General features: G+C 36.6%; 5 protein-coding genes across 8 annotated transcripts; 2 read left to right on the top strand and 3 right to left on the bottom strand.

Annotated features, from left to right (window-relative positions):
• Window positions 1–26,853: 26,853 nt before the first annotated feature.
• On the bottom strand, window positions 26,854–32,803 carry LOC131013001 (probable alpha-amylase 2). 4 transcript variants are annotated; one of them, XM_057941002.1, is made up of 13 exons: window positions 32,359–32,803; window positions 31,850–31,915; window positions 31,636–31,669; window positions 30,993–31,030; window positions 30,217–30,343; window positions 29,894–30,120; window positions 29,383–29,528; window positions 29,177–29,289; window positions 28,793–28,881; window positions 28,509–28,631; window positions 28,127–28,162; window positions 27,285–27,383; window positions 26,854–27,223 (listed from the first exon to the last, which is right to left on the bottom strand). In XM_057941002.1, exons 2-13 carry the CDS (start codon window positions 31,856–31,858, stop codon window positions 27,032–27,034), a joined length of 1,233 nt encoding a protein of 410 aa, XP_057796985.1. In that variant the 5' UTR covers window positions 31,859–31,915; window positions 32,359–32,803; the 3' UTR covers window positions 26,854–27,031. The 4 variants fall into 4 exon arrangements, with proteins under 4 accessions (XP_057796985.1, XP_057796986.1, XP_057796984.1 ...); XM_057941003.1 differs by having other exon boundaries at window positions 32,445–32,803; XM_057941001.1 differs by having other exon boundaries at window positions 32,466–32,803.
• Window positions 32,804–36,802: 3,999 nt separating this feature from the next.
• On the top strand, window positions 36,803–39,178 carry LOC131012987 (uncharacterized). Its single transcript, XM_057940980.1, has 2 exons — window positions 36,803–38,383; window positions 38,460–39,178. The coding sequence occupies exons 1-2, from the start codon at window positions 37,086–37,088 to the stop codon at window positions 38,968–38,970; spliced, it is 1,809 nt and encodes a 602-aa protein (XP_057796963.1). The 5' UTR covers window positions 36,803–37,085; the 3' UTR covers window positions 38,971–39,178.
• Window positions 39,179–40,571: 1,393 nt separating this feature from the next.
• LOC131013003 (F-box protein SKIP23-like) lies at window positions 40,572–43,503 on the top strand. Its single transcript, XM_057941005.1, has 2 exons — window positions 40,572–42,066; window positions 43,159–43,503. Exon 1 carries the CDS (start codon window positions 40,890–40,892, stop codon window positions 42,060–42,062), a length of 1,173 nt encoding a protein of 390 aa, XP_057796988.1. The 5' UTR covers window positions 40,572–40,889; the 3' UTR covers window positions 42,063–42,066; window positions 43,159–43,503.
• A 384-nt stretch (window positions 43,504–43,887) lies between these two features.
• On the bottom strand, window positions 43,888–45,057 carry LOC131013016 (uncharacterized). Its single transcript, XM_057941016.1, has 2 exons — window positions 44,614–45,057; window positions 43,888–44,531 (listed from the first exon to the last, which is right to left on the bottom strand). Exons 1-2 carry the CDS (start codon window positions 44,762–44,764, stop codon window positions 44,050–44,052), a joined length of 633 nt encoding a protein of 210 aa, XP_057796999.1. The 5' UTR covers window positions 44,765–45,057; the 3' UTR covers window positions 43,888–44,049.
• Window positions 45,058–69,584: 24,527 nt separating this feature from the next.
• On the bottom strand, window positions 69,585–70,788 carry LOC131009889 (uncharacterized). The gene is made up of 3 exons (XM_057937292.1): window positions 70,778–70,788; window positions 70,239–70,617; window positions 69,585–70,160 (listed from the first exon to the last, which is right to left on the bottom strand). Exons 1-3 carry the CDS (start codon window positions 70,786–70,788, stop codon window positions 69,585–69,587), a joined length of 966 nt encoding a protein of 321 aa, XP_057793275.1.
• Window positions 70,789–72,089: the final 1,301 nt, after the last annotated feature.

The raw sequence follows: 72,089 nt of genomic DNA, 5'->3' as shown, positions 1-72,089 counted from the left end.
TTTAAAAATTTTTTAGTGCATTAATTTTAACAGCGGATGTATTAATTTTTACAGTGAATGCATTAGATTTGATGGTTCTTCCATTCTCACAAATAATGTAGTTCTCTCTAGAACCACACCCTATATATATATATATATATATATATATATATATATATATATATATAGGGTGTGGTTCTAGAGAGAACTACATTATTTGTGAGAATGGAAGAACCATCAAATCTAATGCATTCACTGTAAAAATTAATACATCCGCTGTTAAAATTAATGCACTCAAAAAAATAAAAAAAAAATGCTCCCTTCAGGATTCGAACCCAGGATCTGCATTCATCCAACAAGATGATGCATCCACCGTAGATCTTGATGATCGAATGGCTGAAAATGGTTCTCCGGTCTTCTTTTATTTATGGTTCTTTCCTGAACCTCTCCATATATATATATATATATATATATATATATATATATATATAATTTGAATATTACAAGTTCTTGGGAAGCAATTGTTCTTCTCAATTCAATTATTTATAAACTCTTATTGAGAACAACGAGAGTGATAATACGTACAATTTCAAATTCATATTCTCAACTGATTATAAAATTATTTAAAGCTCGAGTATTTTGATCGTCTTAATTATAATTAGTGTGCGTTTAAAATATCTCTTGAAAATGATTTCTCATATGTTAAGTCTTTTATCACCACTTGAATGTGTACCTATGTGGTTCTATAATTTTTTTTACATGCATGTATTCGTCTATATGACAATATCTTGTGGATTAAATTATTAGTTGGTACATTGATTTAATAATCCAACTCAAATCTATTTCCGGCAATAAGGGGATATATATAGAAATGATGAATTGTATATTGTCGTAAATTTCTCGTTGGATTAATTATGTTAGATTCACATTAATTATGAACTAGAAGTTCAACAAGTCAAATACTGCAAAGTGCAAAGTGAGTGGAGTGAATAAATTTTATATACCTAGTAATTATATATAAATTGAAGTCCCTTGTGGACTAAATAAATCAGTTGATGCTCCTTGATGCCACAAGCATAGGAGATTTATTGATGCTATAGATAAAATATACGGAATATAAATTAGATAAAGAGACACTCCAAAAATCTCTCAAAGAGGTTCGTCTTGAATACGAGAATCCCAAATACATTTGCATCATTGCATGCATGTGCACCAAATAATCATAAAATTGGGACTACATAACGGTCATATGAGAATATGATTTTATTATGATTGCCATGAACTTTGTGAATACATGAGAAACATATTCAGTTGTCAACAACACTTTTGCATCAATAACTGCTCGATCAATTCAAAATAAATATTTGGACGTAAAGTGTTGAAGGCACTGATAAAATAAGGATCAAAAGCACAAGTAAAGTAGAAAGAAGTAATTGAGGAAGAGCTTGATTCACAAAATAAGAATTTGTGGTGAGAAATAATGCAGGTTATTAGCTCATCGGTATAAGAAGAGACCCATAATTAATTCTCCTATGAATGGCATTACGTACGTTTAGTTATTTGACATATGTAGTAGTAATCATGAATTTTTATATATATTTGAAAGTTCCCGAAGGACTCAAAATTCCTAATAAAATGAAATTAAATATATTATATCGAGTTAGAAATAGTTGAGTGATACAACCAACGACTAAGTTAAAATCCTTAAGGGCATCTCCAATAAAAGATTTTAAAAGAGATGCATCTCCATAAGATACATTTAAGGGGTGGTATATTGGGTATGTAAAATTAGGAATTAGGAGATAGGAGAGAGGGGATGCAACCTAAATTTTGCAAGGGCCCAGCTGAGTTTTCGTTATATTTTTATTATTATTTTTTTCTTTTTCTTTCACTTTTATTCATTCTTTCGATTTTACCAAATTAATCTTATTATTATTATTATTATTATTATTATTATTATTATTATTATTATTATTATTATTATTATTATTATCTCAACAGGCATAGCTTTTTTCATGATTCATTTATATTAATTATTTTTAATCATTTAACATCAACAATTGTAGTTCTTTTTATAACATTTTCATTATTTATTTCGAAACATTCTGCCAAATAGCACTTTGGTTTTAAATGAAAAAAATATTATTTGTTAGTACTTATAAAATAATAGTACAATGTATTTTATATAGCGGACTAATACTTCGTACACATATAATGATTTTTATTTTTATTTTGAGGTTAGAGCAATATCACTTTTTTTTAAATGAAATTAAAATTTGCATCCAAATACTTTTTTGAAATGAAATTAAAATTTTTATTTTATATTAATTAAAAATAACTAATAAATTAATTCATATTAAATTATAAAATAAATGTGAATAAAAATATTAATTGAATTGAAAGTGGGTCCATGATTATGTCAGCAAAAATCTTAATTTGAGTAGATATTATCGGAGCTCAAAATAAGAGGAGGAATATGGCTATATGGGTATGATGATGCCAGCAGAAAAGGGTAAAAGGGTCCATGATTACATAGGGAAGCATCACTAGAAATGGTCTAATGGTATCGGAGATGCATCTCCTTTAAAACCCTTGGAGATGCTCTAAGTAATTAAATCTCCACAACCCATTTAAATTGACTTCCTAGAAACAAGGCACAAATTAAAAGAGAAAAGTTAAAGAACAAGAATCATACAACAATTACTGTGGATGCATAATTATTTTAATAATGATATTTGAATAAAATATGTCAGAACAAAAATAATTAAATACTTTAAAAAAATCAATTTATTTCAAAATAAATAAGATTTAGTTAGTTTTAATAATATTTTCTCCACATTATAGTTTTTTTTATGATTTTTTAAATTTTTATTATTTTTAAGTATAAAATTTACAAAAAATAATAAAAATTTAGAAAATTATTTTAAAAGTACAAAAAAATTACGATGTGGAAAAAACAATAAAACTAACTAAATCCTTTCTAAATTTGAACCAATTTTTTTTAATAAACCATTTTTTTTGTAAGTACTTAATATTTTTTATCCGGACATATTTTATCCAAATATCATTGTTCTAATTCTTTATAGATGATTAGTATTTATTTCATTTTATTCCCTTTTCCAAGAATTTAATTATTCTTTTTAACAAAAAATAAAATAAAATTTCCTACAACCCTTTTTGTCGAGTGATATGTCGCACTCATGACGCCCACAGCCACTGTTTTTATCTCTCTCTCTCTCGATGTCGCTATTCTTTCTGTTTTCAGTATGAAGTATTTATAACAGTCAACTTTGCCGCTTCAAACTTCAACTGCAAAACTTCCCACCAATATTAATAAGCTTTGCTTATATCACAGTATATATTCTTGTTTTACTTGAAAACTTCATTAATTCAAATTCCATGCAGTAGTTCTCTCTACATTTATTGCTTGAGATGTCACGACTGGTCTTACTTAAGGATAATTAAGCCGGGAAACTATGACCAAGGGTTGGAGATAAGAAGCGGGATAGAAAGGGGATGAACGAATAAGAAATAAACGACGAAGAAATATACTTAAACATTAACAACGAAGGGAACATTTACAACAAAGTTGGAGTCGTAATGACTTAGTCAAACTAGTAAGTCCGGATAGCTCCGACTTAGCTAAAATAACATGAAATTCTTTTGAGTACGCAGCGGAAGAAGGTTCTGACTACATGTATGAAGACATGTACTCAAGAGTTCTTTAATACATATGGCTTCAGACAAAAGGGGTTTCCTGCTCGTCACTTCATCACCACCGGCTACTGCTCAACCTGCACATTTAGAAATACATGCAGGGCTGAGTACAAAAGTACTCAGTGGGTACATATGCCTATAGAAATTTTCATTGAAATAATCAAATTGTCATGCCATCTTAACAGTGCAACAAGGGAGTTTCCGTGAAATAGGCCCAAGCTCACTAAATTCGTTTGTGATTCTTAAAGTTCGACTGATCAGTCTAAGTTCTCTTGTAATCTATCATATCTGGAACTGTGTGCCGGAGAGGTGGCCACCTCTCACAAACACTTGACCGGCCAACCCGCTAGATGACTCACGGTCACTGGTGTACACTAGCCCTGGCAGGATAGCTATCAACTGCTCAGGACCCGAATTCGATTGCATAATAACTGGCAAAGCCACATCAGATAGATATCATACCAAACATTGAAACATTTATGGCAAGACAATAGTTGAAATAATTTTCAGTTCAATGATTTTGCAATGAAATAATTGTTCAAACATAACATTAAACTCATTTGATATATATGAAAGTAAACCCACCTGATATGAAATCTTTATGATTCAGTGGTTCCTTGATTGACTGTTATTCCCGACCTTGACCTTGATTTCGAGAAAATACATAAGATACTTACTCGGGAAAAATTCTCAGAATGAGAATGCATAATTCAACATGCATGAATCTGGTATGCATGAACTAATCTTCTGAGCGATAGTCGGGAAATTTTACTATAAAATCCTCGTTAATAAATTTAGCTAATTCTCGTTTATCGCGGTCGAATAAAGTTGTGATTCTTCCTTTTTCATCGGAATATTCTAAATATAAAATAAACAATCTCGTCCTTGTATTCGATCGAAGAAAAAGAACTAACTCGGCTTTAATCGAGATGTGACCTTGTAGAATTTATCGGGCTTAACAGTAGAACATAATCACTAATGTAACTTCAATTAATTAATGACTCAAAATAAGGTAGCCGATTAATTAAATAAAACAAGTGGCTTTAATGAAATAAACGATAACAGTCCACTTTAAATTATTTGGGCTTGAAGGAGAATTTATAGTCCAATAAACAATAAATCGGCTCAAGTGAAACAATAAATCGGCCCGACAATACATACGGAATTTGGAAATGAAAGTCTATCAATATATAAATATATATATCTCAGCCCAATTCTTTTTAAAACAATTAAAGCCCAAACTTAATTATAATGGGAGTGGCCCAAAACAATCAAAAGTTGAGGCCCAAAATGAATAAATACTGGCCCAGTTCGAAATAGAAGTGAAAGCCCAAGCAAATGAAATAAACATAAAGCCCAAACTTACAATTAAAAGAAAAGCCCAAAATCAATTAAAATAGGGGCCCAATAGTTCGGCCCAAAATAAAATTAAAAGAGAAATCCAAATGAAACAAAGCCCACTTCTTCCACTACAATCTCACGGTCTCTCTCTTCTCAAAGCTGAAACTTGTCTTTCTCTCTCTAGTCTTTCTCAAGGAGCCGCTCGCTCCTCCTCAAAATCGACGCTCAATCGGCCCTTCCCAAAATCGGCCGGCTTCCTCTTCCTCGGCCGTTCAGCGGCCGTCGGCTCCGGTCGACTTCGACGCCGTCCTCTTTCTTCTCCGTGGTGTTCAGGAACGAGCCCTGAATCTGAAATGTCGCCGCTGCTGTCACGCCCGTCTGGAATCCGGCGAGCGGTCGCCTCCTGGAAACAGCGCCGTTCATCTTCCTCTCTCTCTTCGTCCCTATCGTGAAAGGGAATCGAAAACCCCAGCCCACCCCTGAAGTTTCAAACCGGGTGTTCTCCCCAAAATACGATCGGCTCCTGCTGCTCAAAACCGGTCGGCGTCATCTTTCTACGGCCGGCGTCGTGGCTATTCTGATGTGGGCGAGACAACGAGAGTCCGCCGTCTTCTCCCTCCGTTCCGGCAGTTGGGGTTCGCCGTTTCCTTGGGCAGTCGGCCCTTCTCCCTAAAGCTAAGTCTAACTTTCTCAAATCGATTCAAAGTCTTAGTCTTTGAGGTCGTGAGTTCCCGTAAATGCTTATTCTAGAGTGCAGTGAAAGTGAAACATATAATTCCTTCTGTTGTAAAGTAACTCTCTATTGTGCAACATATCTTGGCTATTTCGTATAGATGAACTGTGATTATGCTAAGCATGGATGTGAACTGAATTGATTATTCAAGATAGTAGAATACCTTGAATGTTTTCGAGCTGATGGGTGGCTGTTGGAGTTGAATAGATTGTGAGATAACTTGAGAGCTTTGGCAGGAAGGGGGCTGTTCTTCAAGTTTCCGCTGAAAAGAACCGAGAGTGAACAAAAACATTTGCTGGCTGGGTTGGTATTAATAGAAGGGTTTGTTGCTGCATACTTGAGTATGCTAGGAGGATGAGCAGGCATAGGGTGGCTGATAGGGCGTGGTTGTAGCTGCAGAGGTAGGGTGGCTGATTACTGTAGCAGAGATGGGGATGGGATGTAGTTGTAGCTGTAGAGTAGGGTGGCTGATTACTGCAGCTGCTCCTTATCCCACGTCCCTTTCCCCCTTTTTCTTTTCTTTTTATTGCTGCAGTTTCTTTTCTTTGGTGTTGACTAGGTGGAAGGTAGAAGTAGGGATTTGATAACTATAGGTTGTGGAAGTAGAGCTTGTAAGATAGAAGAAATTAAATCTCGGTCTATGTAATTCTATATTCGTAATGAAAGATTCGAGTTTTGCTAATATACTGAATACACTAATAAATCTCGTATCTCGATATTAGTCTCCTTGCCTTGCTAAAATCAACAATTTGTAACATACTAACTTAAATTAAATCCGTGGATTTAATCTGCTTTGCAGTCGTAAATAATTTCACGACTCTGGTTTCAACAAAGTATAACTATAGCTGCATCTTGATTAATAAATAACATGACTTCTCTAAGTCAGTTATAAACTTGAAATACTACTTATTGAATACTTCAATAATTCTCGTCGCGATTTATATCACGCGTTACAAAAGCATAAAGCAAAAGTAATAGCTCCGTCTCTGTTAATAATAATTCAGGTTTATAAGTTGAATTCATATAAAAATGGCAACTGGGCTCCATTTACTAAAAGATGCGACATTAACTATCGCGCTACTAGATTTAGATAAATAAAAAAAAAGAGCGGGTCATTACATACTACCCCTCTTAACAAAAATTTCGTCCCGAAATTTGCAAAAATTCTGCTAAGACAATTCGGGATATTTCTCCTTCACCTTGTCTTCAAGTTCCCACGTAGCTTCTTCTTATTCGTGGTGTCTCCATAAGACTTTCACTGATGTGATTGCCTTATTTCTGAGTTAGTTGCACTTTTCGATCCAGAAAGGCTTCGGGTCTTTCTTCATAGCTCAAATCTGGGCTAGGAATCATCTATTCTTGGTGGATCATATACTTCGGATCGAAAACGTATTTCCTAAGTTGTGACACATGGAAGACATTGTGAACGTTTCCAAGGCTTGGCGGTAACGCCAACCTGTAGGCTACTGGACCTATCCTCTCGAGGATTTCATATGGTCCTATAAATCGGGGCCTAAGCTTTCCCTTGACACCAAACCTAGTTATCCCTTTGGAGGGGGATACTTTTAGGAAGACCTTGTCTCCTATTTCAAACTGTAACTCGGTTCGGCGTGCATCGGCGTAAGATTTCTGTCTATCTTGCGCTTCATTTAATCAGCCTCTAATCTGGCGGACTATCTCAATAATCTCACTGACCGCGTCTGGTCCTAAAATTTTCCTTTCACCCACTTCATCCCAATAAAGCGGTGTTCTACATTTTTTTTCATACAATGCCTCATAGGGTGCCATATCGATGGTTGTCTGGTAACTGTTGTTATATGCAACTTCGATCAATGGCAACACTGCTTCCCTCTAACACCACTGTTCTTAATAAGTCTTCGAAGGTCTGAAATGTCCTTTCAGACTGCCCGTCTGTCTGTGGGTGGAAGGCGGTGCTAAAATTCAGTCTCGTGCCTAACTCTTTCTGTAAGCTCATCCAAAATCTAAATGTGAACTTTGAGTCTCGATCAGATGTGATCGACACGGGTATACCGTGTAAGCGTACAATCTCATTGACATACAACTGGGCTAGCTTATCTGATCCATATGTGATCGGTATCGGTATAAAATGGGCACACTTCGTGAGTCGATCCACTATTACCCAAATTGCAGTGTTTCCTTTAATTGTTCTGGGCAAACTAGTCACAAAATCCATTGCAATGTGTTCCCACTTCCATTCCGGAATTTCTAAAGGTTGCAACTTTCCATATGGCCTTTGGTGTAAAGCCTTCACTTGCTGGCAAGCTAGGCACCTCTCTACAAATGATGCTATGTTTCGTTTCATACCTTCCCACCAAAAATACTTCTTCAAATCTTGGTACATCTTAGTGCTGCCTGGGTGGGCAGTATAAGGGGTATCGTGAGCTTTACTCATGATTTTATCTTTAAGCTCCTCGTCGTGGGGAATACATATTCTTTCCTCAAAGAAGATAACATTATCCGATGCTTTCCTATAGTTCTTGAGGTCTCCTTTCCTTATTGCTTCTCGAAGCTTTTCCATTTTCTTGTCCTTTCTTTGTGCTTCTATTATCATTTTCCTCAAGTTGGGTATCGTTGCAACAACGCTTGCTATCATCCCTGGTGGTTTAACCACTTCTATGCTCATTTTTCCAAACTCCTCGATGAGCTCATTCCTTTGGGTGACGAGATATCCCAACCTAGATTGAGTCTTACGGCTCAATGCATCAGCTACTACATTGGCCTTACCCGGGTGGTAGTTAATACCGCAGTCATAATCCCTCACTAATTCGAGTCATCTCCTCTGTCTCATGTTGAGATCCTTCTGCTTGAAAAAGTATTTCAAGTTTTTTTTTGTGGTCTGTGAATATCTCACACCTAACTCCATATAGGTGGTGTCTCCAAATCTTCAGTGCGTGTACCACTGCGGCTAATTCCCGATCATGAGTTGGGTAGTTAAGTTTATGTGGCCTAAGCTGCCGTGATACGTATGCTATCACCTTTTCTTCTTGCATTAGCACGCAACCAAGTCTATTATTGAACGCGCGTCGGTGTAGATCACAAAGTCCTTGTCAGCTGTTGGAACGGCTAACACTGGTGCGGTAGTCAACTTTTCTTTGAGTTCTTGGAAGCTTTTCTCGCACTCTTTTGTACAAGAATACTTTATCTCTTTTCTGAGTAGTTGCGTTATTGGTCTTGCGATTTTGGAAAATCCTTCTATGAACCTCTGATAGTATCCTGCTAATCCCAACAAACTCCTTATCTCATTGGGGTTAGTCGGCGATCTCCAATCTCGCACTGCTTGTACTTTCTCAGGGTCCACTTTGATCCCTTCTGATGACATAAAATGCCCTAAGAACGTGACTTCGTTGAGCCAAAACTCACACTTGTTGAACTTGGCGTAAAGATGCTCCATCCTCAACGCTAGGATAATTCTCAAATATTCCTCATGGTCTTTCTCGTTCTTTGAGTATACCAAGATGTCGTCGATGAATACTAAGACAAATTGTCTAAGTATGGATGAAAAACTCGATTCATGAGGTCCATGAATACGGCTGGTGCGTTGATTAGCCCAAATGGCACAACCACAAACTCATAGTGGCCATATCTAGTTCGAAAGGCCATCTTGGGTACGTCTTCTGGACGAATCTTCAGCTAATGATAACCCGATCGCAAATCAATCTTTGAAAACACACTTGCCCCTTTGATCTGGTCAAAGAGGTCGTCTATCCTTGGCAAGGGATACTTGTTCTTGAGTGTTACTTTATTCAACTCTCTGTAGTCTATGCACATTCGTAACGTGCCATTCTTTTTCTTCACGAAAAGTATGGGTACGCCCCAAGGCGATACATTTGACCTAATAAATCCAAGATCCAAAAGTTCTTGCAGTTGTATCTTGATCTCATCCAATTCTTTGGGAGCCATCCGGTATGGTGCCCTGGAAATGGGAGCTGACCCGGGCTCCAAATCAATGGTAAACTCGATTTGTCTATCTGGTGGTGGTCCTGTTAAGATCTCTGAAAATACGTCTGAGAAGTCTCGCACGATTGCTACATCTTCTATGTTCTTCTTAGTTCCTTGCGCTCCGTGAAAATACACGAGGTAGGCCGGGTGTCATTTCTTCATGATTTTTGTCGCTTGTAGAGCGGAGATGATCACTTTTCTCCTTTCCATGCCAATCTCGTGGAAATGTGTCGGCTCCCTCCCTGGGGTCAAAAAGATATCCGTCTTTCATTGCACAAGATGGTGGTGTGGTTTTCAGCTAGCCAATCCATTCCTAGGATTATATCCACGTCTCTCATCGGTATAACCTACGAGTTGTTCACTACAATCTTGAGTGACCCTATGTTCAGTTCCAGGTTCAAGCACACATGATCTACTGTCGTCATCCCTCCTATTGGTGACAATAAACTCAACTTCTGATTGGCTCTTCCCGTCTTAAGTCTTAATGCATCAACACATGCACTTGCAATGAAAGTATGCGATGCGCCCGTATCAAAAAAAAGTACAACAGGAGTATTGTGCAGCATGCCCATACCTGCCAGGTTACCCTGGTTGTTCTCGGGCTGCTTTTGTCTCATCGCATAAGCTCTAGCATGACGAGGTCATCCATGCTGCTTCTGCTGTTACTGTGGTGGTTGTCGAGGCTATTGCTGAAACGGTTGTTGCTGTTGAGGCTGATACTGTTGTGGGCGTTGATATTGCAACTGCTGATGCTGTGGCTGTTGATTCTATTGTGGTTGTCCAAGGTGTGGTTGGGGTAGAGCTTGGATTGCTCGCAGGTGTGGAGCTTGAATAGGTATGTTCGGCTTTGAACTTGTTCTATACTGCTTGTTCGGGCACTACTTCGCGTAGTGTCCCTTCTAGTGGCAGATATTGCAGCCATCACTACCAGCCTTACAGATTCCCCCATGATTCTTGTTACACCTGGGACAAGGTGGAGTTCTTTGCTGATTACCTCCCGTCTGTCTTTGCACATTTTGGTTCCCATATCTTGGTGACTGGAAGGTCTGTCCCTGCCATGGCCTCCTCTCGGCTTGGCCAGGGTTATTGTTGTCTCATTTCCTATTTCCTTTGAAATTCTGGTCATGATTCCGGTTAGGCGGCGGTGCGGGTGCAGTTGCTGTTGCTAGTCTTTCTCCCGGCATTGCCGCTTCAATATCTAACGCTCAACTGAGCGACTCAGTATAGGACAATCCTTCGTAGCTTGCCAAAGTCATCCTAATCTTGTGCCTCAGACCGGCACAGAATTTCTCAGCCATCTTTTCATCCGTGTCAACCTGCTCCGGTGCATACCTAGGCATATCGCAGAACATTCTGTCGTATTGTGTTACCGACATCCTTTCTTGTTTCAGGTTGTAAAATTCGGCTTCCTTTTTCTTGCGATAGCTCTTGGGTATGTACTTGTCATATATACTCGCCTTGAATTGCTCCCAAATCAAATTTTCCAATTGTTCATTTGTCATCGTTTTTCTTCTTGCTTCCCACTAGAAATCAGCTGATCCAGTTAGCTAAAAAAAAAAAAAAAAAAAAAAAAAAAAGGCATGCAAGCCAGGCGCTCTTGGTCAGTGCAACGTAAAAAGTTGAAGATGCGCTCAATAACGTGTATCCAAGCCTCAGCTTCTGCCGGGTCCCCTATTCCGTTAAAGGTAGGTGAGTTCTATCGCAGGAATAATTCCTCAATTCGTCGTTCTGGCTGAACAGGTGGTGGAACTATTTCTGGTTCTGGACCTGCTTCCAGGCCTCTATCCTCATTTCGGGGAATCCTTCCCCCTCCTATTGGACGTTCTCGTTTTGGTGGCATTCTATTGGGTTAGAATCACAATGTCAGTGCAAGCATATCATGGTACACTATTATTCTTATTGTTCTGTGCAACTTCTCATATTCCGTTCATCCTTAAACATAGGCAAAACATATAAAGTAACATTGGTGGGCGACTCGTCGCGAAAGACCGGTAAGGTCGCTTTATAACATAGGAAAATTGCCTCAGTGAGGACTTTACATCATCATAAAGATCTAGATTTATGAATCCATCCAAGTACAACACATGATGTACTGGCTATCTGGTTAAGCTATCACAAAAGTACTCAGTTCACGGAACGCCTCAACATCTTACGTCTCCGTACTATTACTACACAAAAGACTATGCCATCATAAGGCGTATAAAAACATCAGAACTATATATGCTTCTGGAATAATTACACAACAACCTACTAGGTACATAAGGCCCTATCTACGAGGGTTAAGTATAAGATCCCTGAGTCAGAGCCTAGCCGCTAGTTGGAGTAGCAGGTATGTCCTCCTCGGGGTCCTCTTTCTCCGAGTCCTCTTCCGGATCATTCCCTATGTCTCCACTACATGGGTGTAACTCATCTTCCCCTCTGTCCGCGGCCTGGGCAACGATGGTCGGGTGGACTAACTTCTCTGTGACCCCGCTGTTAGGATCGTCACCTGTGCGAATCTAGACCGTAGTGGCTCTAGGCTGGTGTGGAGCAGTAGGGGTTTAACATTAGACTTGGGTATTCATCACGTAGTCTCTATCATGATAACTAGTACTAGCTAAGGTTTCGAAAATGCGACTCCGATGTAGAACGATTCAGCTAACTATGTGTAGCACTCTCACTATCATGAGAAGTGTCCAAGACATACTAATTAAGGCAATAGTTAATTCAGTATTCCGTCTTTACGCGAATAATCCGAACGAAGATCTATGCCCATGTCACTACCTCGTACGTGACACCTTTCTTTATTCCACATTGTATTTGTTTGTCGATTTCACATTTGATTCACAACCCTTGTAACTTATTAATCACCTCAATCTACAAAGAAAAGCAAAAGTGTTCCTGCTAATTTGCTTATACTATTCTGCTCACATTCGTGATCATGCACCCTTAGCGCATCTAAGTTCATTGAGTAACTTCTCCATAAAAGGCATAAGTAAAATAAACACTTGCATAAAGGTGAAATATAAACTTCAACGTTCAAAACTTTCTGTTGCCTTCCTTTTGTTGAGCATGGTGACGTGATGAAGTGTTGAGCTTTTGTCGACTGACTTTTCAAATTAGGGATCATACTGGGAGAAATTGGGTAACTCTTGAGTTCAGAGCAAATGAACTGCTCTGATACCATTCTGTCACGACTGGTCTTACTTAAGGATAATTAAGCCGGGAAACTATGACCAAGGGTTGGAGATAAGAAGCGGGATAGAAAGGGGATGAACGAATAAGAAATAAACGACGAAGAAATATACTTAAACATTAACAACGAAGGGAACATTTACAACAAAGTTGGAGTCGTAATGACTTAGTCAAACTAGTAAGTCCGGATAGCTCCGACTTAGCTAAAATAACATGAAATTCTTTTGAGTACGCAGCGGAAGAAGGTTCTGACTACATGTATGAAGACATGTACTCAAGAGTTCTTTAATACATATGGCTTCAGACAAAAGGGGTTTCCTGCTCGTCACTTCATCACCACCGGCTACTGCTCAACCTGCACATTTAGAAATACATGCAGGGCTGAGTACAAAAGTACTCAGTGGGTACATATGCCTATAGAAATTTTCATTGAAATAATCAAATTGTCATGCCATCTTAACAGTGCAACAAGGGAGTTTCCGTGAAATAGGCCCAAGCTCACTAAATTCGTTTGTGATTCTTAAAGTTCGACTGATCAGTCTAAGTTCTCTTGTAATCTATCATATCTGGAACTGTGTGCCGGAGAGGTGGCCACCTCTCACAAACACTTGACCGGCCAACCCGCTAGATGACTCACGGTCACTGGTGTACACTAGCCCTGGCAGGATAGCTATCAACTGCTCAGGACCCGAATTCGATTGCATAATAACTGGCAAAGCCACATCAGATAGATATCATACCAAACATTGAAACATTTATGGCAAGACAATAGTTGAAATAATTTTCAGTTCAATGATTTTGCAATGAAATAATTGTTCAAACATAACATTAAACTCATTTGATATATATGAAAGTAAACCCACCTGATATGAAATCTTTATGATTCAGTGGTTCCTTGATTGACTGTTATTCCCGACCTTGACCTTGATTTCGAGAAAATACATAAGATACTTACTCGGGAAAAATTCTCAGAATGAGAATGCATAATTCAACATGCATGAATCTGGTATGCATGAACTAATCTTCTGAGCGATAGTCGGGAAATTTTACTATAAAATCCTCGTTAATAAATTTAGCTAATTCTCGTTTATCGCGGTCGAATAAAGTTGTGATTCTTCCTTTTTCATCGGAATATTCTAAATATAAAATAAACAATCTCGTCCTTGTATTCGATCGAAGAAAAAGAACTAACTCGGCTTTAATCGAGATGTGACCTTGTAGAATTTATCGGGCTTAACAGTAGAACATAATCACTAATGTAACTTCAATTAATTAATGACTCAAAATAAGGTAGCCGATTAATTAAATAAAACAAGTGGCTTTAATGAAATAAACGATAACAGTCCACTTTAAATTATTTGGGCTTGAAGGAGAATTTATAGTCCAATAAACAATAAATCGGCTCAAGTGAAACAATAAATCGGCCCGACAATACATACGGAATTTGGAAATGAAAGTCTATCAATATATAAATATATATATCTCAGCCCAATTCTTTTTAAAACAATTAAAGCCCAAACTTAATTATAATGGGAGTGGCCCAAAACAATCAAAAGTTGAGGCCCAAAATGAATAAATACTGGCCCAGTTCGAAATAGAAGTGAAAGCCCAAGCAAATGAAATAAACATAAAGCCCAAACTTACAATTAAAAGAAAAGCCCAAAATCAATTAAAATAGGGGCCCAATAGTTCGGCCCAAAATAAAATTAAAAGAGAAATCCAAATGAAACAAAGCCCACTTCTTCCACTACAATCTCACGGTCTCTCTCTTCTCAAAGCTGAAACTTGTCTTTCTCTCTCTAGTCTTTCTCAAGGAGCCGCTCGCTCCTCCTCAAAATCGACGCTCAATCGGCCCTTCCCAAAATCGGCCGGCTTCCTCTTCCTCGGCCGTTCAGCGGCCGTCGGCTCCGGTCGACTTCGACGCCGTCCTCTTTCTTCTCCGTGGTGTTCAGGAACGAGCCCTGAATCTGAAATGTCGCCGCTGCTGTCACGCCCGTCTGGAATCCGGCGAGCGGTCGCCTCCTGGAAACAGCGCCGTTCATCTTCCTCTCTCTCTTCGTCCCTATCGTGAAAGGGAATCGAAAACCCCAGCCCACCCCTGAAGTTTCAAACCGGGTGTTCTCCCCAAAATACGATCGGCTCCTGCTGCTCAAAACCGGTCGGCGTCATCTTTCTACGGCCGGCGTCGTGGCTATTCTGATGTGGGCGAGACAACGAGAGTCCGCCGTCTTCTCCCTCCGTTCCGGCAGTTGGGGTTCGCCGTTTCCTTGGGCAGTCGGCCCTTCTCCCTAAAGCTAAGTCTAACTTTCTCAAATCGATTCAAAGTCTTAGTCTTTGAGGTCGTGAGTTCCCGTAAATGCTTATTCTAGAGTGCAGTGAAAGTGAAACATATAATTCCTTCTGTTGTAAAGTAACTCTCTATTGTGCAACATATCTTGGCTATTTCGTATAGATGAACTGTGATTATGCTAAGCATGGATGTGAACTGAATTGATTATTCAAGATAGTAGAATACCTTGAATGTTTTCGAGCTGATGGGTGGCTGTTGGAGTTGAATAGATTGTGAGATAACTTGAGAGCTTTGGCAGGAAGGGGGCTGTTCTTCAAGTTTCCGCTGAAAAGAACCGAGAGTGAACAAAAACATTTGCTGGCTGGGTTGGTATTAATAGAAGGGTTTGTTGCTGCATACTTGAGTATGCTAGGAGGATGAGCAGGCATAGGGTGGCTGATAGGGCGTGGTTGTAGCTGCAGAGGTAGGGTGGCTGATTACTGTAGCAGAGATGGGGATGGGATATAGTTGTAGCTGTAGAGTAGGGTGGCTGATTACTGCAGCTGCTCCTTATCCCACGTCCCTTTCCCCCTTTTTCTTTTCTTTTTATTGCTGCAGTTTCTTTTCTTTGGTGTTGACTAGGTGGAAGGTAGAAGTAGGGATTTGATAACTATAGGTTGTGGAAGTAGAGCTTGTAAGATAGAAGAAATTAAATCTCGGTCTATGTAATTCTATATTCGTAATGAAAGATTCGAGTTTTGCTAATATACTGAATACACTAATAAATCTCGTATCTCGATATTAGTCTCCTTGCCTTGCTAAAATCAACAATTTGTAACATACTAACTTAAATTAAATCCGTGGATTTAATCTGCTTTGCAGTCGTAAATAATTTCACGACTCTGGTTTCAACAAAGTATAACTATAGCTGCATCTTGATTAATAAATAACATGACTTCTCTAAGTCAGTTATAAACTTGAAATACTACTTATTGAATACTTCAATAATTCTCGTCGCGATTTATATCACGCGTTACAAAAGCATAAAGCAAAAGTAATAGCTCCGTCTCTGTTAATAATAATTCAGGTTTATAAGTTGAATTCATATAAAAATGGCAACTGGGCTCCATTTACTAAAAGATGCGACATTAACTATCGCGCTACTAGATTTAGATAAATAAAAAAAAAGAGCGGGTCATTACATGAGAACTGCCCCCAACCATACACATTAATTTTCTTATTAATTTTTAATTTTTTTAATTCGGACGATATAACAAACTAGCTCTATAACGCCTGTTCAAGTGGTAAAGTCGAAGCACCAAAATCTCTCTTGCAAAATGTCATTGGTTCAAGTTCTATCAACATGTATTCAATTTCATATTATATCTGGTAACTCAAAAACAAAAGTTAAACATTATTTTCTTGTACTCATTTTACAATAAAGATAATTATATATGAGTATGTCATCTGCATGTCCTGATGATATTCTTTGTACCATACATTATATACTATGTACTAATGGTAATTCTATTAGACATTAACATTGGACATGCATGTATTAATCTTGGCAACACTTTTGCTAGGTCTGCTAATTAATGAAATCCAGCTGTGTGTGTATAATTAGGTTGGACATGCATGTATTAATCTTGGCAACACTTTTGCTAGGTCTGCTAATTAATGAAATCCAGCTGTGTATAATTAGGTTTGCATACTTAAGTATAATTTAATTAAGTGGTAAAATTGAGGCACTATTTTTTTTTTTTTGTTTAATAAGGTATTTGGTTCTGAGTTCCACCACATATGTTTCCATTCAGAACCGATCACCTACCCACCGTGGGCAAGCATAACGTGCCCATCATTGATGTGACAATTTTAATTAGGAAAGATAACTAATAAATCTTACTCTAATTAAAATTATCTTACTATAATTACAATTGCCACATCATGGTGGACACATTATACATGCCCACGGTGGGTAGGTGATCGGTTCTGTGTTTCCATTTTATTTAATTGGGATATAATATAGTTTGTACTAGCTTGATTTTTATATGAATTTTTATAATTCCAATACTTCTATTAATTAATTTATGATAATAGTACCTGAAAACGTTACTTAAGCTAATTACAACACTATTTTCTTCTTAAGAAACATATATATAAGAAAATAGGCAACACGATTTTAATATATACATAAGTTGGATATATGCGTACAAACACCTTTTTGTACGTAAGTTATGACTATGAGTTTCATTAATAATAATAGTAGTGAAAAAGTTATTCGGTTTTATATAGTTATAATTAAGATATTTCTTAAGAGTTTATATACAAGATATTAGACCATATTTAAATATATCCAATGTACAGTATATCATCTATATATCTATATATAATGTAAAAGATGAGTTTTTTTACCTCCAATTTTTCTCTCTCCTCATATTTTTTTTCTCCAAATTTTATATCTTCTTTTTTCTATTTTAATTCTTTTTGAAAATTATTGATTTCGATTCATGAAAAAAATACTCAATATGAATGTTAATTTAAATATTATAAAAGATCTTTAATTTAATATAAAAATTATAAAAAATAAATTTTAAATTAATAAGTTATGATCATTTAAAATGTCAAAATTAATTTTTGTTCACTCTTATTTATCTCTAATATTGAACATTGTATCCTTTTTCATTTTATTTCCGTTTATTGGTGAAAAAATTAAATAGATGTCATTTTTTCCTTTTCAAAAAAATTTACATGATAGTTTAATTATAATTATTTTAAATTTAAATATTTTTAAATTACAGTAGTTTGTAATGTAGTTAAAGAGAAGAAAATTTGTATTAATTTTAATATGAATTTATAAATAAAAAATTTGTTATGTATCTTAAAATTAGATTTTAGAAAATTTGTATTAATTTTGATATTTTTATATAATTTAAAAATTTGAAAATAAATACTCCCTCCGTTTTTTTTAAGTGTCCCATGGAAAAAAGGTACATATATCAAGAACGTTGGAGTATTACTTTTGTGCCCATATTTATTATTTTCAAAGTGTAATAAATTTATTCTCAAATTTTGAAATAGGACATTTAAAAAGGGGTAAAATAGGAACTTTGTCATTTTTTATTCTCAAATTTTGAAATAGGACACTTAAAAAGGAACAACAAATTTATCTTAATAGGACACTTAAAAAAAAACTGAGGGAGTAAATATATTGTGATCCGTGCATTACATGAGAGGCGCGCACTAGTTTGGACAAAAAGACAATAGTATTTGATATCACCAATTGGCAATGGCGTAATAAATTCAATTGCGACAGTCAATTATGACCTTATTTAAAAATAATTAATTAAGTTAGCTATGATTGCTTTAATTTTTTCTTTAAATAAAATAATTCTCTTACAAATGTAGGTTGTGTTTCTAAAAAAAACCAAAGATAATTAGAGCTTATAACGAGGAACTTCAAAATTGTGTAACACCCATTTTAAAGAGTTTAAATTGGTAGTACATTCTTTAGAAGTCAAGTCAATTATAATACTATGAATGGGGTATATAGTCCGGAAGTGCAGTACCCCTTATTTATGAAGATTGTGGTAAATATATGGGTATGGATAGCGATTGACATTTATGGTCAAATAATCTAAATCTAATTACCTACATTTAATTTACCCCTCATTAATTATCTGCTTCATGATCATGTGTTGTTGTTGTTCCGCACCAGTTGGCATTGCCGTCAGAGAGCTAGCTCATTGGGGCACTCATAAAATCATCAAATTAACTAGCTTAGCTCTACCAATAAATTTATGGTTTGCCATCAACATATATATGGGGATTAAGTTTTTGGTGGCAAAAAAAGAGAGTATGTTTCAATAAAGACCGATCGAGTACAAGTGGCTAAATTGATCAATTGCTTCATCAAACCTAGCACAGAAAAATACATAGGCAGATAATTGGTAATGAGGGGAGAAAAAAATCTAAACCCTTTCCCGTGAAGCCAACGCAACTTAATTGGTAAGATATTTTCCCTTCAACTAATAAATCATAGGTTCGAATCATCAAAAAAAAAATTTCTAGTTCTACACTTGCGTGAAGCTACACATCAGCCCGTTTAGTTATTTCTCGGATGGAATCATTTATTCCACAAACAAAAATAGTATGTGGCTTACTTCGTCTCTTACTACCAAAATTATACATGAAAAAACAGATTTTAAAAAAATCAATATTAAACTATTTTTAAAATCTAGCTCAAAAGTCAGATAATAAACGATCGAAAGTTGACCTATATAATTAGAGTAGTGTTATTTAAACAAAATGTGTTTAGATAAAAAAAAATAGTCATATATATAATGAATTTAATTAAAAGTTTTTATTCAAATAAAAGACAATTAAGTTATTTTACTGTTTTGTCCACATTGTAGCTATCTTTGTAATTTTTTATACTTTTTTAGAAAAAATCATACTACTATTTTTTATAATTTTTGTACATAAAAGATAACAAAAATTAAAAAGACTATAAAAAAATTACGAAGATGATTACAATGTGGGCAAAACAATAAACTAACTAAATCATTTTATTTTGAACCAAGAAAATTAAATAAATCATTTTTTTGAATTTTACCATTTTGTCTAGAGTAGTGCTATTTGGTAAGTATAGACAAAAAATAGTCAAATATATTTAAAAATTTTGATTTAAAATAAAAGACGTATAGTACGATTTAGTTCATTTTACTGTTCTGTTTAAATTGTAATTTAACATTTTTTTACTTAATAGTAGCATTTTTTATATAATTAACTGTAATAGTATATAGAAATTAGGGTAAATGTCACTTTCTGTCCCATCATTTCAACAAATTCTAAAAAATGTCCCATCCTAACGATAATATCAAAACGGTGCCCAACCTATCACAAAAATATCATCCGTGTCCTGCAAAAAAAATTCGGGAATCGGAAACTTACGTAGATTGCCGGACTTACACCATGGCAAATCCACGTGGACTCATTTAATCTAGGTGGAACTAAATTTTTTTCCAACCATTGAAAAAGCCCAGAACGACACCGTTTCAGCCGTTCTTCTTCTCCTCTGTCTTATATCTTATTCAGGCACAACACTCTTCTTCAAATCTCAGCATGTGCCCTAGTTTCACACGTGACACTCTTCTTCCCCTCTCTCTTATATCTTATTCAATCTTCAATTTCTCGATAAAAATCTCTCAACCTAGATCAAAAATGAAATTTAGACATAGCTGCAGATACAAGAAATTTGGAAATTTTCTTGAAAATTATTCAAATTAGGATCGAGTTCATGCTGGAAATTTTCGAATGGAATTTATGAACAAACATGCAGAAAGAAGCTGAAGAAATAGATTGAAGAACACCGCGATTGGAGATGGCGCACGATACCTACCGAAAATTTTCAAACTCCTCTAGGGCTTCTTCAGGCCACCGCAATTGTTAGGGCTTCTTCAGCAGCAGCCAACTTTTCATGCGCGATTTGAAGAAGACGAAGGAAGCCGCCGCGATTTCAAGAAGACGAAGACAACCGCGTTTTTTTCAGGAACAAACTTTGAAGTATCGAGTGTTTTTTTTCTTACACAGAGGAGAAGAAGAACGGCTGAAACGGTGCCGTTCTGGGCTTTTCAAATGGCTACAAAAAAATTAATTCCACCTAGATTAAATGAGTCTACGTGGATTTGCCATGGTGTAAGTCCGGCAATCCACGTAATGACGTAAGTTTCCGATTCCCGGAAAATTTTTGCAAGACACGGATGATATTTTTGTGATAGGTTGGGTACCGTTTCGATATTATCGTTAGGATGAGATATTTTTGAGAATTCGTTGAAACGATGAGATAAAAAATGACCTTTAACCTAGAAATTATGTTATAGCTGGAGGCCTGGACCGGTGGTTGGTAACTTGGTGTTAATATGACTAGGTAGAAAAGAATAAATGAATAATTGATATTCTGAATAAAAGCTGGTTTTGTTTAAGGATTCTGCAATATTCAGCAATATGCACGAGGCTACTCCGTAGAGTCGTAGACTGCAAATTATTATGATTGTCATGTTTGGCCTAAAATCATGGACGAAATCTTTACGCATTAAATTGCAATTTAAAAAAAGATTTAGAATGTTTGGTTGAGAATTTTGAATAATTTGATAGTTTTGAACCCAGGTTATTGACTTTTGGGACAATTGTGTGACACGGATAAAATTAGTTTTGGCTTTAGAATGGGAGTTTTCTCTAAAATTGTATAGTTATTAACAGTACTACTAATAATATAAATTTCTTTCTGTAAGTTGTTAACTTACAATACACTCAATTATAATTATTAAAATTTGTATAGCTTTTTCTAAGATTATTTTTATATGGAGTGATTAACTAAAGTTACAAAGTAACTCACCAATCTTTTTAATTTAAGTTAAAACTCTTCCGCTCCATTTTACTATCTTTTTTCTAGATTATATACTGATCATACACACGCACTCACACATACGATGACTAGAAATCGCAAGTTACTAATTGAAGAGGAAACGTCTTATCAGTTCAATTGTGATTTTCTCATTTCATTGTTTAAGACACCTGAAACCACAAGATTTTTACAAAGATTGGCTTTTGCTTTTGGCAAAGCATTGTTGTAAGCATAATTAGAAGTTTTGCATGAGTTTACCGAGTTAATTAATGATGTCTTGCAGCGAGCGCATGCGTACTTTTTGATGACATAAAAAAAGTCAAATTGTGGAACATGCACAAGATTTTGTATTACAATATGATAATGCATGGCTGGAAATGTTATACGCCTATTTAATTAAATTAGCTGCTTTTTAATGATTGTTAGCTACTAATTAGATGCTTTCTTATTTGTGCGTTGTTTATCGCTTTAAAAGGAACATGTTCTGAGGCCAGATGCTTTTTAGCACATGGAATTGGCAATCTCTCTCGCCAGCTTTATAATGTTAATTAGGGTTAATTAATTGAATCAAAATATCTGACCTTATTCCAAAATTTGATTTTTTGACAATCTTTTTAATTGTTGCAAAAATTTCAACGAGCTTTCAATTTGTTGTAATGTTCGTCTGGAGTAATTTTTCGGCCAAATTAAATCTGAGTTGGCAGCCGGAATGCTAACGTGGCATCAGAAATGCCAAATCACACCCACCCTCCCCCCACGTCACCCTCTCTCTCTCTTCCCCCTGCGCAGACCCCTCCCCCTCCTCCACCCCGGCGTCGCCGCGTCTTCTCCAACCGGCGAACCCTCCCCCTCCTCCACCGCCGCTTCCTCCAGCCGGCGAACAGGCGAGAGAGATCTCGAGAAGGGCATCAAAGCAGAGCAGTCTCCGTCGCCGCATGAGCCGGCGTTGGTGGTGCCAAACTCCAGCAAAGACGGGGAGAGAGGGAAGGGGGGTGGGGGAAGAGAGAGAATGACGTGGGAGGGGAAGCGGCGACGCCGCCCTCAACAAATCCTCGCTAATCCCCTCTCTCTCTTTGAACAGAACCTCCATCCTTGCCTGGGTTAGCAGCGGCACCACCGTCGCCGAGCTCAGCCTCCCTCATCCTTTTGGCTCTCTCTCTCTCTCTCTCTATCATCAGCCGTCACCGCTCGTATTTCAAGCGGCAGCGGCGCCCTTTGCAAATCCTAGGTTCCAAAATTTAACCTCCTTATGGCTGGGGATATGAGGAAGGGACTCCACGCGGTTGTGGCAGCAGATCTGGGCGGATCTTTCAACCACCGCTGAGCCCATCGCCTTCAACCGTGGGTTTTCACCTGTCGCCTGAAAATCGGCCGCCTGAGAGAGAGGGTGAGAGCCGAGGGGGAAGGGGGATGGGGAAGAGAGAGAGAGAGAGAGGGTGACGTGGGTGTGCGCAGGGGGAATAGAGAGAGAGGGTGACGTGGGTGGGGGAGGTGGGTGTGATTTGGTATTCCGGCTGTCAACTCAGATTTAATTTGGCCAGAAAATTACTCCGGACGGGCATTGCAACAAATTGAAAGTTCGTTGAAATTTTTGCAACAATTAAAAAAATTGTCAAAAAACCAAATTTTGGAATAAGGTCAGGTATTTTGATGCAATTAACCCTAATGTTAATACTAACAATAAATTTATATAAGCAGCCACATTGTGGGTCATCCATAAACTAGTTTCAATATAAAATTTATTTATTTATTTAATTTTTTTTATAAAAATAGGATTTAATTATTTTACTGTATTGTCTATATATATATATATATATATATATATATAGGTTCAATGAAAAAGGCCTAAATGTAAGAAAGAAGAGAGAAGTAATCTCATCCGTTGATCTAATCTAATCTAACGGACATGATTTATTCACGACATGTTCAATGGATTTTTTCGTTGAACATTCGTGAATATATACAATATTTTTGGGGTTTCTGGGTTTCGAACCCCCATATGTTCAACGAAAAAATCCATTGAACATGGCGTGAACAAATCATGTCCGTTAGATTAGATAAGATCAACGGATGAGATTACTTCTCTCTTCTTTCTTACATTTAGGCCTTCTTCATTGAACCTTGGCCTATATATATATATATATATATATATATATATATATATATAGGGGTGGGCTACCGTGAAAGCACATCTTAAAATAAGAAATAAGAGTAATTTTTAATGTATGAATTTTATATAGAACACGTATGAATTCGCTGTATAAAGGTATGAATTGTGAACAATAAATTTTTGCCACCTTTGGGATTCGAACTCAGGACCATAAATCCATCCAACAGGATTACGAATCAACCGTAGATCTTGATGATCTAAGGGCTGAAAATGATTCTTATTTTATATCTTAAGAAATGCTCTTATTTTAGCCCTCCCCAGTAAAAACACTTCTTAAAATATAAATACAAACATTTTTTAATGTATGAATTTTATCCAACAGGGTTACGAATTCATCCAACATGGTTACGAATTGTGAAAAATAAATTTTTGCTACCTTTGAGATTCGAACCCAGGACCACGAATTCATCCAAAAGGGTTACGAATCAACCGTAGATCTTGATGATCTAAGGGCTGAAAATCATTTATATTTTATACACTTAAGAGTGTTTTTATTCTAGCCCTCCCCTATATATATATATATATATATATATATATATATATATATAGGGTGTGGTTCTAGAGAGAACTACATTATTTGTGAGAACGGGAGAACCATCAAATCTAATGCATCCACTGTAAAAATTAATGCATTCGCTGTTAAAATTAATGCACTAAAAAAACTAAAAAAAAATGTTCCCTTCAGGATTCGAACCCAGGATCTACATTCATCCAACAAGATGATGCATCCACCGTAGATCTTGATGATCGAATGGCTGAAAATGGTTCTCCGGTCTTCTTTTATTTATGGTTCTTTCTTGAACCTCTCCCTATATATATATATATAGAATAAAATAACTACAATGTAGATAATAGAATAAAATAACTAAATCTTATTTCTAATTAAAAAAATAAATAAAATAAATTATTATTATTTATTTAACTAATTTGTGGGTGGCGGTCGAAAACTAAACTACTAAGTCCTAAGGGCCGTTTGCTTGGGAAATTAAGAAAGAAAAATGAAATTAAAGCTCATGATTTACTTGGTGGATGTTGTCATTTTTTTTTATTAATTTCCTTTCCTCATTTTTGGATTTTGGAACCTCCATTCCCCACTTTCTATTATTATTATTATTAAAGGAAAAGTTGAACCAAATAATCGGAAATGATCATCAATTCATCATTCTCTAAAAATAAACAAAATGAGAAATTGGAAATCATTCTTTTCATTTTCTTTGTTGATTTTTTTTTCCTAGTTGAACCAAACGGCCTCCAATATAGCTGGATTTAATTTCCATTAGTTTCTCGTATTTATTAAACTGATTAGTAATATCTGTTGCAACTAGTGCAGACATTAATAACGAATTTCTCTGCTTCTTTTGCCACCAGTACTCGATGTTTTTTTAACAACAGACTCATACACACGCATATAAATCTAAGATCAAGTCCCGTAGGATAATTTTTCCATTTTATACACATCTATTTATTAATATTATATTAAATCTCATGTCATTGCATCCACACCACATATGCACACACTGGCGGACGCACATAGAGTCAAGGGAAGGCAGTTGCCATCCCTTGATTATTAATATGTAATACTTATATTACCCCTCATTAGTTATTTATTTACAAATATATCCTTAATATTATTAAATAAATAGGACTATAATTGTTTTTCTTCCCCAAATTTCATCCGCTCTCAGCCCTTCAATTCTCGCTATATTTAAGGGCTTGGGGATCTAACCAAAAGATTAGTGGTAACTAGTAGGGATTTGGTGTATCAGTTGGTTTACAAGCTTATGACTTTAGCATTAGTTCTACCGGTTGCAACAGCTTATGTGGATAGAACATTTTCAGCTATGAAAATTGTGAAGAATCAACTACGCAACAGGATGAGTGACAAATGAATGAGTGATAATTTGGTATATTGAAAAAGATGTATTTAATTGTGTTTCTAATGATGCTATTATACATAAGTTTCAAACTATGACGAGTCGTCGTGGTCAAATATAAATTGGATTTCTATGAATAATTTTTATATAGTTTCGTTTGATACAATTTTCTTTTGTCACCCCTTGATAGAAATCCTGCGTTCGCCACTGTATGCACGTATATTATGGACGGAATGAGTATAAATGAACATAGGGAATCTTCTACATTTGGATAATATAGCTAGTGCTAAAAACATATACTAAAGGCAGTGTAGACAAATCTAGAGATAAAGGTGTTGAAAAGAAGCGAAGATTAAATTAAGTTGCTACTTTAAGGTCAATTTTGACCTTGATCAGTATTCGAAATGGTAGAAGTGGAAACTTGAGAGACCAAAAAAAGTTAGTTGACAAATTAAAGGCTCATTCTTTCTGTCAATGATTTTATACTGTTAATTTACCTATTCTTTGTTGTCTTGGCCAATGGCCCCCATAAACCATGCAATTTTTTTCAAATGCATTATTGCATATTACATGTATTAGTTGGTCAGAATAATGCATGCATAAATAATTATAAACACGTATGTTCCACTTTATCCATGCATCCCAATTAAAGTTATCCTCACATCACGTGCTTGTCAGTACTAACTTTACATGGCTTATTGATCTTATAGTATTTACATTATACACCAATCTATGCTTATTACAAAGATACTTCAACCCAATTCAACTAAGCTACGAAAGGACTATTTGGTGAAGTTCGTGATTTCAATATATAAATTTGAATAACTATAAGGTATTTTAAGGAGATGATAGACTCAATTATACTTACTACTCCGCATGTACTATACAGCCGATGAGAGAGAGAGTCACGTGAGAGAGAAGATGGACAAATACAATAATGGTATCAATTTGAAACTTGTGGTCGTCGAATTTGAGAGAGATGCGAGATAGTGTCAACTTCTCTTTCCTCACACCCCTCCATGTCTCTTTCTCTACACTTTTAATTGTTTTTTTTTCTTTGGGGAAGGGTTGGTATTTGGTAGGTCGAGGCTGTTGTCCTTCTCACTGCATTCACAACCCAAGAAAAACTTACTGTAGTATTTTCAAGCTTGCACCAAAATTTTACGAATAATGGTCTCTTGCTACTATAAAATGGACAAGAGCTAGCCCTAAAACTGCCTACCAAAAATCAAAGACATAAAAGGTGTAGTAAAATGTATAGCTTCAGTATGTATAATACAACTATCCTGTTGTATATTTCCAGCATGAATTAAATGGCCATCCATGCAAGAAATAACCGAAATACAACAATGTCCCAAAAGAGAGAAAACAAGGCAAAAGGAGAATTTAAAGAGCAACTACCACCCGATAGCTACTTCTTCCAGACAGCATATCTGTTACCACTAGTTGCCAGTGTCCATTCCTTTCCAGAGGGAGACCATGATCCATCTCCAATCTTCATGGCTATTTTATCCCCGACATTTGCAGCGTACAGATTTGGCTGTGCTTCTATGATACTAATTGGCGATCGACTAGTTATTCCTTGATTTCTCCTAACATCAATCTGCAATGTTATGTGAGTTTAAAACATGTCCCAATTGTGGAAGTAACTTTAGATGGCGTACCAGCTTCACAATCTGGTCGTGGTACGAACTACCCCAGTCATAGAAATGGTCGTAGAATACTGAAGGTATCCCTGGATGTGTGAGTATGTACACATAGCCCTGTGTATTAAACCATCTTTCAAAACATAATAGAAAGCTTTACTTACCTAAATAAACACAACAAGCTTTTCCCAAAACAAAAGGAACTTAATTTTAAAATATAATATGGAGAAATGCAGGTGCAATTTCCATGATGCTAAAACAGAATGTCTCCCACATGATCTACTGAAAGTTCATAGTCCATTTTTCTTCTCATACCACAAGAATAGAGTAGAAAATTCCCCAAACCCTGTATATGGAAGTAGAAACGTATACAAACTCATATAGTTTGTTTATTATTGTATCTACAACAAATGGTGTATCAACACAACAGTCTGAATTTCAATGATGTAGATCTCTTAAAGCAGGCATTTAGTCTAATATTCTAGTAACTAGTAATATAAAATTAGGGAAATTTGCACGAAATAAAGATGACCATAAGTGAAATCAATTTATCAGAAGGAACAACTTCTTAGACAAAACTAGTGACATGCCATGATTCCTGGTCTAAGATTGCTTTTGAACCAGCCTTGAAGTTTATGGCAATTTATTGCATGCTTTGCTTGATCACATAGTTGGTTACCATTATTACCATGAAAAACAAAGATAGCATTATATTTGCTAGAAGATGTCAAAAAGAAATGTGAAGGAGCAAGAATATGAATAAGCAACAAATAAACAAAAGATTACTAGATAGACTGATCAAGATATATCTACGGATAGTATATAAACTAATCAGGATAAATCCATGAACAGTACAGTACCTCCATAATATGATCTGATGGAAATGGCCAATGCGCCTGCCATAAAAACAATTAGCAAAAAGTAATCAAACTTGACTAATGATAATGAAATTATCTGCTTGAAATGAAGGGGCGTGTGTGTTGTTGCGAGTATTTTGGCATGGTTAAACCTTTGTAAAGTTTTTCTTACAACTCAATTGGCCACATCACTAAAGAAGGGAAATACAATGGAATCTTGTAGATCAATCTCCAGTTTGGCCCCAAAAACGGGTGTAAAATGAAATAATGGCAGCAAAGTTTTCAGGCAGCCTGGGATGCTTCCAGCTGAGGATCTCATAAAAGCTTTCTACAGCATTCTCACACTTATCATTGGTACTGGAAGCAATTAGAGAACAATTATTACCTGAGTTGAACCAGTGTCATGGTTATCTAGAAACGTAACCGCCCTTGAAGACCACCATCCCATGACACCTGGAGGCTTCCCATGAGGATCACGCAAGCGCCAGAGTTCTCCTTTAACAGCTTGCTGAAAGCAATAAAATAGCATATTTAGAAAGGTGAAAGAAACTCTTAAGGCATCAGTCCAGTGGTCAACTACACAGTGGAAAAAGTTTAAATCATAATTTAGCTGCTAATTAGAAAGGAAAAGATTCTCAAAGAATTTTCAACAAGTAATAAATACATTACCTGTAGAATCCCCTTTGTTGTGAAGTCAAATGCAGATGACAGTTGTCCTGTGCTATCAATCCAGTTAATAATCCTTTGCCTGTGGCTATCTGCAAATGAATTGAGGTAAAGACAATGAAAAGGCCTTCGAAATCATCAAATAAGTACTATTCTCAGAAAATGTTCCTGACTTAAAAAGTTGAAAAATAAACTTTTGGCATGAAAACAGAGAACAGGCATACTCCAGCAATCAAACTTAAAATGCAAGGAATTAAAATGCAGCACAACTTTCAAGAGAAAAAAGAGAAAGAAATGGAGCTCTGCATCAGCATATTCACAATAATGAATGTATACTATAGAGAACTCATAACAAGTTGCTTAAGTATTTATGCAGAAACCTTATACCTTGATTGTACTCCAAGTACGTGCCATTATAGTTGCATGAATCCCAGTGTTCCCCAACACAAAAGATTGGCTTTGCACCCTCAATATATTCTTTCACGTATTTTGGAGAATAACTAGACAGGTAAAAGAAATAGATAAACTGTAAGTACTCGCATATAAAAATATATATGGTCTGAAATTTTTGAGAACCTGAATGTAGTGCATACCCTCTAGCAAAATCAAAACGAAAATCCTGGAACCCAACAGTATTCCTTAACCATCGAAGCCAGTCCTTAATGTCTTTCCTTACAAATTCTTGAGTATGATCAATATTTGGGACCCCATGAAAATTGTCCCCCGTACTTTTGTTCCCCTAAGTGTTAATCAACACGGTGGAATGTAAGTATGACACTGAACTATAAATCATAACATGAAATAGCATAAACACCATCATAAAGTTCTATTACATTAAAGGATAGTTTTCCAGTTAGAAAAGAATTTTGTAGTTCATACTAAGATATTAATGAATGACGCTTTGCCTACTCAGCAAACAAAGTGATCAAGTACCATAACTAATTAGTTATTCTCCAGTTGTCTAGAGGAACCTGCATACCAAAAATTAATTTTTCTATAATTGGACAAGGCACTAAAATTAATTTGAAGTTGTTGCAAAACTCAAAAATCAGCCTTCCTTCCGATTAAATCTAGTAAATCTCATTCGTTAAGCACTCTCATCACCTTTCCTCCAGTGCAGCCAGTAACAGCACGCTCATCCCATGATAATGGAATTCCATCATAGCGGTTATACATTCCACCATGCCCTTGTGTGGTTCCAACTCGATGATTTATAACTATATCAGCCATTGCTCTAACTTTGTATGTTTTCATCTTGTTCAGTAAAGCTTTGAGCAGGTTCTCAGAACCATATACAGAGTTGAGAGAATAAAGGTTCTGGGGAAGATAACCTGCCAGTGAAGATAACAAATTTGGTATAATGAATAAGACAGCTTCGTCATGCAAAATAGCATAGAATTGAACCATCAATTTACTTCTACATCAACCTTCTGGTGAAAATGAATGAGTTGGTGGGGGCAACCAAGCTGATGTAAAACCAGATTTCGCTATATCAGGAACCTTTTGCTCTAAGTTCCTCCACCAATCATGTTTATGAGATTCCCAATTGAAGGCCTGCAAAGCAAATAATCACCATATAGATATCTGATTAAATGTACTTTGCAGTGTTTGACTAGGCTTATTTGAAAGATCTCATTAGCTCTAACAGGAAGGTTTTTACAGCCTATGAGATGTTAAATCTTACTTTCTAGGATGATTGAGCTTTTAAGATGTTACTAGTGACTGTTGAAATATAATGACAACAACTAAAGCGGTGATCTTTTCTAGAAACTAACGATAAACTAGCTTAACCCTTCATTATCAGAGGGTAAAACTATTATCTTTTATAAATGGTTATATATCACTTTCCAAGATCTTACTAGCTGAACCGAATAAACTCTTCCTCTGGCCCCAAAGCAACAATCCTCTTTGCTAAGCACAAGTTCAAACCAAAATACAAAATAAGATAGACTAATAATCTACTAAGGTGAACATTGATAATTATCAATTGATATTATATTTTCAATCAGAACATCTTTATTTTGTTCATTACTCTGATCACTATTTTAAGTATTTCACTGCTGTGTTCGGGGAACATTGAATTGTTCAGCTATCACCAAAGAAACAATAATTCCAGGGTGAAGGTAGTATATTTTCCGTGTTAGTGGGAGCCGTTTCCTATGATTTAAAACATAAATAAACTAAAATCGGGTCACGGACTAACCTGTAATATAATTTCTTTCCCATTGCGTAATGCTGCAGCTGCAAATTGACAGAAACAACTAAGCCAGTGCTTTCAATTGTATTCAATCATAAATCTTATAGAAACTTCATAAGCTGCTGATGCATAATTTAAAATATTGGCATTCATGAAATGGCAGATAAGTTAACTTTCACTAAACTTCTAAGATCATTATCTGCAGCAATAATCTAATTACTAAGTATTTGTATATAATATAACATCTTCAAGACTTAGGTGTGTCATAATTTCAACCATAATAACAAGTAGATGCAGTGATGCCCTTCAGCAGAAGGCATGTTAAAATGTCTATTCTGTTTCAGAACTTAGACCCATCGAAACTTGCCATACTATGTATTATGTAATATGTATAAACTTCTTCTTTAGTCATTGAAAATTCAAACAAAATTAAGATAGCTTCTTTTATATCAGTAGTTATCAAGTGTTTAAGAGGAATCATGTTATGAACGCAACAGTAACCATCTCACTAGTTACTACTATAACAATATCCTGTTAATTAAGGGAAACTTAGTGACATCTAACTAGTGATTTCCATCCACTTGATTTGTGCGTTTTATTTATATGTTAGCATAAAAAAGAGTGACTAGAAATATTTTGGAAGGCATACCAGGATCATCTTGCCCATTGCTACGGCCGAATTCCTGCATTCAGAGAAGAGATTATATGAGTAGAGAATATTATCTAGCTTCATACAAGTGAAATTTAACACTCAAATAACATATTTGCACATCCGAAATTATCAAATTTGTACTTTCTGGCACTAAATTTAGCAAGAGAAACAACTAGAACAACTAATACTAATCAAACTAGGTGGCACCTACATTTCCCATGTTATATCACCAAGAAGTTGCAAGTCAGGTGCTGCGGTACTGATCAAAATGAAGCCCCTGCATCGGCCAAAAGTATTACCGTCGTATAAGTAAGAGGAGAATAATAAAGAAATTGAGTAAGACAATGATTGAATCATAAAACGGAATTTGATTAGAGAAAAAAAATCCTGGAAATGGATTGGTTATTTAGGATTTCATTAGAAGCAGGATTTGGGGTGAATCAATCAAATCCAAATATTGTATGACAGTGTATAAACAATGCATATGCACCGCACATCATCTGCTAAACAACTGGATAACTAACTGTAGGTAGGTTTCGGAAGCTTTGAATTCAATGAAAAATAATTAAAAAACGCATTTTTCTTGTGGAGCATGGTATGTATGTGGCAGATTACGAGCTGTTCATCGTAGCAAAGGAATTTGCCTGACCAACATCCGAAAACTAAAAACAATATGCATGATAAGGAAGAGCATGTCAGAAAAAGGAACCAATTGCTCACATGTAAAGCCAGAACTGCGCATATGACATATGTAGAAATACATTCTAAACTATAATATTATAAACAGGTTGTGAACAATCAAAAACCATAAAAGCGAGAGACCGCACGGGCGAGTTTGCAGGTTCTTGAATAAACCGATCGCAGCGCGACTCTAAGGTGTGATCTTCATCCCCTATATATAGACGGAGAAGAGATGAAAGTAGAGGAATTGGAATCCTGGTACAGTTAGCAGCCATGAATGAGGAGAAAGGGGGACCACAAAGGTGGGATTATGAGAAGGAATAAACTCAATCAACTGAGATTTGAACGTCGCCGAGCGAAGTGGAGCAGAGAATCGGAACTTTCAGAAAAGGGGTTCGACTTTTACGACATTCGATTCGACGCTCTTCACATTTGTCTGTTTTCAACGGTAAATGGAATGCGCGGTAAGGCGGGGTGCATCGAGTGGCGCAGAGAATAAAATTAACACAATATATGCTCAATTTCAGATCGGTCGACTTGCTTTCGGATTATTTTTTAATTTGTAATAGTATTATGGTTTATTTTCGATTCAGGGTAATTAAGTGAAATTTATTAGACTATTTTTTTTACCTTTACTCTAAACGTTCCATTTTCGATCTAATTCATCGAATTACAATTTTTGCCAAAAAAATGAGTAGCTTGTATAGATTTCCTTCACAACAAATATGTTATGTGTGTGCATGTGTTAGAGTTAGGGTTGTAAATAAATTGAGTCGACTTGAATACTAGAAGGCTCGAATTCGATTCGTATAAATATTTGGGTGTTCGAGTTCGACTCGAGCTTCTATCTTATTGATCGAGCTCGACTCATCATTCATTTATAGAGCTCAAGCTAGTGTAATACTCCATAATATCGAATTTGACCTTGAGCTCGGGTTAAATTCATTAAATGTTCGTATAAAATGATATTTGAGCTAGAACTCGTTAAAAATTCATAAAGGCTTGAAAAATGTTTAAAATGCGCTATTGTTCTTAATCAATATGTTATTTGAGCTTGAGCTTGAGCTCGAGTTTGAGCTTGTTTAAAGCTTAAGGTTCGTGAAAAAGCTCGCAAACATGTTTGTGAACAAACGAATCTGAATATATGTTCACAAGCTCAACGAGCCAAGCTCTGTCAGACTCGAGCTTAGTTTGATAAAGTTATCGAGCTCGAGATCAAGTTTGAGCTTGACTCGTTTACAATCAAATCGAACTCTGAATAAGATTTTTTTAAGCCGAGTCTCGAATAACTTATAAGTAGCTCTATTCGATTACATCCCTAGTTAGAATAGTTAATACCCAAAAGTTTCAAGTTCCAATTTGCTGTGATGCGGTCTTTATCAAGGACAATGATCCCATTTTTAAAGAGTCAATCATGCAAGATGATTTTATCTTCACATTAGTACAACACAACCATCCAATTCACCATATACTAATGTAAATTATTTAGGTTTGGTTTAGGCAATTCGCACTTTCAATTAATTTTGAAGTTTCTGAATAATTGGTTAGATTGTGTCCAACATATCTAATTGAAGTTGGAATTTCAGAGGGGATGAAACTTCTTATGAATACTCTGGTTATTCAGATGATCAAAGGGGGAAGAGCTGAAGCCGGATACAATGTTATGACAATGATTAGATTTTTGTAAACATATCTGAACAATTATTAGATTTTTTGTAAAATCTAAAGAGTGATTAGGGTTTCTGTATGATGCATAATGTAAACTCAATCAATGACTCATATATGATGCATAATGAATGCAACAAGTTTAATTTTTCAATGTCACTGTTACAAAAACGCTCATACATGATGGTTAAAAATTGTTATCTATGCCATCTAAAAACCGTCAAATATAATGGTGTAGTGTATAGTCCCTATTATAGAAAACGGTTATAAACCAACATGTATACTTAATATTTATGACAGTTATATAAATATACTTGACGATTTTTACCATTTACAGAAGTTATTAGTCCATATTTTGAATATAGTGGTGTAGTGTATAGTCCCTATTAATGAAATTATTTTCAAAATGAACTAAGAAGATATTTCGAGAACGAACGAAAATGAAAAAATAATAAAATATTTCATGAACGAAAATGTTACTATAATTTACCATCTACACTATATGTTAATCATACACTCGATAATAAAACAAAAAATAAACAAATAATGTACATGAGCCATAACTTTTTCTTACGATAAGAGAAACAAATGATTTAAAAAATTGGTCATAGGATGACCAATTTGAAACAATTAAGTTCAAATATATTTGTTTGAGTAAAAGAAGATTAGAAACCTTCTCTTCGCTATTTGGGTGGGTTGTATTTGGATCCTGTGGAAGAAAAAAAATGAGAGACGCTTCAGTGGTAAAGAGTGGGATAGCAAAAACTTTGTTTTGGAAATCAAGATTAAGCTTTGATCCTGGAATAGGATTTTTGAGATTGTTGATGTTGCGATGGATTTGGATGCGTGGTGCTCCAATGACTTGATTTGTAAACTGCTTTAAGGCTTTTGCCTTGGTACCTTTGGTACCGTTTTATTTTAGCTTCAATTTTTCTGATAAAAAAAATCTTTTGGGCACAGAAATTAAGAAGTGTGTAGAAAGTAGATAAAGTGGGTTGGTGAAAATTATTTAAATATTAGGTATATAGAGAGAGAGAATAATGTCATAAAGAGAATGAGACACTACTAATGGAACAACCCAAAAAGGAAAGTGAGACATTACTAATGAGATGGAGGGAGTACTTTTTCTGTAAATAGTGATAAAGAAAGTTTGCGAGATTATTTTTGAATATAAATGTCATAATTTTCAGGGACATCCCGATTTAGTAATAAAGTCATAATTTTGAGGGAGCGAGGGAGCAGTATTAATGTGTTTTTATTTTTGTATTACATGTATTCATGAGTTTTGTATTTTTATTTTTGTATGAGAGCATTCACAATGGGCTTACTTGATAGCCTACTTGATAGTGGAGGACCACATTGAGTAAGTAGTACTGCATTGGGTTACTTGATAGCCTACTTGATTTTTTTAGTTTTGATTTTTATGCTTTTCATTTAAATTAATTTTACTCAAATTTGAATAACATATTTTTCTAATAGTTAAAAACGCCATTAAACTAAAACATCACTAAAAATTACATAAAAATTAAAAACTCCTAAAACATCATTAAAAATTACATAAAAATTAAAAACATCTAAAACATCATTAAAATTACATAATTAAAATCTTAGTCTAGACCACGACGCTTGAGCACGTCGGCGACTATGGACGCGTGCAATGCCCTTTGTGCGTCCGTCATGTGCGTCGTATCCGTGTTGAGGAGCTGCATATCGAGCTCCCTCTCCTTGATATCGTTCATCTTGGTGTACTGGGCGGTGAATGCCCTCATCTGTTGGTCTACCCTGTCCAACCTCTCCACTATTTCGGGTGGAGGCTCCGAGCTCATCTGCGACGCCGACGCCTTCCCTTTCTCCTTCGCAGCTTTCGCCGCCGCCTTCGCCGCCTTGTTGCCAATGGGCCGGGAAGAGGAGATCTCATCGCCCGACGCCGAGGTGGTAAAGCCGCCTTCTTCCGTAGTCTTTGTCCTCTTGGAGGCATGCACGTCTCCGACGAGGTACATCGACTTGAACTTGGGATTGTTCCGAAGAATTTTCCACGTGTTCCAAAAGTTGAATGCGGCCTTTTATGGGCTTCGCTGTTTGAAGAGGATTTGAGCCTTGTCACGGAACATATCGTCAGAATGGCCGGAAGGCCAATTGTTGCGCGTTTCCACCCAAATAGATTCCCAGAGATGCACATCCACGCTCACTCGAGCCCAATGGCCTTGAATTTGCCTGATTTTAAGCTCGACACCGATGATGGGGTTAACACGGTCGCGGATCCGTCCCCAATACGCCTCCCCCTTTTGATCTGTCCCACGGATGGCGTCGTTCGTCTCCTCCGCCCAAACTTGGACGATGAGATCCGTATGCTCGGGAAGATAAGTATGACGGAGCCTTCCTTCCGCCGCCGGCTTGTCGTGCTTGATTTTGTGGGCGATTTCCTTCCTCCGGCCGCCTTTCTTTGGTTTGGAGGCACTTTCCTCGGCACTTGCTGGGGCATCCTCGGCACTTGCTGGGGTCTCCTCCAAGTTGATCCCCCCATATCGGGGTGATAATCGGCGGAGAGATCGGGGCACCAATTAGGATCATAGTAAGGGTTGTGTGGATCCATGAAGAAAGAAAATATGAGGAGAAATGGAAGAAATAAAATTGTAGATGAAGAAGATGTGTGGAGAAGAAATGGAAGAGAAGGGTTTTTAAAGAGAAGAAGAGGGGAGAAAAAAAAAACAAATTGAACGGTCAAGGCACGAATTCCAAGAAAATAACAGTCAAATTTTTTCAAAATTCAATTTTTTTTTTTAATTCAGGCCCTTCCTTCGTGTATACTCGAACATTCGAGCAAAAGCACCCCCCAACGCCTTACTCGAGTGTAACGCTCTACTCGAGTAAGGCGATCGAGTAGAGCATTGCGGGTGCTCTGATGTGTTGTCAGTGTTTTAAAGAGTCGTCATTTATCTTTGTTAGTAGGAGTACTATTTTCTGTCAGTTTCTTTTTCTACAATGAATCAATGATCTAAAGCGAAACCAAAAACTAATCTCAATCTCATTCTAGGGTTTTACCAGGGTACAGTCTCACTACCTTTTTTGAATTTCAATCGCGCTCAATATCCCCCATAAACATGGCTGAAAACTCACCACCTCCGCCGTCGTCGCCGCCTTCACTAGAAGAACTACCCGATCCCAAAAGGCAGAAAATGTCAACCACCATCACCTCCGACGAAGAAAATCCACAAAACGCCGCCGCAATTCCCAGAACCCCCAAGTACAAGCGCCGCAAAGTCGCGATATTCTTCGCCTACTGCGGCGTCGGCTACCAGGGAATGCAGAAAAATCCCGGCGCCAAGACCATCGAGGGCGATTTCGAGGAAGCCCTCTTTTTAGCGGGAGCAATTCCGGAGGATGAGCGGGGAATGCACAGACGGTTCGATTGGGCCCGGTCGGCTCGGACCGATAAGGGCGTCAGCGCCGTGGGGCAAGTCGTGTCGGGCAGATTCTTCGTCGATCCGCCCGGTTTCGTGGAGCGGTTGAACTCCCACCTATCACCGCAGATTCGGGTGTTCGGGTACAAGCGGGCGACGCCGTCGTTTAATGCAAAGAAGTTCTGCGATCGGCGGAGGTACGTATACTTGATCCCTGTTTTCGCGCTCGATCCGTCGTGTCATCGTGATAGGGAGAGTGTTCTAGCTAGCGTGGGATCGGGGAATGAGCTTGTTAAGTGTGTCGAGTGTTCGGAGAGAGGGAGGAAGGTTTTTGGTGTGATGGGAAAGCGTAGCTTTGAGTCGAAAGATGCGGCTGAAAGTGTTGGGATTGGTTCTGGCATTTCGTCGAACAATGGGCGTTCCGTAGTGGAAAATGAATCTGGAACTCATGATTCTGAGCAGAACTCTAGTATTACAAATGAGAATGTTGAAGCTCCAGAAACTGAGGTATTGGAGCCGGTTAATGAAGTTTCTGTGGATGAGATTGCAGAAAAAGGGAATGATAACGGTGGAAGTGGCAATGGAAGTAGTGAAAGCAAGAAGGTTTTGGAAAGTGGAGTTGGGGATGTTGAGACGTCCAAGGAAGATAAATTGGAATGTGAGGATGCTAGCAGCCCTGCAAAAATCGAGCAAAAGAGCGAGTTCTGCTATGGGGAGGGCGAGAAGGAAAGGTTTAATCGAATTCTCAAGTATTATGAAGGGACACATAACTTTCATAATTTCACTACAAGAACTAAAGCCGAGGATCCTGCTGCTAAGCGATACATTTTGTCATTTAATGCAAAAACTGTGCTCAACATTGATGGAATGGATTTTATAAAGTGTGAGGTTGTGGGGCAAAGCTTTATGCTTCATCAAATACGGAAGATGATCGGTCTTGCTGTTGCAATCATGAGGAACTTGAGTCCTGAGTCGTTGATAGAGAAAGCTTTCGAGCAGTAAGTATATATTCTCTCAAGTTCTATATCTCTGCTATTTGATAATTCTCACTCAAATGCGATTCTTGAATATCAGGAAGGTAAACATTAATGTGCCCATGGCGCCTGAAGTTGGACTGTATTTAGATGAGTGCTTCTTCTCATCATACAATCAGAAATGGAAAGACAGCCATGAGGAGCTGTCCATGAAATCTTATGCTGAGGAAGCTGAGGACTTCAAAATGAAGTACATTTACTCTCACATTGCCGCAACAGAGTACAAGGATGGAGCTGTTGCTGTCTGGCTGCATTCTTTGAACTACCGCAACTATCCAGATCTACGCGGAGCAGACACCACTCCTATTCCTGATGGAAATAAGGTGGTGGATAATTGCCCAAGCTCGGAGGTAACTCCCATTGCTGATGGAAATGAGGTGGTAGAAAATTTCCAAAGCTCGGAGGAGGTCGCTCCTATTCCTGATGGAGATAAGGTGGTCGATAATTGCCCAAGCTCGGAGGTGACTCCTATCCCTCATGGAAATAAGGTGGTCGATAATTGCCCAAGTTTGGAGGTGGAGAACAAGGACAAAATGAATGTGGACGAGTGAGTGCCTTCATTCTAAAGGTTTCCAATAACCTTTGAGGTGCTCGTGATTTGACTTTTAGTCTATATGCATTTTGCATTTCATACTGTACTCTAAAACCTGCCATCCATCCCATTATAGAAATCCAACATGATTTTAGTTATGTAGGGTTTGTTCTTGAGATCAGTTTTGAGACAATTTTTCTGCTATTTATAATGGATTACATTCTCAATGAGTTAGCGTTAGTGCAGGGAGTTGGTTTTATTACTATTGGAATTGAATTTAGACATTAGTGATAAGCAGTAGGATATGTATTAATGTTTCAGATGTGGTGGTCAAAGCATCAAATTTCGTGGTTCCCACCAGTTTTTGGTTGGTTTGTGTGCTTATTTGTAAGTTTGCACTGTTACTGTAAGATTAACTAGAAATGGGATTAGATGTGAAACTCAAAGATCTTGTTTACTGAGTAAGGTTGAGACGCAAATTCTTCATTTTATTGGCGGTTCAGAGCATTTCATCTTCCTATTGGCGGTTCAGACACAAATTCCTCATTCTATAACTTTAAAGATCGTAGCAAAGTTGAAGATTTGAGGGATGCATGGATTTATTCGAGCAAAGAGAGATGGTACTTGGTAGAATGATGTCTGAGAAAGACGAGAGAGGAGTAGCCGCTGCATCATGCATGGTTGAAAGAGAGGATTACATACCAATCATCTTAAGCTAGGTTATTATCATTTTGTAACTTTTGCGTTTGCTACGTGCGGTAGGGTGTCATAGATAAATGGGCAAAATATGAATAAATTCCTACTTCTAAGTTTTTCAGTGTGACAGATAAATAGAATAATTCAAAATATGAATAAATTTGTAGTTCTAAGAATTTTTGAATGATACTTGTGAATTAAGCCAACATTTCGTAATGTGAACTATTTTTTATATAGTTCTTGATCGTTTTTTTTTTGTTTGGAAAAGAAAGCAAGCAAATTTTCAACACAAAAACACCAAAATGTAGATGATATAGTGTGCTCAACATTTTTCCTTTTCCTCTTTTTTTCCTTTTTTCTTTTTCCGAATTTATTTTCCTTTGTTAAAGTTATTTTGACTCTAATAATTATTTATTTATTTTTAAATAAATTCTTTATTTTATCTTCTTCATTTATTCATTATTAAGAGAATTAATATAGATATTTTTCGATATCACAAATTATGGAGGGGAAGAAACAAATTCATCCAAGATTTGATCATCCTACTTTTTAGGAATGTTAGTTATTTTGCTTAACCAACAAACACACTTTGGCTTGAAGAAAACTATACATCCCACGTTCATATACGTTCATATTCCATGATCTCAGCCACATTTTTCTTGTCCACCAAACATATATTGGATCTATAAATTTGGGCAAAACATTGTGCATTCGACACCAGTTCATACACGAAGGCATCTTCAGTGGATTCAGGAGTTCGAAGCTATTGTTTCAATATTTTATCCAAAATCTAGTTCAAATCACACTTCAGTGTGTTTAAGATTTTCTATTACGTGGATTTATGTATTTTTATAGTGAACATATAATTACAATTATTTAATATTATAGTATAAAGTACATAAAATTATTTATTATGTGCACTTTATTTTGTGTTACTTTTTTTATTTTTTATACCATAATGTTGGATTAATTATTCCATCATTCTATCCAATATTTCTGTGTTTGCGAAAGCATGACAACTTTCAACCCTCCTGCCATACAATTACACTCAAAAGAAAATTACATTCCTTACTTATTTTTGTTTTTTTAAAAGAAAAATAATTACCTCAAAAGAAAAAAAGAAAATAAATGATAAAGAAAGCATTTGAAGTTTTGTTGAACGCGGCTCACATTCCATAAGCTGATTGGTCCCACTCCCACATCCCTAAAATTTCCAACAGCCAAAACCACCGCACACAGCTTATGGCCGACAACTCCACCACCGTTGACTGGTCGGACCTCCCGCCGGAGCTCCTCCAAACCGTCGCCACAAATCTCCCCGCCCTCGCTGACTACATCCGCTTCCGCGCCGTCTGCCACAACTGGCAGCGCGCTGCCCCAATATCCTCGCCCTATATCCCGCGCGAATTCCCATGGCTCATGCTTCCCTTGAACCGCTCCTCCAATCGCCGCGGCTTCTTCAACCCCTTGACTAACAATCACCACCGCCTGACCCTCCCCGAAGCCTCGCACAGCCGCCGCCGCGCCGGATCGTCGTTCGGCTGGCTGGTTCTCATCGACGAGTCGCCTTCTATTTTCCTCATTAATCCCCTTACACGCGACAGAATCTCTCTCCCGCCCCTTTCATCCTTCCCAAACGTGACGAATTTCGACTTCTACAGTATAGGAAGGGAATACACAGTCCGATCGCCGGAAAATGATCTCAATTTCTACAGTCTCAAGGAAATGCGCGACGCTTTTATAAAAAAGGTGATTCTTTCTCACAGTCCGTACGATAACCCCAATTTCTTCGCTTTCGCAATTCTTAATCGGCATGAAAATCTCGCTTACTGTAAAAATGGACACGAGTCGTGGAGAATTATAGACGGAGCACAGACCTACAGTGAGGATGTGATTTATTTTAATGGCTCATTCTATGCTGTTGATAAATTTGGCTCAATTGCAATTTGTGAATTAGATGGAGATTCACCTGTGGTGAAGTTTATCAATGTGGAGCAACAAATTGATGGAGATATGAAGTATTTGGTGGATGCAATGGGCGATCTGTTGTTGGTTGCTAGATATTTGGACTTTGAGATTGAAATTGAGTACTATGTAGAAGTGTGCAAGACGGTGAAATTTCGTGTATTTAGGTTTGATTGGAATGACCATAAATGGGAGGATTTGGCGAGTCTGGATGACAAAGTGTTACATTTGGGGGAGAATTCATCATTGGCGCTGCTGGCAAGTGATTTCAGAGGGTGTAGAGGAAATATGATCTATTTTACTGATGATTATTCTGGGACAAATGCTGATAGTTTTGTTGGAGATCATGATGTTGGTGTTTATAACTTGGCGGATGGGAGTATTCATGAGCTTCCCTGTTATCCGCGGAATTCACATTGGCCGATTTGGATCACTCCAAGTTTATGCTAAACATGTAAGCTCAAGTTTGTACTTCGTCTTAAAGTTAGGAATTCATGATGCATTGCACAATGACTTTGGTTCTGATTGCACAATGGTTTCTGTTGTTAGGTGAGATTTTATATGGTGAGATATGTGAAGTGTGTGTGTGTGTGTGTGTTTGTTGTGTGCTTTGGCATTACTTTTGTGCTATGTTTGATGTGCATTATTTCATAAACCCTTAAAAGAACTGAAAGTTGGAAGAGACCATGAAAGAAATAGATAAGCCAACTCTGTTTTCCCCAGAGCAGAATAATGTATTACTGATTAGAGTGGAGAGTAGCGTGATTAGTCTAAAATGAAGGGTGAAACCATTTTTTTGTTTGATCTTCTTGAAAATAAATCAATATGTTGGTTATGTGCTATTCTTTCACTCTGCAACTAGATGCAAGTTCTTAATGTGCTTTAGGCTGAATACGATAATAGAGTTTGTTCTTGTATTTTTAAAATTTTGGATGGTGTATCTTTTCCAAACTTTTTATGTTCTCTCGTATTGTGATGATGATTTTAAATGCATCATGAAACATCTAGCTTTTTGTAAACTCATTTGCCCTAAAATTAATTGCCTTTCTCGTTGTTTCCTTAGCAGAACAAGGTTTTAACATTGTATCTATATGATATGGTTTTTAACAGAGGATTAAAGAGGAAAAATGAATTTTTGTCTCCCCGTTTTCTTTCATGTAAAAAACTCAACCAAAATGCAATCATCTCCAAGAATAAAATGTCTTGTGATGCTTGATATCGTGCATTCCATCTGTGTTCTTAGTGTCTAGATTTGGGCCAGGAGGGTCTCTCAACCGCTTTCTTTTTTTCTTCTTCTCATCATGGTTATTGGCTTACTGCACAAAGATTTTTCCCTGCTCGCTGGTAACATGGTTATTGTGGAAAACTCTGGTGGCATTATGATTGAAAAACACAGCTTACTTTGTCCTGTTAGGCTTCTGAAATCTTAAAAGTAATTTTCTCCTATCACCAAAATTAGATGTGCAACCTTTTTGTCTTAGAATTGGTGGAAGTGAGCTAAATATCAAATCAGATATCTATATATGTTTCTACTTTTTTGTTGTAGAATAAGGATTTTGAGAGGAGCAGCTTTGGTTTGATGCATTTGGATGTGTGGTTTATTGGTATCAACTGTGTCGGACAGTATGACACTGTTGGGTTGTGTTATCGTGAAATAACGTTGATACTAGCAGATTTTAGCAATGCTTGGCTTGATGACTCGTGTAGATGATCTATTTGCAAAATCTGCCGAGGCTTTTTACTTGAGTCGCTGGTGGGGCTCGTGGATATCATAATTTAGTTCCACTTGTGGAATTTGTATAGTAGTATAACTTTAAATTATTGTAGCATGGCCTACCACTCTTATCTAGTTTTTCGGAGCCGTTTCTGACAAAGATGTCCATTTTCTTCATATTCATGCCTCACTTGTGACAAAGATGTCTATTTTTATGCGATAGAACTGTGATGAATTGCCCCAATAATTGATTTAGCCCACGCTTGGTTGAAAATTCATTTCTCGTTGTTTCTTTTAGGTAATGAGTTAATCATTACCCTTACTTAAGGTAATTTAATTACTCAATTTATTACTCCTAAAAATAAAAGGAAAATAAAAGAAAAAAAAAATTTTTAACTAATGATTTATTTTCATTGTTAAATCAAATACTCAATAAAAATAATTATTATTATTATCATTCCACTCCTGTATTTGCTAGAAAAAATAAAAATAAAAGAAAGAATCAATCAGAATAGGCGTCGAGATTAAAAACGACACACAATTAAAAACAGTGCCCCATCCTTCAGCAAACTGTTGCCCTTACTCTCAACTCGTAGATTTTTATTTTTTTTCTGTTCAATAACAAAGGGCTTTCTTCATCTTTACATCATTTGCTGGAGGTATAGTTCTACATATCTCACAACCTCACCAACAAACCAAAAAAAAGAAAAAAAGTGTAGCAATCTAGGCAATACACCTCATAGAATAGGTAGAAACCGTAGAATCAAAGGTAGGCATTATAGCAGGATGATCGCTCTCGAGGCCGTAATCGACGGTGGTGGGGCGCCACTCCATCTCATCGTCAAAATCGTGCACGAACTCCGGCATCTCCGCCCCCTTCCGGCGCACGTGCTCCCACAGAAACTCCAATCTAGCGACATACTTGACCTTGGCGTAGCCGGCGCCGCCGAAGAGGAGACGGCCGAAGGTGGCGAGGAAGAGGCGGGACTGGATGCCCGGATGAAGGAAATAGAAGGCGTCGAGATTGTCCCTGAGCTTGGCCGGAACGGCGTCGTATATGCTCTTCAACGCCGATATCCCGGGGAAGTTGTCGCCCCTGTTCACCTCCGTGTGCACGTACACCGCCGAGAACGCCCGGCCCTCCAGATCCGGGAAGATCTCATCTTCTAGAAACTTCTTCACTGCCTCTACGCTCACAAGCCTCGCTGTTGCACATCATTTCCATCAGAGAATAGTAGTAGTTAAAAAGGTTAAATTGAAGAAGAAAGTTTGGACATGAGAAATTACCAGGGAAGAATTTGCCGATGATGCGGAGAAGGGGGCGGCCGCGCCTGTCGGAGCCTTGGATTTTGAAGATTTGGAGTTCCTTGATGAGTTGAAGCTGTTGGGATAGTGGGAGCGGGGAAGAATGAGGGAGACTAGAACTTGATGAAGTCATGGTGATTATGGGTTTATTTGACTACACTCGCATTCCTTCTATATAAAGGCAAAGTTTTGGGGGTGGGGATGGGGTTGGGGGTGGGGTGGGGTCTGGATAATGTTAAATACTTTTAGTTCGGCTCCGGATATTTTAATACACAATCACAATTTAAAACAAAAACAGCTCAAAATTTTATTCATTCATTCCAGCAGAACAGTCCTTATTTTTTATCTATAAATTTAAAAAATATTAAGAAATATAATTTATATATAAATTAATCAATAATTGATTAACTTTAAAATAAAAATTTCGTGGAACACTAAGAGAACCTTTTTTTAAAATACTTATTTCATAAGCTCATCATTGTTAAGTACGACTGAGATTGGGTGTGGTGGATAATATTATATGAAAATAGACTTTCTTTAATTTTGTTAATTTTACATGGTATTTGATTCATTCCTATCCTTATCCATATGTACATATTCTCCATCAAAACTATGTAGCACGATCTAATATGATTGTACAAGAATGCATTAAAAAACGATTGTACAAAGAAGAGGTTTTGATATGAACGCCATTAATATTTTCTGTAATAGTACGAGGTTTCTAATATTTAACTGTTTTAATTTATTAGAAAATGATATATAGGAATGAATATACCAAATCAAAATGTAAATAATTTAAAAGGAGTTCAAATTAAATACGTTGAACTGCGAACTAATAGTACGAGGTTTCTGATATTAAATGTTTTAAATTTATTAGGAAATGATCTAGAGGAATGAATATACCAAATCAAAATATAAATAATTAAAAAATAGTTTAAATTAAATACGTAGAACTGCGAACTAATGTACAAATTTGTTCCATTTCCAAATAACACAGTAGATTTAATATTAATGAGTTTTAAATCATTTCCAAACGCGCGTATTCATGTTCTCACACGATTGAGTATGATTTGAATGGAAATCAAAATTTTTTGGGGGTGGTGGGATTATCCTATGGGAAAGGAAGAGTATATTCCATAGAATCTCCCATTTGAAAATGGACAAAAGTGAAACAGAAGAGATCAGAGCAGTAGCAGCACGCAATCAATGCCACGTTATGGGCGTTTCCTACATTATCTTACTCGCACAAACCAATTCTTGTACTTCTATCTATTCACAAAATCAAATCTTGCACATTGACCATTTTCAACGCATAGCCGACTCGCGCGAGCCCCTTCCATTGTCGAGCTCCCCAAGCTCACGCTAGCGCGTACATGCGCACTCGGTGCAGAGGTATAAAAGAGAGAAAAGTGCATAGTGTGCACGCATCAAAAACAAAAAAATTACTACTCCCTTCGTCCCGGTCCAATAGTCTCATTTTATTTGGACATTGAAATTAAGAAACTTGCTTTTTAAGTGTAAAAGTGAATAAAGATGTATGGAATCACATTGTTTGTAGTGTAAAAATTATTACCAAAAATAGAAATGAGGCTATCGGAGTGGGACGTCCCTAAAAGAAAAATGAGGCTATCGGAGTGGGACGTCCCTAAAAGAAAAATGAGACTATTGGAGTGGTACGGAGGGAGTACTATTTTTTAATTGATTTTTTTTATAAAAATCATTTAAAATTGAAGATTTTAATTTAAGTTTTAATTAAATGTAGCTTCACTATTTATAGTGTTCTACATATTGTAAAGAAACTTACACTTTTCAATGTAAAATTCAATACAAAATCAATTTAATGTAGCTTTTATTAGGGGTGAGCAAAAAATTCGAAACCGAATAACCGAACCGATCCAAACCGAAATTTTAAAATATGGTTCGATTTTTTCGGTTCGGTTCGCATTAATTTTTCATAAAAATTTGTTTTTTCTGTTCGGATTTCTCAAAACCGAACAAAACCGAAAAATCGAATTATATTTATAATATATATATATATAATAATATATATAATATATATAATATTTTAATTATAATTTTATAATATCTAACTTCAAATATTTTTTAAATTTTATAGGTTTTTCTTGGAATTTTCAATTTTTTTTCAAAACTTTTGGGTTTTTCGATTTTTTTGGATTAATTCGGTTTTCGGTTCGATTCGATTTAAATTATAAAAATTTCAGTTAATTCGGTTTGGTTTATTCGGTTTGGTTCAATTTTTTTTTCAAACCGAACTAAAATATGGTTTGGTTTGATTTTAGCAAAAATCGAACCATATAACCGAATGCACACCCCTAACTTTTATTAGCTTCACTTTTTATAGTGCATTATGTACATCGTAAAAGCATACACTTTTCGATGTGAGATTCAATACAAAATCATTTTACTTCTTTTTTTATAGTGTTCTACAAATTGTAGAGAAACATGTCTATAGAAGCTATGATTTTAATTTTTTTTTTAAGTTTGTATGAAAAATTAATATGTTATGAAAATTTAGTAATTACAACGCTACCTTTTAAAGTTCTGTTTTTCTTTGTTGAATATGTTAACTGTCATTTTTGTACAGCGTCATATATGAGATACTGCTTGATGGTTATTTATAGATAGGAAGTCATAATTTGTATATGAAATATCATAATTTGGTGAAAATTCAATATTTTAATGGCAATTAACCCTTTAAATAACAATCGAGCTTTATTGAGTGGATGCTTGAAAAATGTGTTAGCTATTAATTTGAAATGAAGATGAAATTATCAAATTATGACCCGAATGAGTAAAACTATCGATCAAATGTTTAATGAATTTTTTTTTTCTTTTTTTCTTTTTTCCTGATTTGGAGAAGAGGAATGATGGAGTTTGAATATCTCAATGTTCACATGCTTGGATGTCCCTAGTAAACAAATCTTAAATAAGTTTTAGTAGATCAGTCGTCTACTAGTTTCATTGAAAACAAATGGAGTATATATGACCAGAAAATAGTGAAAAGAAAAAAGAAAGAAAGAAAATGCATTATCTTTTAAGCTATATAGATCGATAATTCAATCATTCACAATTGTGCCCTTTTTTTTTTTTGAGAGGCACAATTGTAAATTGATAGTTTTGATCTTTTACGTCTAGAACTGATAGATAAATATGTTTCCATTTTAAATTGATAAAAGTCCAAATAATATATCTTCTTAATCATATCCAAGTCTGGATTCTGGAACGCAGATAACACCTTGTATTATACTAGTATTTTCTTATTATCTTTGGTGAAGAAGACAATTATCTGTTTTTCTAAAGGTGTAGTGTTTTATTTATTTTTTTCACATGAAGGAGATTGGTATTTAATATTTTTTATCGGTTATCCACTAACAGTTGAAGATGTCCCAGTCCTTTTTTTCCATTTTTTCAACTCGAAAATGACATTTAACTTATCGCAGTAACCTGCTCCATCAAATCTTCAAAGTTCAAACTATTGCATCACTATGACTGATCAATATGTATAAAATATATTGGTTAATCAGTGATCAATTTTTTATATATATTGTTAGTGTTACTTCCTTCAAACTTTGATGTTAAGCATTGTGTTAAGACAACACACGAGTGCACAGAGTAGAAACAAATTACAGCGAAAAAAAAAAACATAAGTGTATGGATTTTTTTTTTTCAAGTTATAAAATAACTTGAAGAATGCCTTATGGCAAAATAACTAAATGAAAAATGAACACTCACATTCAATACCTTTACAAGACTCTAGGTATTTGAACACTAGACACTCTCACTAGCAAACGAAAACTGGATTCAAGAGTTATACTCCGAAATCCGACGAAATCAATGAATGCTATAAACGATGTTATCCTAACACTCTAAACAACATTCGTACACAGATCACTCAAATGACTCGATTTTGATCTTCAAACTTCGTAATCTGAACTGAGCCTCCTCCTTAGTATTTATAGACTTCTTAACTTGCTCTCCAAACCTTGAAGGTCGTGGATAGGTATAGGAGAAGGTGGCTGCATAGGTTGTTGAGAGTTGTTAGGTTTTCCATGATTGTAGGAACAACCTTACCCACTCCCATTTGCTTCCCCACGATCAGCAGCCCCTCATTCTTGTTTGTGGACCTCCCCACTACTTTCTCTTTGTTTCCATATCTCTTTCAACTTCTTTGTTTGTAGGAATCTTCCAACCTCCTTTGAATCCATATGAAAACCTATATCCACAAAGTGAAGAAGGCAAAACAAACAAAAAACAAATCCCACAAAAATAGGAAAGCTATTATGGAGTTCAAAAATAACTCCACCATATATAATTTTTTTCTTTATTTCTCCCTATAAATACTTGAACCTATGATCTAATAATTGAATGAGAAATATTTTATCAATTAATTGTGCTTCGTTGTCTCATTAATTAGGGGTGTGCAGCGGGTCGGACTCAGACAGACTCGGACCGACCGCCGGGTTTGTTGGACCGAAAATTTTGAAAAATCGGTCCGATTTTTGGGACTGGACCGACTCAGACCCGGACCAAACTCGAGCAACGGGTCCGGTACGATCTAGGTCTGAACCGTCGATAATCTAATTTTTTTCTCCCTCCGTCCATGAAAAAGAGTCCTACTTACTCCATTTTTTTGTCCATGAAAAAGAGGCTCATTTAACTTTTTGAACCATCACATCATACCTTTTCTCTTGCATTTAACTATAAATTGTACTTTTTTTTTCATTTTTTAACTAAAAATGTACTTTTATTCTACTACTTTTTTGTACTAATAATACCCCAACAAATTATACATTTATCTCACTTACACCTACTTTAACAACTTTCTTAAAACCCGAGCCGAACCCTAAATGAGACTCTTTTTCATGGACGGAGGGAGTACGATACAAACACATATTATCACCTACAAATTTCATATTCACCCACATTAATTTCATATATACACAAATTGATAATACAATATGTACAAAAATAATTAACCAATTCTGCCTCCAATTGATAATACAATATCTACATTGCAAAGTCAAGCACTTCAGGTGCTAAGTTGTGATATTCTACTAGAAATTCGAGTTTGAATGCAATATGACTTTGAGTTGAAATTCAATTTCCAGATTTTTTATTACTAGAAATTTGAATATTAATATTATTATAAATATTAAATATATAAAATAAATAAATAATTATAAATGTATGGATCGGTCCGGGTTCGGCAGATTCGATCGGGTCTCGATCCGAAAAAAAATCAGTTCTATAAATTGGACCCGATCCGGACCAAACATATATAGTGGGTCGGTCCGGTCCGGTCCGAACCGAACCCAACTCATCTCATTAATAAAACACCCAACTTAAGTTGCATCAACGCCAATTGTAGTTGGAGTTGCTCAACCAACTCATTGCTTCCATCGTCCATTTTTTTTTGTGGTGCCGCTTCTTTGGTTGTGCGGCAATTTTCTCCACCAAAAGTAAATAAACATATAAATAAACTAATATATAAAAAAATATCTAAATTAAACAAAAGCAACTTTACATAATATCAAAAGTAAAAACTCAACCAATCCCCGGCAACGGCGCCAAAAGACTTGTTCGCTAATTATTTTCGCTACACCGCAAGTGTACGGTGTAGTTGCAATATAAGGGAAGCAAGGTCGTATCCCACAAGGATTGGTGAATTCAAACTTCTAAATATTATTAATAAGTTGTTTTCAATCTATTTAGACAATCAAAGATGAAGAGATATTGAAGGTTAAATCAAAGTTAAATTAAAGCAAGCAAACTAAATAACAATAATATAAACTTAGTTAATAAATTGGGGAATGACTCGAAGGAAAGTTATCCTAGGGACTAGATTTCGATGGATCGTAATGAACTTCAATCTAAATCAATATAAATTTTGATATAGCCTACTTATCTAGGGCGATCTCCCCACTAGTTTTAGCCCCTCCCGGACGACTAAAATAGTAGATTACGGGTCATAAATGCCGTCCCCGGTAAATTTCTAACTTATAACTCCCAATAGCACAAAAGATCAATAAGCCCTCACCCACCTCTCAACCTCCCGGTTTATTGAGATGATATGTATCAAACTCCTAATCTATTGTAATTATCCTCTCCCGATTCAAATCACAAATTAGAAATGCACAAAAGGTGGCCAACCAATCATACAAGAGATAAATCTAGGGCTTGAAAAGATAACAATAAGCACAATCAAGATATATATTAAACAAAGAAATCAATCAATTACAAATCCATCTAATCTAATCCCTAAGATAAGAGATTTTAGCCAAGCATATTCATAATAAAAGCAAATCTCAAGTCATAAGAAAACATAAATAAAGATATAGAGAGATAGAGATTCATAGACAAATTCTATAATCTTGATCTTCAATCATGTAGTCTTGATGAGCTCATTTCCAAGTTTTCCCCTTCTTTCTTTGATTTTGGTGTTGTTCTAATGTGTGGAAAAGAGAAAATGGTAGAAATGGATGCTAGGGTTTGGAATTGGAGTGTTGGGGAAGATGAAAATGTGTGGGAATGGTGAATGATACTCCCTCCGTCCCACTGTATCTGAGACTCTTTCTATTTTGGGCGTCCCACTGTAAGTGAGACATTTCATTTTTGGGTAAAAGCTTTTATCTTTAAACACCTTTTCACTTTTTCACCTACACACAAAATACACATTTCTTAATTTCCGTGCCCAAAAAAAAGGTCTCACTTACAGTGGGACGGAGGGAGTATGAGAAAAGAGGGGGAAAAAGGAGTTTTGGGGCTAAAAATCCCGTCTGGGCCCACAAAAACGCACAATTTCGCCTTTTGACCGCGGTCACGACCGTGGGAGAGCTTTTGGAGGGGGCCCGCGGTCGGACCCACAGCCGCAGCCCAGACCGCGGGTGCCGTCTGGCGTTCAGGACGATTTTGGAGCAGAGGTCCGCGATCGGGCCCGTGACCGCGGCCCGGACCGCGGGGTACTGAGCTCTGTGCGCAGTCCGCTTGTTTTGCTCCGTTCTCCCTCGTCCGGACTCGGATTTGGTTGCCGTTTGCGCTCACGGATTTCTCTCGAGACGTAATTCAATATCATGTCTTCAAAATCCTCCAAATGATCCTTGATTTTTTCTGAAATCACTCCAAAACTACACCAAGGAATCAAATCTTCATAAAACTCAACATTAGGGTACAAACACGCATTGACAAGCAAAATATGAAGGAAAATGACAACAAATCATGTGGAATTGAGGTACGAAAACCATGTTTGTCACCGATCCGAACCGAACCCATCGGTTCGAGCGGGTTCGACGGGTTCGGGTTAGATTTGCTCACCCCTATCATTAATGATCATATCTATCATAGTGTCATCTATGGTTTTATCAATTTTATCCCAAATTTTAAAATTTATTTCCATCACAATCTTTAACAATTGTATCAATTTTATCCCAATCTAATATTTCCAACTTATATCAATTTTATCAATCACTTTTGAGATCATTTCTAGACATTAAAGGAAAATATTAGTATAATTGTATACTCCCCCAGTCCACGAAAGAACTTCCTATCTTTCCTTTTTGGGACGTCCACAAAAGAACTTCCTACCTATTTTTGGACTATACCCCACCACTTATATTCCTCTTACTTTTCACTTTTCACAACTCTCAATATTAATTATAACACCTTTTCACCACTCTCAATACACTCAACTATCTTTTTATCCACTCTCAATACACTCAACAATATTTTTTCTTAAAACTCGTGCCACTCCCTCCTAGGAAGTTCTTTCATGGACGGAGGGAGTATAATTTATTTTTAGAGCAAAATAATAGGTCATCTTCGGGCACATGATGTCATGTCACAATCCAACCTGATGAGGAGAAAAGTTTGTGCAAAGCTGAGATCATGACATGTGGACAAAATAAGGGAGAATTAGAGGAGAAATAATTATATATGGGACTATTTAATTAGCGCTGGAGATTTCAGCAAGAAGCCTCATAAATGGTCACTCGTCAGCGGAAGGACGTCGCGTGAAGAGAAACAACTCTGGAAGGCTCCGATCGCAAGAAGGTTCCAGCCGTGGAAAAGCTACAGACGAGACAAGGCTCCAGCTAAGGAAAGACTCCAGCTCTGCAACTCTTCCCGTTACATGGGACCTGAACTCGAGCACTGGCACTACCATAAAAAAAAACTGACATATTCTGACAATTGGCGGATTTCACAGCAATAATCGTACATACGGAGCGCTTGACATAGACAGTCTTTTACTATTTTACCCCTCTTGTATGTAGTTTATAAATACTTCGTTATTCTCTATTTAAGGGGATTCTGATATATGCAAAAAGCAACATTTCTCTCCATCACTTTTTGAGCTTGTACTGATTTTACAGGTAAATACGCAATGATCTTACAATCCACAAAAATCCCCACTTTTTATATTTAACACAACTAATTGATAAGTTTCAAAAATCATAATATAATTAATACAATTACTAAAGATTTGAATACAGTTGAAATTTTTTCTAAGATTGAGATATAATTGATAAATGATAAATATCACTTTATGTCCCAACGTACGCGTTTTAACAAATATGTCCTATCATTTGAATAAGTGCATAAAAATACATATTGTATCAATTTTTTCTTATTTATGTCGCAAAAACAAATTATATTTAAACATAAAATGATATGCCAATAATTTCGGTATTACCGTAAAATATGATATATCGAATTTTGGTGCGGTATACCGCACTATTGGTACGACATCGGCATGAAAAAGTTTATACCGATTTTTTCGATATACCGATCTTCAATATGCCAAAGAGTTTGGTACAATAACGGTATGAAAAATCTTATACCGTAATTTATGGTACGATATGGCAAAAAAAATTCGGCATACCGTACCGGTTCACCCCTAGGGGTGTGCATCGGTTCAAAACCGAACCGACCGACACTAATTTAAGAAAACCGAAACCGAACCGATGGGATAGAAACAGGAACCGAACCAACCGATACGGTATGTTAGAATTTAGGGTTATAATTTAGAAATATTTAACTATTTAAAAACTAATAATTATATATATTTATTTATAATATTATAATATTAATTATATTATAAATATAATTCGATTTCGGATTTTTTCGGATTTTTGAAGTGTCAATCCGATCCGATCCGAAAATCCGAAATTTGCTTAAAATTCAATCCGATCCGAAAATCCAAAAAATCCGAACTAAATTTTAAATTTCGGTTTGGTTCGAATCGGATATTCGGATTTCAAATATTTTGCTCACCCCCACTGCTAGGGCTGTTAAACGGTTCGGTTTCGCGTACCCGAACCGAAATTTTCAGTTACCCGAACCCGAAATTCACCTAAAATGAATAACCGAACCCGAACCGTTTTGAATGTTCGGTTAACCAACCGATTCGGTTATTCGGTTAACCCAAAATAACCTGAAAAAAATATGAAATTCCCCAATTTCTTAAGAGGATGTTGATTCAGAGTTGAAGAGATGAGATGCTATGAGAGGATTTTCCGAGTACGTGTTCGCTATTATTTTTACTACGCCGCAAGTATACGGTGTAGTTGCAATATAGGGAAGCAAGGTCGTATTCCACAAGGATTAGTAGTCAAATTCTAGTGATTACCTTAAGTCATTATGCTAGAGCTATTTAGACTAAACAAGGAGGTGAGTGGTTTAATTATCAACTAAATACTCAACAAGTGCAAAGACAAATAAAATCAAATAAGCAAAGTGGATTAACAAGTGATTAAGGCGATTTAGGGACTAGGCATCGATGATTAAGCAAAGGACTTCAATTATAACTCAATACTAATCTTGACGAACCTAATTATCTAGAGTGATCTCCCAACTAGTTCTAGCCCCCTCCCGGACGACTAAAACGGTAGATTACGGGTCATAGTTGTCGTCCCCGGTCAACTTCTAACCTATAACTCCCAAAAGCACACAAAGATCGACATACTCTCACCCAACTCTCAACCTCCCGGTTATCGAATTGATATGTTTCAAACACCTTATCTATTGCAATTATCCTCTCCCGATTCAAAGTGCAAATTAGAAATGCATAGAATGTGGCCAACAATCCATACAAGAAATAAATCAAGGGTTTGAAAAGATAATGTGCAAATGAACAAACAAGATTTATATTGAGCATAAATAATCAATCCATTACAATAATCATCTAGCCTAATCCCCAAATCAAAGAGAAATTTAGCCTATCATGTTCAACAATAACATACCCAATGAAAAGAGAAACATAAATGAAAGAGAGAGAAAGAATGAACAAATCCTATTGAGAAGCTTGCTTCAATCCTCTCTCCTCTTCAATGCCTTCTTCAAATGGGTAGGAATGAGTATTAATGGGGGTTAGGGCTTGGATATGGAGGTAGGAAATGTTGGGGATGATGAATAATGTGAGGAAAGGGGGGAAAATGGCGTTAAGGGCTGAAAAACGCGACTGGGGCCCACTTGGGGATGCTCCGCTCTTTTCCCGCGGTCACGGCCCGCGTCCGCGGCCTTCAAACGTGGGGGATGCTCAGGGGACCCGCGGTCCCACCCCGCGGCCGCGGGTGGTGACCGCGGGTGTCTCCTGAGTCGGGAACAGCTGACCCGCGGTCTTACCCCGCGGCCGCGGGTGGTGACCGCGGGGTACTGGGCGTTTTGCACAGTCCGCTCGTTTTGCTCCGTTCTCCCTCGTCCGGACTCGGATTTGGTCGCCGTTTGCGCTCACGGATTCCTCTCGAGACGTACTTCAATATCATATCTTCAAAATCCTCCAATTAATCCTTGATTTTTCCTGAAATTACTCCAAAACTACACAAAGATATCAAATCTTCATAAAACTAAATATTCGGGCACAAACAAGCATTCACAAGCAAAACATGAAGGAAAATGACAACAAAACATGTGGAATTGAGGTACGAAAACCATGTTTGTCAATCCCCCCAAACTTAAAGTGTTGTTTGTCCCCAAACGACGAAGAGAAGAGAAATAAAAGTAAACAAACATGTGAGCATGAATTGGTGTCATTTCAAGGGCTTCAAATTTTTTTCAAATGAGTATCACAAGTAGATGTGCATTTCAAGAAATCACAAGTGTCAAAGAGTTCAACATTAGAGCCTCCAAGCTTGAATCCTCACAAAGGTGGATGTTTCAATGATGCACTCAACTCTCAAGTGTTTAGATTGGACGTGTTTGCACTCAAATTGAATCATGTATGCAATCTATCATAGGCTTGCCATTTATCCTAACTCTCTATACTTCAATGTGTTATAAATAATGATCAACAAGGGCTTTTCTTTAGGTTGCAATGAGAGCTCTTTGGTGAGGTGAGGTGTTTATAGGCAAAGTGACTCATATCCCATACATTGAATAAGTCATATTCACCATTGTTCTTTTCTAATCAATCAACCAATATCCCCACATTTCTTCTTTTTCACCCTATGAATACTTATCAAGACCATGATTCAAAAGGCAAATCAATCCCCTTTATACTTCTTTTATTCAACATTTCTTTTTGCTTTCTTTTTCTTTTCTTTTCTTTTGGAGCTCATAGGGGACTAGTGATTTTCACTCAATCAAAGTTAGACAAGTAATTTCAATCATTTCCCAACTATTTTCATCAAAGTAACCACTAACAATCTAAGTTCTACCCCTTTATCATTGGTTAATTCAAAGAAAGGCTATAAGGCACAAAGAGGGTAAACTAGGATCACATGAGAATTTGGACACAATTTAAGTCAAGTGGCTAACAAGGATGGCCTTAAATCACTTCAATATTAACAACACATCTACTTTTATTTTCAAGAGAGGACTCATGGCAAGTTCTAGAGATCAACACACATGCTCAAATGATTTACACTCAAGAACAAAATGAGATTGTAAATGTATGACAATCAAAGGCTCAATTCTCACAAGCTCATTTTCTTTTTCAAGTTCTTGGAGGTACAACATTTAGCTCACTTGTCACAAGTTCAAACTTTTCATGCATAATCCACAAGTGATACACACAATTTTTCCAAAAACAAAATTCATATCATAAGCCCAACACACATTTCATCCAACTCATGTTTTTCAACAATCAAGCTCAAACTCAAGAGACATGGAAAGGCTCAAGAAAATAGACAAAATCTCATTATTCGAAAACTAAACTAACTAAATAAATAAACAACGGAATAAATGAGATAAGTAACCCATCTTCACCCTCCCCCCAAACTTATTTCACACAAAGGAGAAATAAGTCTGGATGAAGGAGAAAATGGTCACTTGTCTCGTACTCACAAGCGAGGTGGAGGCTTAGGCGGTGGCCATTTCTCATCAAATTTGCAAGCTCCATCCGCCGCGATCCAAAAATATGGTGGCTTTGCAATTCTTGAGACATCCCGGGCGTCATGGTAATCTCGTTCACCATCTAGAGTATCACCACATTCAAACAATTCCTTATTAGGCAAATCAAAATAAAAATCAAAAGATGAACATAAATAAAAGTGAAAGAAGCAAGCCTTCGTAGAATCGCCCGTGTCGAGGTAAGGATCGACAAAATTTATGACTTTGCATTCTTTGAAGCTTGTGCAGTCTTCATCTTTTTGGAATTGTAGAGGTTGCATTGGAAAAGTTGGGCTCTCGACTTCAAGGGATTTGGAGAATTGATCCTCATCTTCTTCAACTTCTTGAGGCTCTTCACTTAGCATTGGCATTGGTTCCTCATACAAGGTTCCATTTTGTAGGCTAATGGCCATGCACACATCATCAATTCGCTTTTGATTTTCCATAGTGGTAGCCAAAGACTTTCTTTGCTCTTCTAGCATAACATCCGAGTTTGCTATACTTTTTTCTATCCAAACTTGTGTAGCCATGAAGCATTGTAGAAGATCGTCTCTAACATTCGGTTTCTCCTCTTGATAGTACCGATTTCCCCCTTGAAAGCTTTCTTTAGTGAAATAAGAATTTTCATAATTCCAACTATTGAAATGGTCCTCATACTCCAATGGTGATTGCCACTCCAAGGCATTGCACCCCATGTCATAATACTCGCCATAAGAAGGTGTGGGTTGGAAGGCTTCTTGAATAAATGGTTGCCTACAATTTCTTTTTGCTTCTAAAACTCGCAACTTAAGTTGCATCATCGCCAATTGTAGTTCGAGTTGCTCAACCAACTCATTCCTTCCATCATCCATTTAATATTTTTGGTGTTGTGTAACAATTTTCTTTTTTTCATCACCCTACCAACCAACAAAACAACGAGTCAAAACAAACATCTTAAGATAGAAAACAAAAATAAATCAAGTAAAATGTCTAAAGTAGTTAAGCACAATGAAGCAAAATATCACAAGCAAAGAAACTAAACTAATCCCCGGCAACGGCGCCAAAATTTTCAGTTACCCGAACCCGAAATTCACCTAAAATGAATAACCGAACCCGAACCGTTTTGAATGTTCGGTTAACCAACCGATTCGGTTATTCGGTTAACCCAAAATAACCTGAAAAAAATATGAAATTCCCCAATTTCTTAAGAGGATGTTGATTCAGAGTTGAAGAGATGAGATGCTATGAGAGGATTTTCCGAGTACGTGTTCGCTATTATTTTTACTACGCCGCAAGTATACGGTGTAGTTGCAATATAGGGAAGCAAGGTCGTATTCCACAAGGATTAGTAGTCAAATTCTAGTGATTACCTTAAGTCATTATGCTAGAGCTATTTAGACTAAACAAGGAGGTGAGTGGTTTAATTATCAACTAAATACTCAACAAGTGCAAAGACAAATAAAATCAAATAAGCAAAGTGGATTAACAAGTGATTAAGGCGATTTAGGGACTAGGCATCGATGATTAAGCAAAGGACTTCAATTATAACTCAATACTAATCTTGACGAACCTAATTATCTAGAGTGATCTCCCAACTAGTTCTAGCCCCCTCCCGGACGACTAAAACGGTAGATTACGGGTCATAGTTGTCGTCCCCGGTCAACTTCTAACCTATAACTCCCAAAAGCACACAAAGATCGACATACTCTCACCCAACTCTCAACCTCCCGGTTATCGAATTGATATGTTTCAAACACCTTATCTATTGCAATTATCCTCTCCCGATTCAAAGTGCAAATTAGAAATGCATAGAATGTGGCCAACAATCCATACAAGAAATAAATCAAGGGTTTGAAAAGATAATGTGCAAATGAACAAACAAGATTTATATTGAGCATAAATAATCAATCCATTACAATAATCATCTAGCCTAATCCCCAAATCAAAGAGAAATTTAGCCTATCATGTTCAACAATAACATACCCAATGAAAAGAGAAACATAAATGAAAGAGAGAGAAAGAATGAACAAATCCTATTGAGAAGCTTGCTTCAATCCTCTCTCCTCTTCAATGCCTTCTTCAAATGGGTAGGAATGAGTATTAATGGGGGTTAGGGCTTGGATATGGAGGTAGGAAATGTTGGGGATGATGAATAATGTGAGGAAAGGGGGGAAAATGGGGTTAAGGGCTGAAAAACGCGACTGGGGCCCACTTGGGGATGCTCCGCTCTTTTCCCGCGGTCACGGCCCGCGTCCGCGGCCTTCAAACGTGGGGGATGCTCAGGGGACCCGCGGTCCCACCCCGCGGCCGCGGGTGGTGACCGCGGGTGTCTCCTGAGTCGGGAACAGCTGACCCGCGGTCTTACCCCGCGGCCGCGGGTGGTGACCGCGGGGTACTGGGCGTTTTGCACAGTCCGCTCGTTTTGCTCCGTTCTCCCTCGTCCGGACTCGGATTTGGTCACCGTTTGCGCTCACGGATTCCTCTCGAGACGTACTTCAATATCATATCTTCAAAATCCTCCAATTAATCCTTGATTTTTCCTGAAATTACTCCAAAACTACACAAAGATATCAAATCTTCATAAAACTAAATATTCGGGCACAAACAAGCATTCACAAGCAAAACATGAAGGAAAATGACAACAAAACATGTGGAATTGAGGTACGAAAACCATGTTTGTCAGTACGCTCAATTGGGTGGACACGATTCATGAGGAATCATTGCAAACTTTGCTACGGAAAGAATGGTTCCTAAAGGAGGCCAATGGGCTTATGGTATTTACAGTGATGAGGAGGAAACTTCAAAAGCCAAGAAGTTGCAAATTAGGAGACAAATCAATTGCATCTGCAACAATAGATGTGAACAAAATTAAAGAAGCAGTTACGCCTGAAAGAGAAGCAGCGAGGCGGCGATGACTGGCGATTTGCGGAGGTCGCGCAGGAGGGCAGCGATGTCGGCGGACTTACGTGCGGCGGACTGAGGGCGGCGACACCATCGTGGACTGATTCGGCGTGGCGAAGCGGCGTAGCGGCGTGCACTGATTCGGACGGAGGGCGGCTCCCGGAGGCGGCAGACGGCGTTGGACGATGTCGAAGAGGGGAGGAAGACGCGATTTGGGAAGAAGAAGAGGGACAGAAGCGGCGGACTTGACTACTGGACTAGGGTTCCTCTAATTGTTTAATTTCTAATTTTCTATCAATTAATAATTTATATATATATATATATATATATATATCCTTAAATAATTAATTCAAAAAATTTCGGTTATTCGGTTAACCCGAATCGGTTATCGGGTTAACCGATAACCCCCGATAACCGAAAATTTTGTAAAATCAATAACTGAAACCGATCCATTACCCAAAAATTTCGGTTATTGGATACCCAAACCCGAGAATTTCGATTCGGTTAATTGAATACCCAAAACTCGATAACCAATTAGACAGCCCTAGCCACTGTTATATCATTAAAAGGCGAAGGTCAGCAGTTCAAATTCTACCCCGTGCACCTCTACTTTTAGAGCTTTCAGCGCCTAGGCTTGGTTTGGGCCTTCTTGTCGGTTTAGTCATTTTTATCCCTAGTTCATCGCATTTTTTTCTTTTTAATAATTTATTAATTCAACAACAACAAAAAAATTCAGGCCCTTTTCAGCGAATAATATGTTTGATGTTTGCAAATGGCATTTGTAATTCATGCAAATGATATTAAATTCTTAGTAAATGACACTCTGCATTAATAAATATACTATTATTTTTATATTTAAATGACACTTTTAATATATGTAAAAGACACTATTTTTTTAGTAAAATGACACTATCTGCATTAATAAATGATACTCCCTCCGTCTATGATATTGTTCTCACTTTTGCCATTTTGATCTGTCCACGATATTATTTTCACTTCCATTTATTGCAGTATGGTCCACAAATTTTCACTCAAAATAATAATGAGACCCAAACTCCACTCACAATAATATCATTATTATCAACTACTATCCATCACTTTCTTAAAATCTCTGTTGTCCACAAGTGAAAACAATATCGTGAACGGAGGAAGTATTATGTTTATATTTAAATGACATTTTCGAATGATACATTTAATGTATACAAATGATACTATTTATTTTGATAAATAATAGTACTTTCTATAATAATAATAATAATACAAGACCAGCACGAACAAGGCACAATGCCTAGAAATTGCAAGCGTTGGAAACGATCCAGCTGGGTTTTGAACCCGCAACCTCCGCATTGTGTTATCCAACACGCAACCGACTAAATTAACTGCTCAATTGATATGAAATCGCTTCAAATTCGTTCATCGTAGTCTGTTGGTAAGACGTTTTTCCTTCAACCAATAGGTTGGGGTTTAGAGTCACCTAAAGGCTAGAGAGTGGTTGTTTTTTTTTTCCTTTCTTTAGGTGTAATAATTTAAAAAAAATCACTTCATTTAATACATACATACATATATAGGAGTGGACTAAAATAAGAACATTTTTAAGTGTATAAAATAGGAACTAATCATGTCTATTAGATTTTGGTTGATCTTGTGGCTTGAAATTTGCTTAATCAGAACATAATTCGCAACAAAAGAACTTCAGATTCGTACATAGAATATAATTCGTAACAAAAGTACTTTCAATTCGTAATAAGAAAAACGTATGAATTGCAAGGGAAACAAATACAAATTTCGGATCTCCATATAACTTGATCTGAGCTATTAATTTACTATGATCTAAATGAACAAGATTTATTTCTATTTTATACACTTAAAAATATTTTCATGGTAGCCCACCCCTATATAGACACACACGGAGCACATCATGCGCACAAATACATTGGAGCGCATGGGAGCCCGCCTCTTACATTAATTAAAGTGATGCATTTGACATCCAATTGCTTATGATATATTTGATGAATAGTAAACATATTTTCGTTAATAGGGGGTCAAAGTTGACTTAACATGAAGGCTAAAATGCGACTAGTATAAATAGAAAATATAAATCGCATTAATCTTCTGTAATCTGTACTATACAATTATCAATTTGGAGGGGGGAGTAACATTTTCAATTTGATCGCAAACATGATACACTTCTGATAGTATAAATAAGACCTAAGAAATGCACAATAAAAAAACTCGTTATTCCCAAGTGAAGTACAGTACTTAACTTAGTATGAAATATATAAATGTAAGATGCTCAGTCCTATTTTTAAAACACCATGGATGATTTGACGGGCCAAGGCTCCCTTAGACGTATTTTATTCATGTTCAGATGAAAGCCTATCTATCTATATACGAGGAAAATAAAATAAAGGGTTAAGGTGCAGATTAGTCCCTGAACTAGATCCCCCTAGAGCGTTTACCCCCTCAGACTCAGTTAAGGCACGTTGACCTCCCTGACTCCCGAAACAAGGGTGCAAATAAACCTCTCCGTTAAGCGGTGCCCAAACGCCGTTTTCTTTAAAAAAATTATTTTTTATTTTTATTTCTAGTGGGCCCCACTCCTCTCTCATCCCAACCGCCTACACCTTCATCGCCTACCTCCAGCCCGCCGTCGACCTCTCCACAGATCAGACCGCGCCGTTCACGACCAGCTGATTGACGCCGGAAAAGAAATCTAGATTAGCAAACAAATCTAGCTGCCTGGTTTCAGCAAACAAAAAACTCAAATCCATAACATCAAATTTTTGTTATGCAAGCAGCTCAAACGATTTTCCCATTAACCTAGATTAGCTGAAACTAGAATACGAATGCAGGAATTCAAACTGAAGCTAAATTTTGCAATAAATTGATTACTTCTTACCGATATTCAAACAATTAGAGAATGAAAACTCAAATTTACCTTAAAGAGTGAGGCCATCGGAGATTCCCACCAGCAACTTTTGATTTTCAGTGAGAAAAATGGGAGGAAACGAAGCCCTAATGCGTGACTGGGAAATTTTCCAAAATAAAGGGTGCAAATAAAATCAAGGTGATAGGTGTTGTGTGTGGGCGGAACCAAAATTTCTGTGGTGCAGAGACGAAGGCCGCGCTGCACTCGGTTGGCTGGAGAAGAAGGTCGCGCCTTGCGCGGCCAGCTGATGCACGCAGAGGCTCGATCTGTGGAGAGGTCGACGGATCTGGATCCAGCGTGAGCACTGGTCGCGGCTGTTGAGTCGCGCAGGGGTCGACGGCGGACTGGAGGTAGGCGACGTGAGGTGGTTGAGAGCGGTGGCGGCGGAGGCGCAGCGGCAGGAGGTGGCGCGGCCGCTCTGTGCGGTGCAGATGCAGGGAACCGGCGGCTTTTGGTGGTGAGGAGGAATGACGGCGAGTGGCAGCCGGCAGCTGGAGAACGGCGGTGAGGGTGTGGGTGGCTGGGATGAGAGAGGAGTGGGGCCCACTAGAAATAAAAAATAATAATAATAAATAAAGTAAACGGCGTTTGGGCACCGTTTAACGGAGGGGTTTATTTGCACCCTTGTTTCGGGAGTTCAGGGAGGTCAACGCGCCTTGACCGAGTCTGGGGGGTAAACGCTCTAGGGGGGTCTAGTTCAGGGGCTAATCTGCCCTAAAATAAAATATACCATGATCTTGTATCCCAATAAAATAATATATACGGGTGGGGTCCTCACCTATTAAATAATTTGACACAAATTTTATGATATAAATATGATTCGATCATATCATTATTAAGAAGTCAATACCCCATCTTCCATGCTTTACACTTTATTGGTCTAATTGCTACACATGAGATAATCCACTATTTATATAGAGTAGAGTAAGCGTGCGCTGTACCTGTTGTTCATTCAACTAATTCATAATGACTTTTGGATCAGGAGTAATAAATAAAATAGAAGGAACTTCACAATTTTCAAACGATGTACAACGACATGCAATACCATTTTATATAATGGTTAATTACATGAAAATACGTCAAATTTAGGTTAAAATTCATTTTGACGTTGAGTCCTCACCGGACCGTAAGAGATAGTTGTCCGTCGTACGACTCACAAACTTCACTTGCCTCTATGGGAGGCGCACTCCGGGCACGTCAAATTTTGAAAAGTTCAATATATATAATACATCAATTTTATTAGTGTTCAATTTTAATTCCGATGTTATGAAAATACACCAATTTTGAAAGAAAAGAGACTATGATGAGGTAGATACTAATTGCCCCACGAAACGAAAGGCCTGTGCCGGTGAGCCACGTAGAAGACATGTCATTTTTTAATTGGAGAAACTGCAATAAAATTAAAATTGAACAATTAATAAAATTTATATATATAACTGAACTTTTCGAAGTTTGCATAAAAAATGAATTGTAGCCTATTTTCATGCCATTAACTCTTTAATTATAACTTCTTAATTTGTTGATTGGAGATGCGAAGCAAAACAACTTTAGACAAATTTCACTAAAATAAATTATTGGGGATAGTGTGGTTAATGCTTGAGTTTGAGTCCACTGTGATGCAATTTTTTAAAATTTTTATTTACTTTTTAATTGATTTTACAAAAATTTAAAATGTAATTTTATAATTGTAACGTTTAAAAAAAATATGTGACAAATACAATTCCCGATATATATTGCATCCTTCACGAAAAATATTTTTTTATTTGCACTTTGGTAGCTTCAAATTAACGTCATCTTGAAGAATTTATAACACGTGGGCCCACGTAGGTATAAGTGACACCATAATGCTATTGGGCCACGATGCCGTTAGATTTAGCCAGATATGAGATGGGCCCAACATTTTTGTAATATTTCAATAAGATAAAATTTCCAATAGTTAATATAAAGGGTGGCAACAATAATAAATTGACAATGATGTTATTGTTTAATAAGTAAATGACGAAGGGTACGGCTATCGTGTTAATCGCATAAGCATTGCCTGTTCACATGGAAATTTGAAATAATTGGGCATATGATTAATTTTAAAAAAATATTGAAAATATTAATAGGACAAAATCTTCCCCAGATTCTAATTATTAACAAGGTCCTATAATGATTTATAACCCTATAAAGAAAATTACATAGAATAATATGACCCTTTTGTGTAGCATGGAATCTACGTTTCCAAGGAAGCAAAATACCAAGAAATATACACATATAGTATAAATGATTTTACCATAACATGTCGGCAAGGCAATTAATAATACTCCATGTTAATGAAACTAAGTTTTTAATCTATAAAGAAATTAATTAGGTTTTAGATGAGAAATGTCCGTGTAGCTTGTTTTGGTTACAAATTCGTGAATGGTAGAAGAAAGGAAATGGTGTCATGATTAGTGGAAAAGAAAGCTTTTTGAAGGATAAAATAATAATTGTGAAGAAAACGAAATCTTAATCTAACATACCTCTGAATTTGGAAACTCAACGTATATAACTAAGCTCAAATGCAGACTAAGAAGGCCCAATACTTGAGCTATTAAAGTCCAGCAACTATATTATCCAAATATTGGCCCAAAACTTTAATTCAAATTCTTTTTTTTTTCTTCCTTCTTCTTTTAAAAAAGAGAATCAAATGATTTATCATTTCCCTTCTTGGTGACTCGAAGTCCCGACCTATTAATCGGAGGAAAAACGTCTTACCAATTGAGCTGCACTTTATTGTCTACGTAGGTTAAGGTGAGCTACAAATATAAAACTTTCATATATTTACAACAAATAAAGGAATTTGGGTTATTACATGAAGGGTAGGTGGGAGGCCCATGCCACAAAGATGAAATCCGTCATTGGTTTTACTTCAATTAGACAATCCCCATACAAATTTAAGCTCTTAATCGTTTTCACTAGCCGATTGGTACATGCGACTTATACAAATTTTTAAATTTAAATAATAGAATTATATAGAAAAATAGATAAATTTTATCACAATTTTGAAGAATTTAATTTAAGATACAAAAAGGTTCTTATCTTATATCAAACATATATTTGTATATAATAATTTTTCTTTTTTCAAATACACACTTTTAATAATAACAATAGATAAATGTTTAATTTCACCAATGCCTTTATCGGTTTAGCTCGTCATACCTAGTTTTCCAAATATGCATGATCTACCCATTCCACGTGGTTTGCAAATTATTGCACAAGAGTGAAGTTTAGTTAGTGCACAGTTGTGAGTTTTTCCACGACATACAAAAATAAATAAATAGATAGAATAATAATAATACAATTTTAGCTTTTTAAAAAAATCATAATATAATATACTCCACTCGACATACAAAAATAAATAAATAGATAGAATAATAATAATACAATTTTAGCTTTTAAAAAAAATCATAATATAATATACTCCACTCCGTCCACGAAAAGTATGACACTATTGTTATTTTTGGCGTCCATAAAAAATATGACATTTTTCTTTTTAGAACATGACCCCATACTTTTCCTTAACTTTTATCCTTACAAACGTTTTTTATTTACAAAAAAATCACCTTAAATTCAATATCAACCACACATCTCATAAAATGGTGGGACCTTTTCTCCACTACATAAAAATCATCACCAATTTTATTAAAATCTGTGCCCACCAAAAATGCTATACTTTTGGTGGACGGATGGAGTAATAGACCGATCAAATTTCAATTATAAATCCAAACAAACCAATCTGATCCAACACTTCTCGAGAATTATTGCATTTCTACAACTCATGTTCCTACTTAATACTAGTTACAATAGTCTTAATTCTGACATAATAACTTAGATATAATTTAACACGTATTTATTTAGCCAACAAAGCTTCACATGATACATAATATTCACTCCATCCCTGAAAATTATGACTTTATTATTATATCGGTGTGTTCATAAAAATTATGATATTTCTTTATTTGAAAATGACGCCACAACCTTTCACTCTTACTATTTTCAAAAAGGTATGAGACTCAATTTCCACTCAAACTTTCCAAGTGAAAGGAAGACTGTGGAGTTGGAGCAAAACTTTCCAGCTTTTTGAGGAAGAAGTTAATTTTGAGGTTTGGTGTTCTGGAGATTTTCTCCTCTCTTCTTGTATTAAACTTTAGGTAATTCTGGTACCAGTTTTATTTTATTTTATTATTTTCTGATAAAAAAAAAAATCCACTCAAACACAACTACTATACTCCCTCCGTCCGCCAAAATTATGTAAAATTGTTTGGGCACGGGATTTAATAAAATTGGTGATGATTTTGATGTAGTGGAGAAAGGGTCCCACCACTTTATGAGATGTGTGGTTGAGATTGAATTTTGAGTGGGTTTTTTGTAAATAAAGAGTGTTAGTAAGGATAAAATATTAAAGAGGATGGTGGGACCATTGCCAAAAAAGGAAAGTGACATAATCTTGGCGGACGCCAAATATAGTAATTTTTACATAATCTTGGCGGACGGAGAGAGTATTTTTCTAAAAAACTCGTGCCATTTTTACAATTTTAGGGACCAAAGGAGTAATTTTTTTTTTGTTACATAGTATTGGCTCCGATGGAATCCATTGTCTCACAAATTTTTGGTGTGTCATAGTGTTTCAATATTTTTTTATGTATATATGTATATTATTTTAATATAATTTTTAGGGCAAATAGCGTTAAAATACCCAAAGTTTCGCCGAATTCGCGAATTTCCCCTGACCTTCAAAACATGGTATTAAAATTCTTGAAGTTAATGCCGAGACGTGGTTTTCCCCAGTTTTTGATCGGTGTCAAAACTTATGATGACATGGCAACCGGGAATCCACGTAGGATTAAAATTCTGGCTGCTCAAACGACATAGTTTAGCCTATCACCCTAAAACGACGTAGTTTTATATTGAATTGAAGGATTTAAAGTAAATCAAGTACTAATTTCTTCTTCATTCCAATTTTAGGGTTCATGAGTTAATACCTCTTCCTCAAATTCAATGTCTTCGTCATCTACAAGTCGTCTGAACTCGAGCCACGACGGTCGAGTAATTTGTGGCCACGGACTCCCAGCTACAATGCATGTATCGCACACTGAGAAGAATCCCGAGCGGCGATTTGTTACATGCCCTCATACGCCGGTAAGTTTTAATGCTTGAACTGTGGTTTTTGGTGCGCTGGAAATGGTGGAATGATTCACTTAGATTGTTCATCATGTAGTCGTGTGGGTTGTGGAATTGGGTTGATCCCGAGCTGTCTCCATACTACAAGCACGCATTCAATACCTTGAAGCATCATAGGAGTTCTCAATTTGCAGAAACAGAGCATGATGGTGGAGAAGATGATATTGAGATGAAGTCAATGATAAGAGAAGTTCAAGTAGAACTCAATCAACTGACATTGAAGATAAAGAATATGTATAGATTGGTTGTTGTGTTTATGGTTTGCCTTGTTGTGTGCATTGCTTTGAAATGAAAGTTAATTGTAAGGAATTAGTTCTTCCTGTTTTAGACAACTATGTATCCTTATTGGCTTAATGAAATGAAACTTTTCTTCACCAATTTTAGAGTATATATTGATTCATATGTATGCAATAAGCGAGTTTAAAAACCATCACTGATAACTAACATAAATATGCAAGAAACCATTCCAAACTCCCAACAAATCATCATTGATTCATATGTCTTTGCAAACTGACAACTAGCTATTCCAAACTAGCAAGAAATTCCGTGATTCATATGTCTTTACAAACTAGCAACAAACAAGCCATTCATCATTCCAAACTGATCCAAGAGTTCAAGTTCAAGCCAAAAACAAAAATTCTAAACACTATAGCCTTCTAGCTAGCTTCCCATGTTGCCTGGTCCAGCATTGCTTTCTTGGGTTTGAGGTAGTTGTGTAGATAAATTTCCCTTGCTTGTAGAAGCTCCAGCCCTCTTCACATGAGTCACTCCACTTTGTTGTGGTGACTGCATGATGGATGAATGAAGATATAGTTAGCATCTATCAACAATAAATTATAGTGATATTGGAGAGTTTAAAGCATGTTACCCTATAATAGATGTTGCCAGAGCCTGCAACATAACAACCTACACCTTTTGTTGCCACATTCATTTCCCTTGTCGCTGTCCCAACCTCAGTAATCACCCCCCTGCCACGGCTGCTTCCTCTTCCCCTACCTCTTCCCCTACTTCTTCCCCTACCTATTCCTCTTGTTTGAGAACTACCATGTGCATTTGTATTACAACTCTCCTCCATTGGTTGTGTTCCTGCCTCAGTGTTGATCCCCCCACTTGCATCTGATGTAACATTCCTTGTTCTTGGCCTTCCAGGCTTGCCCTACAAAGCATAACATTATGTTAAATATTGATGTCATATCTATGAAAAATAGAAAGAAATCAACATACATACCTTCTCTTTTGGTGGTTTGACCACTGTCTTGTTCTTGCAACCTCTGGAGTTGTGGCCTGTTTGACCACAGTTTTTGCAAGTCATTTTTTGACCAAGCCTTCTAAGCTTGTTTGGGTTGCTCGGATCCACCTCATGGGCTGCCCTCTTCCTCTTGAGCTTAGGCCTGCCTGGCATCTTCCTGATGGCAGGGGGTTTGACAACATATCCCTCCACAACCGGCCACAACCGTTGGCCATTCAGAGGCTCTAATCCAAATGTGTAAGCTTTTTTGTATGTTACAACTGTGTAGAAGTCATTAACATACTTTGCAGGGTCTTGCTCCATAAACTCAATGGCTGCTATGGCATGGATGCAAGGAATGCCCACCATCTACCATACCCTACAAGTGCATGTTCTAGCTTCTACATTGACTACAAACTTATCACCTTCCATGTCTATTTCAAACTTACCCCCCAATGCAGGGTAAGGAATGCAGTGTTTAGATTGTGTACTCAATTTTTCCAATTTTTTCCTAATCAATGGAGTCAAAATGTCATCAACTTTCTCTATATCCCCTAACTTCTTCACCTGCCTAACCATCAAGCTTATCCGGATCTCCTCTAACATGTGTATTACATGTTTTCCTCTAGCATTCAAGATATATCCGTTGAATGTCTCGGATATATTGTTATCAACCATATCAGAGCACACATTGGTAGAAAGAAATACCTTGCAGAACCTCTTCACATCCCTATTGATGAAGTCCTGAAATGCAGCCACATCTTCCTGTTTCATGTCCTCAATTGCTTGTTTGTAGTCCTCCAAATAAGTTGCTCTCACTGCCCTCCAGAAAATGTTCTTGAGCACAGAGCCTTTGTGATCTTTTTTCCAGTTCATGTACACATGCCGAGCACAATTTCTATGCTCGGCATATGGTACAAGAAGGTTTACAGCTGCTTCAAGTCCCTACATTTGAAACCGCAGTATAAGAATAAATCAATTTAATCATAGAGCTCAATATAAGATAAAACATAGATATTTCACCTTTTGTTGGTCTGATATAAAGGTCCAGCCATCACCACTTCCAATTTGAAAATCTTCAACTAAACACTTCATGAACCATGTCCAACACTGCTCGTTTTCAATCTCAACTGTTGCCCAGGCTATGGGATATATTTGATTGTTCCCATCTTTGCCTATAGCACAGAGAAGTATCCCTCCTAAGTATGTCTTCAAATGACACCCATCTAGCCCAACCACAGGCCTACAACCTGCCTTAAAACCCTTCCTGAGGGAGCTATAGCCCATGTACAACCCCTTGAATACATGGTCCTCCCCCAAGAGCAATTCAAATCTACCCTCTGGGTCAACCCTCCTGTTTTCAAACCCTCCCCCGTGACGCACAAACAAAGTAAACATATCACTGAAACAAGCAAAACAATAAACCATATTTCAGAAAGGGCAATCGGCAACATACATTACAAGAAAAATCTCAAACAACAACTACATGCAATACAATAGTCTCCCTCATCAACAGTAACAAAAATCTACCACCAAAAAGCTGTGTTTCAGTAACAACTTACGGATTAGACATCGCTGGTGATGAAGAACACACTCGAACACTTGAAAACGGTACGAAGACACCTTCTTCTTCCTCGGACGGCGATGAACTCGATCACAGAATTGCTTGCGACTATTGGTATTTTCACTTCTCAAGTTTTTACCTTTTAATCCTAATTACAGTCATGTTTTTTATTTATTGGTTAAACGACGACGTATGGCTCCAGTGGCTCTTGTTTTATGACTCAGCATTAGTCATTCCACGTATGTGCCACATCGAAACCATTAGTGGCCGGAAAACGTAATTAGGGGAAAATTAAGCATCGGAACCACGATCAAGAATTTTAATACCATGTTTTGAAGGTCAGGGGAAATTCGCGAATTCGGCGAAACTTTGGGTATTTTAACGCTATTTGCCCTAATTTTTATTATAATACTATGAATTATATTTAACTTTTATGATGAAAATTGAAGTTAAAAAATTTATCCTAACTTTGAATTGGTCAACCCTATGAAAAATTATAGCTAATTCTTATTGTTAATACTTTAAAATTAAATTTTAGGGCTCGTTTGCTATAAATGATAAGCGTGGGATAAATATCTATAACACCCTAATATGTTATTTGCTTCAAAAATCAAAGTCCTTTATAAATTAATAGTTTGTTATATTATTCATATATTTTGGATTCTGTATCACTTCTAGAAGGTGTGATAGCTTAAAATCTTTTATATATATATTATCAAACATAATACTGATATCTAATAAATTAATAAATATCACAATCAAAGATATCACGTCTTATCTCATACCACATGGTAAATGAAAAAGAAAATTTGACTTAGCAATAGTTTGGAGTCGTAATATTAGGAAAGAGGTATGTATGTCAATAGTTAGGAAATTAAGGGTTTATTTGTACCTAAAAATAATTATGAAATAGAAGAAGTTGGGACAAAATCTCCGATTACTTCTTCAATTGGTTCAATTCTCCTTGATAAAGTAATCCCTCGCTTTTCCCTTCCCCTCCCTCCAATCACTTCTCTGTCAGCCTTTCAAGTACTGTACTTTATTAAATAACATTAACAATATGTACATTAAAACACTTGAAAATACAACGATGATTATATGCAAGTGGGAGACTTGGGACAAGGACTCAATTCTCCTCAAGGATAAACCCATAATTGCGATAGTTTGATTCCTCTTTTGTCAATTTATTTAATTTAAAGTATTTTGGAGCTACATATATATTGTACGATATTTTTTTAACACGTATTGCACCATAATTTAAATACTACATGATTTGTGGTCATAATACTAAGACACAAGATAAGATTTTG

The sequence above is a fragment of the Salvia miltiorrhiza genome, chromosome 2 (assembly GCF_028751815.1).
Source record: "Salvia miltiorrhiza cultivar Shanhuang (shh) chromosome 2, IMPLAD_Smil_shh, whole genome shotgun sequence".
NCBI classification, from domain to species: domain Eukaryota; kingdom Viridiplantae; phylum Streptophyta; class Magnoliopsida; order Lamiales; family Lamiaceae; genus Salvia; species Salvia miltiorrhiza.
The sequence above is the reverse complement of the archived record's forward strand: the minus strand, read 5'-3'. Positions and strand labels throughout refer to the sequence as shown.

Excerpts from the sequence above, each read along its gene's own strand:
- LOC131013016 (XM_057941016.1), bottom strand. The coding sequence starts at position 44,764 with ATGACTTCATCAAGTTCTAGTCTCCCTCATTCTTCCCCGCTCCCACTA. Across the intron at positions 44,532-44,613 it reads CATCGGCAAATTCTTCCCTG|CGAGGCTTGTGAGCGTAGAG; the intron begins GTAATTTCTCAT and ends GATGTGCAACAG.
- LOC131013001 (XM_057941002.1), bottom strand. Across the intron at positions 31,031-31,635 it reads CAATGGGCAAGATGATCCTG|CTGCAGCATTACGCAATGGG; the intron begins GTATGCCTTCCA and ends GTCAATTTGCAG. Across the intron at positions 30,344-30,992 it reads GGAAAGAAATTATATTACAG|GCCTTCAATTGGGAATCTCA; the intron begins GTTAGTCCGTGA and ends TTTGCTTTGCAG.
- LOC131013003 (XM_057941005.1), top strand. The coding sequence starts at position 40,890 with ATGGCCGACAACTCCACCACCGTTGACTGGTCGGACCTCCCGCCGGAG.
- LOC131009889 (XM_057937292.1), bottom strand. Across the intron at positions 70,161-70,238 it reads TTATATCAGACCAACAAAAG|GGACTTGAAGCAGCTGTAAA; the intron begins GTGAAATATCTA and ends TTTCAAATGTAG.
- LOC131012987 (XM_057940980.1), top strand. The coding sequence starts at position 37,086 with ATGGCTGAAAACTCACCACCTCCGCCGTCGTCGCCGCCTTCACTAGAA. Across the intron at positions 38,384-38,459 it reads ATAGAGAAAGCTTTCGAGCA|GAAGGTAAACATTAATGTGC; the intron begins GTAAGTATATAT and ends CTTGAATATCAG.